Source organism: Lactuca virosa, chromosome 7 (assembly GCF_052849685.1).
Source record: "Lactuca virosa cultivar CGN04683 chromosome 7, Lactuca_virosa_CGN04683_v6, whole genome shotgun sequence".
Taxonomy (NCBI): domain Eukaryota; kingdom Viridiplantae; phylum Streptophyta; class Magnoliopsida; order Asterales; family Asteraceae; genus Lactuca; species Lactuca virosa.
The window spans coordinates 172543057-172615145 of NC_136432.1; the positions used below are offsets into that span (position 1 = coordinate 172543057).

General features: G+C 39.7%; 1 protein-coding gene and 1 pseudogene across 1 annotated transcript; both read right to left on the reverse strand.

Annotated features, from left to right (window-relative positions):
- Positions 1-27738: 27738 nt before the first annotated feature.
- Positions 27739-34558, reverse strand: LOC145127315 (EP1-like glycoprotein 4 pseudogene; annotated as a pseudogene).
- A 14897-nt stretch (positions 34559-49455) lies between these two features.
- On the reverse strand, positions 49456-51929 carry LOC145127316 (epidermis-specific secreted glycoprotein EP1-like). The gene is made up of 2 exons (XM_079062532.1): positions 51810-51929; positions 49456-51023 (listed from the first exon to the last, which is right to left on the reverse strand). Exons 1-2 carry the CDS (start codon positions 51927-51929, stop codon positions 49629-49631), a joined length of 1515 nt encoding a protein of 504 aa, XP_078918658.1. The 3' UTR covers positions 49456-49628.
- Between the last annotated feature and the right edge of the window lie 20160 nt (positions 51930-72089).

The window sequence follows — 72089 nt, forward strand, 5'->3', positions numbered from 1 at the left end:
ATTCAAACTAAATAAGATTTCAGCAAACCATATTTGATTTCAAGCTCGCCTTCCATTTGTTCTAAGGTGCTTGTATTTGATTATCAAACCTGTGCATAACTCGACTATCAAACCTCTTTATATTTAATTATCAAAGTCAACTATCAAACCACTGAAACTGTACCATAAAATGGGACACTATAACTGATCCTAGGTAAAATTTTCTAGTCTCATCAGTTCAAATCGGACGCTACTTTTAATGTCCACCATGTGTTCGATAAAATGCTTAAATGAATTTCTCAAGTGCTGCCCGCAATGATATTGGGAAATTTGACATCTTGTTATGCATTAGGAACAAATTTGACATCATGTGTTTTTGTAACTAAAGATGATACCACATAATCAATTATCAAGAGTGAAAGAGAAGTCACTGGATATATGCAGCCTTCAACATCAACATCCAAATTGCTAGAAGAAATTGATAATGAAATTCAAATGAAGGTAATGATTTTGATGATGATGATGAAGGTGGAATCATGTTTGAAGTTGAGGATATGGAAAAATTGATGTATGAGATTTGAAACATGCCTGATAGATTGAGGTTGATGCCTTATTTTCAGATAAGAGAAATGGCTGCAAATTTGGCCATGAAAATGGCTTCAATGTTTGAAGATAGTTATATTTATTAATTTTAATAATTTTGTTCAATTATAATGTTATATTTATTAATTTATTAATATTTTTAATAATTAATGGTCCCCGATTAATCCCCGCCTAGCCGATTTGTAACATCCAAAATTTTACGCCAAATTTAAACTTTTCAAGCATAAATAAAACCAATAGTAATTGTTTACAAAAGTGTTTTCCATTCATTATTCAATCAGAGTGTCCCAAAAGTCAGATCATAAGGATGAGGAGCGGTACGGTCACGCCTTCAACTTGCCATGAACTCCTGAAGTACCTGAAACAATAAACTAAAAACTGTAAGCCCGAGGGCTTAGTGAGCTACCCCCAAAATACCAATACCACACTGATAATACCATATCCGTAATAATCAATCAATCAACATGCATACTGAGCCATCGGCCTGACTGGACCGCCCTACAGGGCCTACAGTCCAACCGAATCTATACCGAGCCTTTGGCATGACTGGACCGCCACGTGGGCCTACAGTCTTCCTGGACCGCTCATAGGGTGTGTTGGCCTTCAGCACAAAGCAGGACCGCCTCAACCCAAGCAACAAGCAAATAACCATGTGCGCATACTAACATTTACTAGCATATACAAACATCGAACATATCTATCTCACTGATTACCAAACATAGCATTCTCTCATAACTAGAGCACTGACCTAGCAGGTCACTAACATATCAATCCCTACGGATCATAAGAGCATAACATACCGTCTATCATGAATCTGATCTAACAGATCATATCCACATGTAGCATACCAAAACGATAACAACTAAAGGGCCGACCTTGGTGCCTTAGACCCTATCGATATAGTGAGGATAACTCACCTCGCAGATGTCGACTCGGTAGATGAAACCCAACTCTCGAATCACTTGCCAAAGACTCCACCACCTATTACCATAGAACAAATCATTCTCAAAAGTCCTCAGCCTTTAAAGTGCTCCATGAGACAACTAGACAACCCCTGGTCAAAGTCAAAGTCCTCAGTCAAGGTCAACAATCCATGTTGACCTTACTTGCCGAGTACCCTCAGCTACTCGCCGAGTTCCCTGAAGTTCTTTCCCACTCGCCGAGTCACCGGGGTGGCTCGTCGATCTCCTACGGTTTTCGATCGAATTCTAAAGCCACCCGCCGAGTTTCCTACTTGCAACTCGACGGATACACACACATTCTAATTTTGGGGAAAACTCATCCGACTCGCCGAGTTGTTCATACAACCCATCGAGTCTATGGCAATCTTCATCGGACTCGCCGAGTTGCTCAACCAACTCGTCGAGTTCAAGGCCATCATCATACGGCTCGCCGAGTCGACCTTGCGACTCGTCGAGTTCCTTCAGTCCTTAAGCTATACAGACTAATTTAAGACATGCAATGGCTCCAAATTACAGATCCAAGCTTCTAGAGCATGATTTTCACGTAAAGTTGCAAACTTTACGTGCATGCATGACTAAAAAGGCTCTTAATGGCAAGTCTAAGCTCTTAATGGGGTTTAATGCACAAGGAGGGCCTCAATCATCCCCAAACCCGCGACTTTATGACTCTAGGACTTAGGAAGGGTCTAGATCTGAAGTTACAACTTCAGATCTAGCCCATAGCTCACCATAACAACTCAAAATCCATAAAACCCTAAAACTCAACCAAAAGAAAAGAGATATAGAAGGAAAGGGAAGTAAAGATTGCAACTTGATACCTCCAGAAGATGCTAGCTGAGGTAAGTTCTGCTTCCCATACCTTCCTTGCTTCAACTCTTTTGCTCTTCAAGCTTTTTCCTCCTAGCCAACCTTCTTCCCAAGGCTTAAATCACAACAAGAAGAGTACCACACGAATTAGGGTTTCACTGAGCTCTCAAAGACTGTAAGGAGGACAAAGGAGGCTGAGGCTCCTTTAAATAGGGTGCAAAACCCCAAGATTTAGGGTTTCATCTGCTAGCTCCTACTCGTCGAGTCCCTTCATGGACTCGGCGAGTAGGTCACTAAACATGCGTATCAAACACGCTGCTACTCGACGAGTAGGGCAACCAACTCGTCGAGTAGGACTTAAAACCAAATAACCTTTTATTTAAATCCATACCTGGGAATGAGGGTGTTACAATTCTCCCCCACTTGAACTAGACTTCGCCCTCGAAGTCCCTCGGGATAAACAATGCCGGGTAATGCTCACGCATCTCCGCTTCCGGCTCCCATGTCCACTCGGATCCCCTCCGATGTTCCCACTGCACCTTCACCAAAGGTATTTCCTTGTTCTGAAGGATCTTCTTCTTCCTTTCCAAAATGGCCACCGGCCTCTCCACATAATTCAGGCGCTCATCGACCTGAATGTCGTCCAGTGATACCACTGCCTCCTGGTCCATGATACACTTCCGCAATTGCGAAACATGGAACGTGCTATGAATCCGGCTAAGGTCTTCTGGAAGCTCCAGCCTATAAGCCACCTTGCCAACCCTGGCAATGATCTTGAACGGCCCAATAAAACGGGGACCCGGTTTTCCTTTTTTCCTGAAACGAATCACACCCTTCCAGGGTGAGACCTTCAGGAGTACCATGTCACCCACCTGAAATTCCAACTTAGATCGGCGTCTTTCGGCATAACTCTTCTGCCGACTCTGAGCGGTCTGCAAATGCTGTCTAATCTGCTGTATCTTTTCGGTAGTTTGCAGAACTACCTCTGTCCGTCCCATCACCCTGTGCCCAATTTCACCCCAGCAGACTGGGGTTCTACACTTCCGACCATACAACAACTCGAAAGGCGGGGCGCCAATACTGGAATGATAGATGTTGTTGTAGGCGAACTCTACAAGCGGTAGGTGGGAATCCCAACTCCCACCAAAGTCCATGACGCACGCCCTCAACATATCCTCGAGGGTCTGGATGGTCCACTCACTCTGCCCATCGGTCTGCGGATGGAATGTTGTACTAAAATGCAGTCGCGTACCCAGTTCCTCATGGAACTTCTGCCAAAAACGGGAAGTAAACCTGACATCCCGATCGGATACGATAGAAACTGGAACCCCATGGCGAGAGACAATCTCGCTGACATACATGTCGGCCAATTTCTCAGCCGACGAACTCTCCCGAATGGCCAAGAAATGGGCACTCTTGGTCAACCGATCCACGATGACCCAAATAGCATCAAACCCCTTCTCCGTCCTCGACAACTTCATAATGAAATCCATCGTGATCTGCTCCCATTTCTACATGGGAATCTCTAGAGGATGCAGCTTACCATGCCGCCTCTGATGCTCGGCCTTGACCATCCTACATGTCAAGCACCTCTCAACATACCCAACGATTTCTTGCTTCATTCCGGTCCACCAATAACTAAAACTCAAATCGCGATACATCTTTGTGGCCCCCGGATGGATAGAAAAATGAGACTTATGATCCTCCTCCATCACTATCTGCCGAACCCCTCCGGACATCGGAACCCAAACGCGGTCGTATCGAGTCAACAACCCGCGGCTATCCTGAACAAACCGGGCGCTCTCGCCCTTAATCCGCTCCATCTTCCAGTTCTCTGGTCTCATGCCCTCGACCTGAGCATTCCTAATCAAGCTCACAAGCGGGGAATCCACCGCTATCCTCATACACCTTGCCGGGGTAGAAGACCCAGCTGACTTGCGGCTCAAAGCGTCCGCAACCACATTCGCTCTACCAGGATGGTAAAGGATCTCACAATCATAGTCCTTGAGTACATCCAGCCACCTGCGCTGCCTCATATTCAGGTTCGGCTGATCCATGATGTGCCTCAAACTCTTATGATCCGTGTATATAGTACATCAGACCCCGTACAGATAATGCCTCCAAATCTTGAGAGCGAAAACCACCGCTCCGAACTCAAGATCGTGCGTAGGGTATCTCGTCTCATGCGGCCTCAGCTGCCATGATGCATAGGCTATCACTCATCCCCTCTGCATGAGGACCGCCCCCAGACCTGTGATGGACGCATCACAAAATACCACAAAATCCTCGACTCCCTCGGGGAGCATCAACAATGGCGCCTCACACAAACATCGCTGGAGTGTCTCAAACGCCCTCTGCTGCTCAAGGCCCCACCGGAAATCCACCCCCTTCCTCGTTAGATGAGTGAGGGGTACTGCAACCTTGGAAAAATCTCGAATAAATCTCCGGTAGTACCCTGCTAATCCCAAGAAACTCCTGATGTCGGAGGGAGATTTTGGAATCTCCCACCGCATAACCGCCTCGACTTTGGCCGGGTCGACCAAAATCCCCTCCTGGTTAACGAGATGTCCGAGGAACTGGACCTCTCGTAACCAAAACTCACACTTCGAGAACTTGGCATACAACCGTTCTTGCCGCAAAACCTCTAGCAGCTCCCTGAGGTGCTCCTCGTGCTGCTCTCGGGTCTTCGAATACACCAAGATATCATCTATGAACACAATGACCGAGCGATCGAGCATCAGCCTGCAGACTCGATTCATCAGATCCATGAATACGTACTGGGGTGGAGGACGTCATGTACAGTATCATAACAATGCATAATAGTAAAGACAAGCAACAACATCCATTGCATTAATATAATAATTGTAATACAAGCGTGTTCGGTACAGTTTGTAAGACACCAAAAGGTATAATCAAAATAAAAGAGGAGTCTTGTATGTGCTCCATCTTCTCAAAAGCTGCATCTGTACCTGTCTACTGATGACCTGATAATACAAGTTATTTTGAAAATAGTTTATCAGCATAAAACTGGTGAGTTCATAAGTATTTAGTGTCTTTGCTTGTATAAAAATGTTTACAACAATGTAGTATAATAGCTGATATCAATGTTTGACAATAGTATACTCCCTAGAAAATCCTATATTTTCCAGTAAAAGTAGTCTTCTACCAAGACTCGTTTGTTTGCATGTTTGATCCTTTGAAAATGTAAAAGTTTTCCCCAATGAAACTATCAGTAAGAAAATATAGTTTTAGACTTTATTCATGTAAAGTAATGGGAAAAATAAGGTTTTACCCCAGCAGTGGCACTGCCGGCTAAATGAAATAAAATGCAGACTCCAGGTAGTATTAAATGTATAATACACCTCGGGGAGCCTGTTTGGCCTTTAATTATTAATGTGTAATTAAAGGTTTGAATGTGAACTCGTATGTAACCATGCTGATTGACGATCGAATAACTGATGACCCTCCGAGTCATATGTAGTGATGTGACATTTTGTCACCCCTTGGCTTTTCGGCTGGGACTGTAGCTAGCAGTCGGGATGTGGGAGTGTCTGTCCCGTATAGATCTATACACACAATGCCCGCTCTCCCTCCAGGAGACTCTGGTTACACGGTGATACCACTGTGAAGTGTCGTATCGAGAAGTAGTATGTCACATTCTAATTATAGTATATTCTCTTGTCTATTGTATAATGTATTTTCTGGTATAATGTATAGAGTGTTCCCTTGTATAGTATATAGTATTCTATTTGTATAGTATTTAGCATGTATTGACTCACAACCGTACTGACTCTCGTAGGCGTCATTGTAATAGTAGTAATGAGTAATAATCCTTAACTATACCTATTATAGTTCAATAGTAATGTTGGTTGCATGCCTTAGGTACACAAGGTACTGAACTAAAGTGAAGATTTTTATATCCAACACCAATATATATGATATATAACTAAGAATTCAACGACAATCGGACAAATAACAGAATACCCTAAGTCCACAACCAAACAAGGAACAGGAAATAAGGTGAGCTATCAGTCCTAAGTCCTTCAAGTCTTACTTATATAAATATATTAGTATAGATATGGGTTTGAAAATAAAGCAAGTTTAAAAGAGTTTGAAAACATCTTTGGCATTTAAAGAGTTTGATAAAAGGTTTGAAACACTTGAAAATCCAAAGTTTGATGGTAATTTGAAAGCAGAAGCAAATCTTGTAGTCTGTTCTAGTTATTAATCACATATGATTAAAGCAATAACTAGAAATATTCAACTTGTATTCCCCCCCCCATAAAAACATTTAAAATCATTTAAAAGGTTAATTAAGGGGTATGAACTCACATGTAGTGAGTGGAGTGGATAGAAGTGCCGGGTAGGATGCTAGGTGTCAAGTGAGGACTTGAACACACACACGGATCCTATGTAACATGCAGTGATACATAAATGTATCTAATTAGTTATTTAATCACTAATTAAGCAAGTAAAGACACTCTAAATCAATGAAAACACTTTGTTTCAAGTGGTAGGAGTGCTAAGGGTTGCATCTAAGGAGAGTATGGCCTCACCTTGGAGTTTACTCCTCAAATGGGAACCCTATATGTGTTTACGGTTGTTGGACCATTTCCCCCATGAGTTTACGGCCGTAAACTCATGGTAATGGTGCATTTGTGTGTTTCAAGGTCCTATATCTCACAAGGAAGGGTTCTAAGTTCGAATCAAAGGCTTAGGAAGTGGTTAGGGCACAAAAGGACCCCTCATTGGAGTTTACGATCCTTGGACCATCCTTGAGAGTTTACGGTCGTAAACACTTGGGTTTACGGTCGTAAGCCCATGAGTTTACGGCCGAAGCCCATGAGTTTCCGGCTGCAAACTCATGTATGCCTCAACCGTTTCGTGTTTTGGTGTTTCTAGCTCATGCATGCAAGTTTCTAGCCCTTTATCCAAGCATTTGAAGGTGTTAGGGGCATCAAAACACCATTTGGGGGTGTTTACGGTTTTGGGAGATCCCCAAACCGTAAACACATATTTTCTTGGGGATTTTGATGATTTTCCAAAGGATTAACTAGTATACTAAGTAAGTAACTAGATAGGAAGGGTACACTTACTTATATGAAGCTTGTAAGAGTGATTAGAGCCCAAAAACACTAGTGTGTGTTCTTGGTGTTCTTGGTGTTTTGAAGAACACTTGAAGATCTAAGTAAAAACCAAGAATCCATGGATGAAATGATGTATAAACACTAGATTAAGTGTTGTATGAACGAATCTAGGAAGGAAACACTTACATTTTGGCGGATTTGAAGAAATGAACTTATGATACTTGAGAGAAAAAGCTTGGTGTTCTTGAGGTGGGAAGTGGAAAATGAAGAAAAGATGTGTAAACTCATGCTATATGCATGAGTTCTTGGGAAAATGGTGTTTACGGCCCAAACACCTCTTATTTGGCCGTAAACACCTAGCTAAGGTGTTGATTGTTTTGTTTGCTACACATCACTAATAACGACACTTCCTTTTATTTAATCGTTTGACGAAAAATAAAATAAAACACCCAAACAGACTTAAATCCGGCCAAAAATGTACTGAAATGTTTTTGAATATTATATGAAGTGTTTAACTGTAGAGATTATACAAATGAAAATTTCGGGTTGTCACATCATCCCCCCGTTAGAGGGAATTTCGTCCCGAAATTAGAGTTCAGGCAACTAAGTTATTACAAAATAACTAAGTAAAAAGATGAGGATATTTAAGTCTCATTTGATCCTCGCGCTCCCATGTGAATTCCGGTCCTCGCTTGGCGTTCCAGCGAACCTTCACAATTGGGACGCAGCTTTGTTTCGTTCGTTTGACCTCGCGGTCCATGATCTCTACAGGTTCTTCCACGAAGTTGAGGCTCTAGTTGATCTCGATCTCGTCGAGTGGGATTACAAGAGTCTCGTCGGATAGGCACTTTTTCAAGTTTGAGACGTGGAAGGTAGGATGTACATTACTGAGTTCGCGGGGTAGGTTGAGTTTGTAAGCTACGGGGCCGATTCTAGTGAGAATCTCGAAAGGCCCTATGTATCTTGGATTCAGCTTTCCACGCTTTCCGAAGCGTATCAAGCCTTTCCAGGGTGAGACTTTCAAAAGGACTCGGTCTCCCACCTGGAATTCCAAAGGTTTCCTTCATTTGTCTGCGTAGCTTTTCTATCGGTCTCTAGAGGCTTTCAATTGTTCACGAATCTGAACGACTTTCTCTGTCGTTTCCCGAATGATCTCTGGACCCATGAGAGTGCTGTCAGGAACTCGTCCTTTAGCTAATTGAGTGTCACCCACCTCAGCCCAGTACAGAGGGGCTCTGCACTTCCGGCCGTAGAGGGCTTCAAATGGAGCAGCCTTGATGCTCGTGTAATAACTGTTGTTGTAAGAGAATTCGACGAGAGGTAAGTGGGTATCACACGCCTTCCCAAAGTCGATCACACAGGCTCGCAGCATATCTTCCAAGGTTTGGATAGTTCTCTCACTCTGTCCGTCGGTCTGTGGATGGTAGGCTGTCCTCATGTCCAGCCTCGTTCCTAAGGAGTTTTGTAGTGACTGCCAGAACCTCGAAGTGAATCTACTATATCTATCGGAGATAATAGATATAGGAACACCATGCAGTCGTACGATCTCCCTAATGTATGTTCTTGTGAGCTTCTCCATCTTGTCGGTTTCTTTGATGGGTAGGAAGTGTGCAGACTTGGTCAATCTGTCGACGATGACCCATATGGTATCAAGTCCACCCGTTGTCTTGGGTAGCTTGGTTATGAAGTCCATAGTGATCCGCTCCCACTTCCATTCAGGTATCTCCGGTTGCTGGAGTAGACCTGATGGTTTCTGGTATTCGACCTTGACCTTGGCGCAAGTAAGGCATTTACTCACAAAGGTAGCAATCACTGCCTTCATGTTAGGCCACCAGTATGATTTCTTGAGATCCAGATACATCTTATCTGAACCTGGGTGGACGGAATATCGAGTGTTGTGAGCTTCCTTCATGACCAAGTCTCTGAAGCCACCGTGTTTCGGTATCCAGATCCGATCCATGAGATATAAGGCTCCGTCACCCTTGACTTCTAAGTTCTTATCCATTCCTCGCAGGGATTCTCCCGCTACATTTTCAGGTTTCAAAGCTTCGAGCTGAGCCTCCTTTATCTGTGCGGGTAGATGCGAATGGATAGTCATAGTTAATGACTTGACTCTTCGACCAGAATATTCTTTCCGACTTAGGGCGTTTGCTACCACGTTGGCTTTACCTGGATGATAACGAATTTCGCATTCGTAGTCATTGAGTAGCTCGACCCACCGTCGTTGTCTCATGTTGAGCTCTTTCTGATTGAATATGTGTTGGAGGCTTTTGTGGTCTGTAAAGATAGTGCTCTTCGTACCATACATGTAGTGTCTCCAGATCTTTAGGGCAAACACAACTGCTCCTAATTCGAGATCGTGTGTGGTGTAGTTCACCTTGTGTGTCTTTAGCTGTCTTGTGGCGTAGGCGATGACCTTACCTCGTTGCATCAGAACACAACCGAGCCCCTTATTGGATGCATCGTAGTATACCACGAAGTCGTCTATCCCTTCGGGGAGGGATAGTATCGGTGCGGTGCATAAGGCTCTTTTCAGGGTTTGGAATGCCTTCTCCTTTTTCTCTTCCCAGTCAAAGGCCACGCCTTTCTGGGTCAATGTCATAAGGGGTTTCGCGATTCGAGAGAAATTTTGTATGAACCTGCGGTAGTAGCCAGCGAGGCCTAGAAATTGGCGGATTTCCGTAGGCGTCTTCGGTGCTGACCAGTTCTCAATAGCTTTAATCTTGGATGGGTCCACGTGGATTCCTTCTTCGCTAACCACGTGTCCAAAGAATTCGACTCTTCGGATCCAAAATTCGCACTTAGAGAACTTTGCGTATAGCTTCTCTAATCGCAAGGTTTCTAGGACTTGTCGTAGATGATTGCTATGCTCCTCCTTACTTCGAGAGTAGATAAGTATGTCGTCAATGAAGACGATGAGAAACTGATCCAAGTAAGGACGGCATACTCTATTCATTAAGTCCATGAATACTGCGGGCGCATTGGTCAGTCCGAATGGCGTCACCACGAACTCGTAGTGTCCGTAACATGTTCGGAAAGCTGTCTTCGGGACATCCTCCTCAAGCACTCGTAACGGGTGATACCCGGATCTTAGATCGATCTTGGAGAAGTAACTAGCCCCTTGCAGTTGGTCGAATAAATCGTCTATACGAGGAAGAGGGTAACGATTTTTGACCGTCAGTTTGTTGAGTTCTTTGTAATCGATGCACATACGGAACGATCCGTCTTTCTTCTTCACGAACAAGACCGGTGCTCCCCAGGGTGAGAAGCTTGGTCTTATGAAGCCCTTGCTGAGCAGTTCGTTAAGTTGACCGGAAAGTTCTTGCATCTCAGCAGGCGCTAGACGATAGGGCGATTTGGCTACGGGGGTAGCTCCTGGGATTAAGTCGATTCGGAACTCGACTTGTCGTTGCGGAGGTAAACCTGGTAGCTCTTCTGGAAAGACGTTGGGGAAATCGCGTAGTACGGGGAAGTCTTTTAGGTCCTTCGTTTTCTGGTTCGTGTCGACGACGTGTGCAAGGAACGCGCGATATTCCTTACGCAAGTACTTTTGGGCTTGAATACTTGAGATGATACGGAGGCTCGTACTGGGTTTGTCTCCGTAGATCAACATTGTTTCGTTATTTGGTAGGTTTACACGGATTGCTTTGTCGAAACAGAGGATATCGGTACGATGGAGACTCAACCAGTCCATACCCACAATGACATCGAAGCTCTTGATTGCTACTGGTATGAGGTCGATTGGAAACGAATGGTTATCTAGCGTGAGGGTACAATCTATGTAGATCTCGTTAGAACTCTCTGTCTTTCCGTTAGCCATTTCTACGACGAAGGTTTCTTTTAGTGGTTTCGGTGATTGTTTAAGTAAGTGTTTAAAGTTTTGGTTTACAAAGCTCCTCTCTGCCCCACTATCAAATAGGGTACAAGCATAAGACTTATCAAGAAGGAACGTACCCGTGACTACTGTGGGGTCTGCTACTGCTTCATTGTGGCCAATAGTAAGTAGTCTGTCTGCTCCTCCCGTATTCCCAGCCTTTGGACAGTTTCTTTTGAAATGTCCTACCTCGCCACAGCCGTAGCAAGTCTGGCTTACTCCCGAACTGGGGACCTGGGAAATGGGTTTGGGTGGTGTTCGGCAAAACCGGGCGGTATGGCCCTTCTGGTCACAGTTAGTGCAGTGCATTTCCCGGCAGGGGCCGTTGTGATGGAAAGAGCACTTGGTGCACTTGGGTAGACTCCCTGCATATGTTTTGGCTGGTACAGCGGCAGCAGGAGTAGTGGCAGCATCGACAGCCACCGTTTGTTGGTTCTTTGAAGAGGATTGGGCTGATTTACCCTTCTTTCGGTCCCACCGCTTCCTTTTGTTGTCGGATTTCTTGGTCGGTGCAGTGGCAACCGTTGTGGTTACTGATGGAGTGTAAGGAACTTCATGATCAATCAAACTTTGAACCAATTCCTTAGCACTGTCAAAGGTCGTAGGGTGTCATGCTAGGACGTTCCCTCGATACGGGGGCACTAAACCCCAGATGTATCTTTCAATTTTCTTGCCTTCGGTGGGGACCATGTTAGGACACAGAGTCACCAGGTTGCAGAACCTGGCTGTATACGCCACTATGTCGGTCCCCTTCATCTTGAGGTTCTAGAGTTCCTCCTCGAGTTCCTGGATTTCGCCCCTAGGGCAGTACTCCCTTGTCAGAATGTCTTTCGGTGTGTCCCAGCCCATGGCGTTGGCTGTTACCAAAGAGAGTGATTTGACATGGCCATTCCACCATGTCATGGCCCTTTCAGTGAAGGTGCAAGCAGCGAACTTTATCTTGCTTTCTTCGGGGCACGAGCACATCTCGAAGATGGCTTCAGTTCTTTCGATCCATTGGGAAAGTGCAATGATCCCTCCGGTCCCATTGAAGAATGTTTGTTTGCAGTTCATGAAATCCTTATAGGTACACCCCTGTGTACGTGGGTGGATTTCACCATGTCTAGAGTTGGTGCCCGTTCCAGCTCCACTTGCGTCACCAGAATTTATTTGGGCCATAGCTGCGGTCACAGCTGCAGTCACAGCTGCTTGAAACATCACCGTATCGAACTGTGGAGGGGGTGGTGGTGGTGGAGTTTGACTTGCAGGCGTGCTTCTGGTCGTACGCTTGCGAGGCGGCATCTTTTACTGAAAGTTTATAGAAACGATGATAACCGTAAGAATCAATTGTAAGTACAATGAGAGTGCTTCATGGACTAAATCGCCATAGTCCAACTGTTACGTAGTGACATAACAATAGAGTAGGGAAACACAAGAGTAAGAATTTTCCAATAGATTAGATATCTGCCAATATTACTGGTATTACTGATGTAAAATGAGTTCAGGAAAGCTGACCTAACAGTAGGTCTGACATCAAACCATCAGGGGAAAATGTTGGCAGTTTACAAGTCCAGCCAGAGTACTTTTAAAAGTTAGGAATATTTTACAGACAAGTGCTCTCTAGAGCATAGGAAAGAAAGGCTATCCCTTATTTCAAAAGTAAAGACGAGTTGACAACTTCTACCGGCGACGGGTGTCTCTCGGACGAACCCTTAGGTCTGCCAGTTGACGTACAACTTCCTGAAGATGTCGCTCATGCGCTCTCTGACGCACTCGGAGTTCCATGACTTCGGCTCGGGATGCAGCTAGTTGCTGCTGCAGAGTCTCATTAGTCCTCCTAGTCCTATCCACCGTCTCTTCGAGTTGACGAATACGGACTGTGTTAAGGCTAGAGTTGGCATCAATTTCTACTACTCGGAGTTCCATGACCTTGCTCGACGGCCGCATGACCTTGCTCGACATTCCTAGAAATCCTTCGGACCATGATGGGCAGGACTCGGTCAGCTGATCCTCCCTCGCTTATATTGTAAAAGCTTCAGTCTCCGTTGAAGGGTAAGGGCTGACCCTGCTCATCACTCCATTGGTTCAAGGTTTTTGCCCACATGGGAGTGGGTCCTTGAAATGCCGGATGGGGGTTGGGGTTTGGAGCTACTGGGGGTAGGTTGTTGACTTCTGGTTCGGAGTCGGAGCCATCTGAAAAGCCTTATGCGAGGTGATCATCCAAAGGGATTGGGTGATCATCTTCCGGCTCATCATCAAGCCATGCTCCAATGCCTTGGTTTGGATAGTACGGATCGCCAGGGAGATGAAAGCCAGCCATGCTATCTACGCGAGAATGGGGAAAGAATAGTTAACAGACGTACTAATCTAAGATACTTATAAGATGATCGTCATTAGTTGATTCAATACTTGCATAGTGCATACCAATTACATGCAACCGAAACAGGATAGACCTTCGAATAAGTGACCCTAACTCTAAATCCACAACCAAACAAGGAACAAGAAGTAAAGCAAAGATCACAGATTCTAAGTCTATAGCGTCTTAGTCACATGTAACCTTGGTGTACCCACTTAGCAACTATTGTCCTACTAGTAACGACCTTTTTAGTTCTCACATATGTAATTCATAGTAATGCAGAATACTCCTATAGTATTCTTGTTCTAATGCTCTTGTAGTAGTGTGGGTAAGTTTTTTGACTTGTTGTAATACCACAATCATTCTTAGGCACATGCTAGTCACTCCTCAGAAAATATAGTTGATCAGGCTATATCCCCTTAGGTTTGACCATATGTCTCTAAGCCTAATTGTGTTGTTCAACAATCGTAATACTTTTGTTCTGTTCTAGTATGATACTGACACTGGTATGGGTAAATGTTTACATATACTTAGTTAAATATTTTATTATTTAAAAGTATATTTTCTTGGTCAGAGTGTTTTAATCCCAATGTGTTTATAGTTCGTATATCTTTTATGGGTTGATATACTTGATTCACTATAAACAAAGCTCTGATACCAATCTGTCACACCCCAAAACCGAGAACGGCGGAATACGTTCTGGGGTGGAGGACGTCATGTACAGTATCATAACAATGCATAATAGTAAAGACAAGCAACAACATCCATTGCATTAATATAATAATTGTAATACAAGCTTGTTCGGTACAGTTTGTAAGACACCAAAAGATATAATCAAAATAAAAGAGGAGTCTTGTATGTGCTCCATCTTCTCAAAAGCTGCATCTGTACCTGTCTACTGATGACCTGAGAATACAAGTTATTTTGAAAAGAGTTTATCAGCATAAAGCTGGTGAGTTCATAAGTATTTAGTGTCTTTGCTTGTATAAAAATGTTTACAACAATGTAGTATAATAGCTGATATCAATGTTTGACAATAGTATACTCCCTAGAAAATCCTATATTTTCCAGTAAAAGTAGTCTTCTACCAAGACCTGTTTGTTTGCATGTTTGATCCTTTGAAAATGTAAAAGTTTTCCCCAGTGAAACTATCAGTAAGAAAATATAGTTTTAGACTTTATTCATGTAAAGTAATGAGGAAAATAAGGTTTTACCCCAGCAGTGGCACTGCCGGCTAAATGAAATAAAATGCAGACTCCAGGTAGTATTAAATGTACAATACACCTCGGGGAGCCTGTTTGGCCTTTAATTATTAATGTGTAATTAAAGGTTTGAATGTGAACTCGTATGTAACCATGCTGATTGACGATCGAATAACTGATGACCCTCCGAGTCATATGTAGTGATGTGACATTTTGTCACCCCTTGGCCTTTCGGCTGGGACTGTAGCTAGCAGTCGGGATGTGAGGTGAGCTATCAGTCCTAAGTCCTTCAAGTCTTACTTATATAAACATATTAGTATAGATATGGGTTTGAAAATAAAGCAAGTTTCAAAGAGTTTAAAAACAGCTTTGGCATTTAAAGAGTTTGATAAAAGGTTTGAAACACTTGAAAATCCAAAGTTTGATGGTAATTTGAAAGCAGAAGCAAATCTTGTAGTCTGTTCTAGTTATTAATCACATATGATTAAAGCAATAACTAGAAATATTCAACTTGTATTCCGCCCACCCCCCCATAAAACATTTAAAATCATTTAAAAGGTTAATTAAGGGGTATGAACTCACATGTAGTGAGTGAAGTGGATGGAAGTGCCGGGTAGGATGCTAGGTGTCAAGTGAGGACTTGAACACACACACGGATCCTATGTAACATGCAGTGATACATAAATGTATCTAATTAGTTATTTAATCACTAATTAAGCAAGTAAAGACACTCTAAATCAATGAAAACACTTTGTTTCAAGTGGTAGGAGTGCTAAGGGTTGCATCTAAGGAGAGTATGGCCTCACCTTGGATTTTACTCCTCAAATGGGAACCCTATATGTGTTTACGGTTGTTGGACCATTTCCCCCATGAGTTTACGGCCGTAAACTCATGGTAATGGTGCATTTGTGTGTTTCAAGGTCCTATATCTCACAAGGAAGGGTTCTAAGTTCGAATCAAAGGCTTAGGAAGTGGTTAGGGCACAAAAGGACCCCTCATTGGAGTTTACGGTCCTTGGACCATCCATGAGAGTTTACGGTCGTAAACACTTGGGTTTACGGTCGTAAGCCCATGAGTTTACGGCCGTAAGCCCATGAGTTTACGGTCGTAAACTCATGTATGCCTCAACCTTTTCGTGTTTTGGTGTTTCCAGCTCATGCATGCAAGTTTCTAGCCCTTTATCCAAGCATTTGAAGGTGTTAGGGGCATCAAAACACCATTTGGGGGTGTTTACGGTTTTAGGAGATCCCCAAACCGTAAACACATATGTTCTTGGGGATTTTGATGATTTTCCAAAGGATTAACAAGTATACTAAGTAAGTAACTAGATAGGAAGGGTACACTTACTTATATGAAGCTTGTAAGAGTGATTAGAGCCCAAAAACACTAGTGTGTGTTCTTGGTGTTCTTGGTGTTTTGAAGAACACTTGAAGATCTAAGTAAAAACTAAGAATCCATGGATGAAATGATGTATAAACACTAGATTAAGTGTTGTATGAACGAATCTAGGAAGGAAACACTTACATTTTGGCGGATTTGAAGAAATGAACTTATGATACTTGACAGAAAAAGCTTGGTGTTCTTGAAGTGGGAGTGGAAAATGAGGAAAAGATGTGTAAGCTCATGCTATATGCATGAGTTCTTGGGAAAATGGTGTTTACGGCCCAAACACCTCTTATTTGGTCGTAAACACCTAGCTAAGGTGTTGATTGTTTTGTTTGCTACACATCACTAATAACGACACTTCCTTTTATTTAATCATTTGACGAAAAATAAAATAAAACACCCAAACGGACTTAAATCCGGCCAAAAATGTACTGAAATGTTTTTGAATATTATATGAAGTGTTTAACTGTAGAGATTATACAAATGAAAATTTCGGGTTGTCACAACTGCTGGCGCGTTGGTGAGCCCAAACGGCATCACCACGAACTCGTAATGACCATAACGAGTCCGAAACGCGGTCTTCTCCACGTCTTCCTCCCTCACCCTGACTTGGTGATACCCTGATCTCAAATCGATCTTGGAAAACCAAGATGCACCCTGCAGCTGATCGAAAAGGTCATCTATCCTTGGGAGTGGATAACGGTTCTTCACCGTTAGCTTGTTCAACTCCCTGTACTCGGTGCACATCCTGTGTGAACCGTCCTTCTTCCTGACGAAGAGGATTGGTGCTCCCCATGGGGAACTACTCGGACGAATAAACTGCTTACCCAACAGCTCCTGCAACTGAGATGACAACTCCTGCATCTCTGGCGGTGCGAGTCGGTACGGTGCCTTAGCGATAGGGTCCGCCCCCGGCACCAGATCAATCCTGAACTCCACCTGCCTCTCCGGAGGCACTCCAGGTAACTCCTCCGGAAACACGTCAACAAACCCTCTAACCACCGGGACCTCTAAAACTGAAGTCTGATCCCTGACCCGCGTGTCCACCACACACGCTAAATAACCTGCACATCCGTGCTGAATATACTGCCGAGCCCTGGCGGCCGAACAAAACCCTGATCCTACTCTGGTTCCCTCACCATATACCACCAGTTCTCCCCCACTTGGGGTTCGAACTACTACTCCCTGTCCCTCACAGTCGATCATGGCGCCAAACCGGCTGAGCCAATCCATTCCTACGATCACACATACTTCCCCCATGGGAATAGGAATCAAATCTATCGGGAATGACACCCCGAAAATCTCCAGCTCGCATCCCCGGTAAACTGAAGAAGCAGAAATTTTGTGCTCGTTGGCGATCGAAACTCGCAACGGACACTCAAGCTCATCTACCGACACACTGAACTCTCTACTGAAAGTCTGAGATACAAACGACTGACTCGCCGCCGAGTCAAATAAAACCAATGCAGGCAAGGAGTTTACTAAAAACGTACCTAAACACAGGTACCAACGAATAAGCATAACATAGATATGATAACTGAAACAGAGAAAAAAAATAGAAACATACCAGCAATCACATCCGGTGCTGCCTTGGCCTCCTTGGCCGTGAGCTGGAAAGCGCGACCCTGAGCCTTCGGAGGCTCTACCTTGACTGGCCTCCCATCCCCAATCCTCACAGTAGCTGGTGCGGAACCCTGCGCCGGCTTTGCGGCGAGCTGCGGACAGTTGGTCTTCACATGACCAACCTGGTGACAATGATAACAAATCCTCACATCTGCTGGAGGGGCGGACTGGCGACAGTCCCTGGCATAATGCCCCTCCTTGCCACATTTGTGGCACCCACCCCCTGCTCGACAAACCCTATAATGACCCCTGCCACACTTTCCACACGTGCGGCTCCGCTGACCCCTGGTCCGAGTATCAGCGGTCTTAGACCGCTTAGGCGCCGGCTGAGACTGTGCCGGTGCCTGACGCTGCTCCTTCAACTGCAGCTCTATCTCCAACTCACGCCGCCTCGCGGCTTCCTGAAGATCCAGGAGGGTATCACATCGCTGTGTAGACACAAACTGCCGAATATCAGTCTTGAGCATACTCAGATAACGAGCCATCTGAGACTTCTCCGAAGCAAACTCCGGGCAGAACATAGCCCTCTCCGTGAACATACAAGTGATCTCCATCACTGACTCACCATCCTGTCTCAATGTCAAAAACTCCTGAGCAAGCCGCTCCCGCTCAACACGTGGAACGTAGCGGGTGCGGAACATATCCCGGAACTGCTCCCAAGTAACAGCAGCTCGCTGATCATCCGTGTACGCCCCTGTCGTCAATCTCCACCAGTCCTTTGCCCCAAGCCTCAGCAGGTTCAGGGCACACCTGACCTTCTGGTCAGCAGGACATGAACACGTGAAGAAACATCCCTCCACGTCAGATAACCACCTCATAGCCCTGATCGCATCCTGTGTACCATCAAACGTCGGGGGCTTCGTATTATCGAAGTCCCGGTACTGGAAAGCCCTGCTGGCTCCTCCTCCAACCCCTGCCGCGGTTACAGCCGATGTGGCTGCATCGGCCGCTGTCTATGCTAGAGCTGCGTATCGCTCATCAAAATACTCAACCATCGCGGTTTTAATCAACCCAAACATCTCTGGCAGTTGCGCTCGGAATGCCGCATCAATCTCATCGTGCAGAATCTCCCGGATCCTGGCATCCAACTCCTTTGTCCCCATCTGTACCACGGGCTCAGGTGCTACCGGCACCTCCGACCCTCCGTCTACCGATCCTGATCCTGATCCTGATCCGGATCCAGAAGCAACACACCTCGTCACCACCATACGGAAATATATATTCAAGACGTCAGATAAACAATCATAATATCGAGAGACCAATTCCCACAAACCCTAGGGGTTGTGACTTCCTTGCTACGCGTATGGGTCATGTGCTTTCAGTAGTACGGGACCATACTACCTTCCATACCTACACATATTTGTCTCAAGTATCACCACAACACCCTAACACTATCATCAACATAATATGCGCTCAACCCTTACTCCTAGGGAAACATCGCCCATCCCACAACTGATCTCACAGCTCCTTACAACCCACACATCCATGAAACTTTCATCAACCCCTGCAGTGCTAGTGCAGGCTAGTTGCACATAACACTGGACCCAATAGACTTTCGAATACCCAATCCCATCCGAAGACTGGATCAAACATTCTCAGGCTATAAGATCTTGATTACGCACAACCGTGGTGCCTACACTAACGACAACAGTAATGATGTCAATTCCATATACAAGAAACCCTAGGCTAGTAGGCATCATATAATCAGGCAAGTCTGTCATGCGATTCCTGAAGATCCCTAGCCTAGCACTAACATGTTGTTCTAACATATCATAATAAATGTATGGTATTTTGGGGTTTACTTACAGGCTCTGGCTGATCGTACCCTCTGCATCCTCCATCCTTTATTTTAAAAACCATTTGAGAATTTATTTTGAAAATTTCCTTGATTTGAGACTGGGTTCACACGTGTGTTTCCCCTAATTCACTCAAACCAAGGCTCTGATACCAACTTGTAACATCCAAAATTTTACGCCAAATTTAAACTTTTCAAGCATAAATAAAACCAATAGTAATTGTTTACAAAAGTGTTTTCCATTCATTATTCAATCAGAGTGTCCCAAAAGCCAGATCATAAGGATGAGGAGCGGTACGGTCATGCCTTCGCCTTGACATGAACTCCTGAAGTACCTGAAACAATAAACTAAAAACTGTAAGCCCGAGGGCTTAGTGAGCTACCCCCAAAATACCAACACCACACTGATAATACCATATCCGTAATAATCAATCAATCAACATGCATACTGAGCCATCGGCCTGACTGGACCGCCCTACAGTGCCTACAGTCCAACCGAATCTATATCGAGCCTTCGAAATGACTGGACCGCCACGTGGGCCTACAGTCTTCCCGGACCGCTCATAGGGTGTGTTGGCCTTCAGCACAAAGCAGGACCGCCTCAACCCAAGCAACAAGCAAATAGCCATGTGCGCATACTAACATTTACTAGCATATACAAACATCGAACATATCTATCTCACTGATTACCAAACATAGCAATCTCTCATAACTAGAGCACTGACCTAGCAGGTCACTAACATATCAATCTCTATGGATCATAAGAGCATAACATACCATCTATCCTGATTCTGATCTAACAGATCATATCCACATGTAGCATACCAAAACGATAACAACTAAAGGGTCGGCCTTGGTGCCTTAGACCATATCGATATAGTGAGGATAACTCACCTCGCAGATGTCGAATCGGTAGATGAATCCCAACTCTCAAATCACTTGCCAAAGACTCCACCACCTACTACCATAAAACAAATCATTCTCAAAAGTCCTCAACCTTTAAAGTGCTCCATGAGACAACTAGACAACCCCTGGTCAAAGTCAAAGTCCTCAGTCAAGGTCAACAGTCCATGTTGACCTTACTCGCCGAGTACCCTCAGCTACTCGCCGAGTTCCCTGAAGTTCTTTCCCACTCGCCGAGTCACCGGGGTGGCTCGTTGATGTCCTACGGTTTTCGATCGAATTCTAAAGCCACCCGCCGAGTTTCCTACTTGCAACTCGACGGATACACACACATTCATATTTTGGGGAAAACTCATCCGACTCGCCGAGTTGTTCATACAACCCGTCGAGTCTATGACAATCTTCATCGGACTCGCCGAGTTGCTCAACCAACTCGTCGAGTTCAAGGCCATCATCATACGGCTCGCCGATTCGACCTTGCGACTCGTCGAGTTCCTTCAGTCCTTAAGCCATACAGACTCATTTAAGCCATGCAATGGCTCCAAATTATAGATCCAAGCTTCTAGAGCATGCTTTTCACGTAAAGTTGCAAACTTTACGTGCATGCATGACTAAAAAGGCTCTTAATGGCAATTCTAAGCTCTTAATGGGGTTTCATGCACAAGGAGGGCCTCAATCATCCCCAAACCCGCGACTTTATGACTCTAGGACTTAGGAAGGGTCTAGATCTGAAGTTACAACTTCAGATCTAGCCCATAGCTCACCATAACAACTCAAAATCCATAAAATCCTAAAACTCAACCAAAAGAAAAGAGATCTAGAAGGAAAGGGAAGTAAAGATTGCAACTTGATACCTCCAGAAGATGCTAGCTGAGGTAAGTTCTGCTTCCTACACCTTCCTTGCTTCAACTCCTTGTCTCTTCAAGCTTTTCCCTCCTAGCCAACCTTCTTCCCAAGGCTTAAATCACACCAAGAAGAGTACCACACGAATTAGGGTTTCACTGAGCTCTCAAAGACTGTAAGGAGGCCAAAGGAGGCTGAGGCTCCTTTAAATAGGGTGCAAAACCCCGAGATTTAGGGTTTCATCTGCCAGCTCCTACTCGTCGAGTCCCTTCATGGACTCGGCGAGTAGGTCACTAAACACGCGTATCAAACCCGCTGCTACTCGACGAGTAGGGCAACCAACTCGTCGAGTAGGACTTAAAACCAAATAATCTTTTATTTAAATCCATACCTGGGAATCGGGGCGTTACACGATTAATCCCTTGACCACAGTCCACCGATTAGCCTACGTCGAGCGATTTCTACAACTTTCATATATATATATATATATATATATATATATATATATATATATATATATATATATATATATATATAACGGATTAGACATGTCATTAACATAAGTCAACAAATCTCAACAGATCAAGGAATTTCAAAGAGATTGAAATTGCCAAACAATATTGGTTTGATTCTTGAGTTTACTTAGAGGTACATTTAGTTATATGTATTTCAATCATTTTTCCATCTCTGTTTGTATTGGTTTGATTCTTGAGTTTACTTAGTTTAAAATTAATTCCCCATTTTTGGTTTGTTTTCTTTAATTTAACTAGTAATGAGATTTTCTAATATTAATACACTTCATTCCTTAGAGTTCAACACTTGGTCTTACCAAAGCTATAATGTTAACAATCAGGTCCACTACCTAGTTGTATACCATTACCTTAGTTAAAGTAAACTCGGTTTTCTAGATTTAAAACGATTTTCACACATCAAGTTTGGGATTCTACTAGGGGTTGGTTCACAAAGCTTAAAGTTTTGGTGTCAAAGCCGAAGAATTGTTTCATTTAGTTTCGATTAATTGGTTATTGGTTTAATTAAAGATTTGTTCAATTTGGCTTGTTTTTATTTTTGGTGTCTTTAAATTTTTGTCTTTGTTTTTGTTATATTTAAAATGATGTGCTCTTGGTAGTTAGTTATTATTGTGGATTTTGAGCCTTGTAATCACATAAGTGTAGGGTTACGTTTCATAAAGAGTAAGATTAGAGCTAATACTGATAGTAGCAGAAGAGGGCCGAACCAGATAAGCAAGCGCACATTTGGCCAACACGAGGTGAATCCAACTTACTTGATGAAGAAAACATTATGGTCGATATATGTGATTCTTATATGGTCCGTAAACGCCGCGTTTACCTTTTTATCACAAATATAAATCCCAACCGTCATAATACGTGATGCATGCACAACTCTTGTGCGACACGTATTTTCCCATGTTAAGAACGTTTGTGCTTTCTAGATTTATACGAAGCACTGCCTCACCTGATCCACGCACTAGGTTTCCAGCTTGAGGAAAAACGTTCAACACGTCAACATTTTCGTAGTCATCAATAGAGCTATTTCAACGTATATCCACCAAATTCAGAATTGGACCACATAACTCATATCCATGGGAGTCCGTGGAGACAATATGTGGTTTTTTAGACCCAATTTCAGTCTTTATGTTTCATCTATTACAACACACATATATGAACTCAGATCAGATTGATGATTTACTCCGCTAAAAGAGTTTCATTGAAAGGCATGGGCTCGACATTATTTAATAAGTTTATTTATACTTTATTTATAATTGGTTAAAATAAGAGTTCAAAAAGTGAGTTGTTTGAAAAACAAAAAAAAAATCTGAAAAAAAGTCATAAAAATAGTCAAATAAAGTCAATAAAAGAATGTGGAAACGAAAAATGAAGAAAAAAGAGAAAATAAGGTAAAAGCCAAAACTTTAAAAAATGTCAAAGTTATGAAAAATAAAAGTTAAGAGTCAACGTATTTTTGTATTCTATGTTATTTTTTTCATTTATTGGAATCTGAAATTCTTGAAATTTTGCCAAACATACATTAACGTTAAAGTGTTTTTGAAAGGTATATTTTAATGGATGCAAAAATGAGTATCATTCAAATTGAGCGGAGAAACTTTATGATGAATGTGTGTATTAGACACAAAGATGCAAATGATGCTAAGTATCATCATTGGCCTTGAACTGAGTTATTTTGTATAATATTTTTAAAAAATGTTTTAATGTAATAATGTTGGACTTGATTTTTATTTTGGCGTGAGTTTATTCTAGTTTTCTTGACGACAAACAAAGTATAAAGTGTGATGTAGTTTGACAATTCTTATATATATATATATATATATATATATATATATATATATATATATATATATATATATATATATATATTAAGGGATTAAACATGTCATTAACATAAGTCAACAAATCTCAACAGATGTAGGAATTTAATAAAAATTGAAATTGCCAAACAATATTGCCTACATTAATAAGTCATTTGTGTAATTATGACAACCTTCTTTCATATATTGGAGTAAAATATGGGTCATGGCCTTAAGTTAATAATTTCGAATTGGGTAATTATATTGTTAGTAATTAATCAAACTAACTAAAGCTCTTACTTTATTTAGTTTGATCCAAACACAAACGCGACAACAAACTTCTCTTTGCTCTAAATCCTCTCGAGGGACAAGTGAACATGTCCAAACTACCTTGATTGAATCTATGATCCGAGAATCACTCTTAGGTACGAGAAAAAGGAATATGCCCTTGATGAAGCTACCCTTGATGAAGTTATCCTTGATGAAGCTATCCTTGAGAATCCTATGACTCGTGCATCTAGGGCCATTTCAGATGACTATGCAAATCATCTCAAAGATCCGAATGAGGTTATCTGCCTAATGTTGGCTACCATTATTTTAGAGCTACAAAAGAGCATTAATAATCTTAGAGCGTTTTACATGACGAATCAGCTCAACAAAATGTGTGACAACCATCAAAATTTTGTCAATGATCGTCAATTACAAACGTGACGAACACCAGTTAGGCTTAATATGTCGTATTTGTCAATGTTTAATGAAAATATAATATTACACATTCCCTTCCCCAAGGCCTGAGTGATCCTGAGCTTCTAACAACTTTTCGGCAGGAACTAGTATTGTTTAAAGCACGATACGAGAGCGAGTTTCACGGTCCCCTTTTTAAGATGTTTATTGTATTTCGGGGGTTATATATGTCAAATTATTATTATTTATTATATATCAATATTTATTGTTATATTATAAATGCTAATGCATTATTTTAACAAAAACTTAACTTTACATCGTCATTACTCTGCCCATATAACATAAAATATTTATTATAGCATGTCGTTATTCTTCTTGTATAATATAAAATATTTATTATACTCTGTCTGTATAATATGAAATATTTATTATGCCATGTCGTTATTCTGCCCATACAAATATAAAATATTTTTACTCTGCCCGTACAAAAATAAAATATTTTTACTCTATGGTCACTCAGCCTGTATAATATGAAATATTTATTATACTTCGTCGTTACTCTACCCGTCTAATATGAAATATTTATTTAATCTTGTCGTTACTCTACTCATTTAATTTTTAAAACGATATAATTCTAAAACATTATTGTAATTAAACAACACGAACAGTTGCCTGACGACTAGAAATTATAAAGTTAAGAGCTACAATGTTAGGGTATCGTAATGCACATTCGTCACCTAAGTGGTAACATTTGGTAAAGACCATTTCCTTATAACTGTTAATCTTAAGTGAGAGAGATAGTTATGTATAGATATATATGAGTTGACAACCACCTTGGTTGCTAGTGACAACCACGATGGGGGCGATAACTATCTTAAGAACAACCACAACATCCGATAAAGTGTCATACGAGGCAAAAACTCATTAACTGCTCGATTACAGGGATTCACAGTAATGGATAAATAATACTAAATACATATAAATTAAAAGTAACACTTATATACAAATGAAATCTACTTTTAGTATAAAAGTACATTCTAAACAAACTCACTTTCGGTCGAGAAAACACATATTCATCAAACACACTTTCGGTCAAGAAAGTACACTCATAACAAACACATTTTTGGTCAGGAAAGCATATCAAACATACTTTTGGTCAAGAAAGCACACTCATAACAAACACTCTTTCAGTCAAGAAAGCCCATATGTATCAAACATACTTTTGGTCAAGAAAGTACATTCATAACAAACACACTTTCAGCCAAGAAAGAACTCTCTTAACAAGCCTACTTTTGATATAAGAGTAAATATTTCATAAACATGCTTTTGGTATAAAAGTACACGTTCAGTAAATATACTTTTGGTATAAAAGTACACGTTTAGTAAACATACTTGTTTGTATAAAATTACCTTTTCGATAAACCTACATTTTGGTATAAAAGTACATATTCAGTAAACATACTTTTTGTGTAAAAGTATTTTTCCATACAAACGCTACAAACCTGTAAACTCACCAACAATATGTTGATGTTTTTAAAATCACATGTATTCTTAGGAAATCAAGAGATGGAAGCTTGTACTCCCGGAAGGCAAGTCGTGATGTCGCGATCATCTCTAGATTAGTGATACAGTTTTATTAAATAACTTACTGCTTAAGGCATCAGATTGTAGTAACTCTAAATGTCATTGTAATTTTTATTAAATAATAATACATTCACTATTTATGTTGTATTTTTTGTATACTATGGTCAATAATTGTGATCAATGATGACGTCACATAGCCCGGCGTTTCCGCCGTCGGTCACGGGTGCGACAAAATGTGTTGAGAACAAGCTAGGCAGGAACAATTCAATAATGTTAAGTCCTTTCTATAATGTAAATTGCAGAAGGGAACTTCTATCAGTGCACACTTTGTGAAAATGAAGTCCTACATTGATAGGCTATACTATCTTGTTGTTCAATTTCCTCAATTTCCGCTGATATAGCACCCACAAGGAACCCTGGTGAAGCTATTTGCTTGTACAGCCAACACATAGGATATTGGAAGCATAGTTGTCCATAATACCTAGAGGAACCTAAAAAGAACATAGCCAAATGTTATGGTACCTCAGTCACAAATAAATCTATATTACTTCTACTTCTAATACTCACATTTCTGCTCATACGTAGGGATTAAAGCAAAGTAGGAAGTTGAGGTATGGAGAGTTTGACCTCATCACGGACAACCAACAAAATATTGCCGTTACGATGACCGGGGACTACGAGCTTCTGCTATATCTAGCGGTGTTTCAATTAGCTTATTAGATTATTGCTACTCGTCAGAAATAGAAAGAAACTTTTTTTTTTTTTTTGCATTATATAAAGATGATTTCGATTTCAATTTGAATTTGAATCTGGTTCTAAAAACAAATTTCCCAACAAGATTCATAGCTAGACCTTTTTTTGTGAAGTTTTTGGAGGATACAATATTTTTTTGGATTAAAGAATTGAAAAAAGGTACAATTAAGATCTAACATATTCAAAAAAAAAAAAAAAAAAGATTGCTTGGGAATGTTTATAAGGCATAGTTTACTTAGTTTGGGAGAGGGTTTGATTTCTTTTAACATGCCGAGTACAAAGAAGAAGACTAATCAAATGATGTGGGGTGTGTGGATGATAAGAAAACGTTGGGACGTTCTTTATGCAAAGGTGAATAACGTCGAAAATATCGTCCCTTTATTATATGGCTGTCAACCAAAAAAAAAACAACACAAGTTCTCTACCAATTGCTTTATTGGGTGAACACATACATTAGTTTTTCACACAAGCTCGAAACATGTGAGAAAGAAACGACAGAAAAGAAGAACGTGGTATACAGGAAGAAAGTTAAAAGCTTTCTGATACCAAAAAAAATTGGTTCCACCAAGCAACAGGTGGGATACCTGCAAGATGCTGAAATCGTAAGAAACCAAGAACAAAATAAAGAAAATAACTTTTTTCTTGTTCTTTAGTGATTAAAAGGTTTTCTCTTTTCCATTTTCCATTGAGAGTTTGATTTCATATGCATTGCTAAAAATGATAAAGTTTAATCTATTTAATGGCAAACTTATATATTTTACGTTTAAAAAAAAAAAAAAAAAAAAAAAAAGACAAAACAGTAATATAATGGAGCAAATTGATTTTTGTTTTAATAATCAAATGCAGGGAGCATGAAAAAAATTAAAACACAACTATCCAATCTTTGACCAATAAGACATCGATTCACATAATAACTTGGACCTAAAGCGAAAACCATGAAACAAAATCAAAGCGTGTTCATAGAGATTCAAAGAACTTGATGAAGCCATGCATTAATTCTTGGGTGCTTTGATGTACGCCAAATGAGTTGAGTTTCCAACTCTTGTTAATGTTTTCAAATCGTAAGCTATCCAGCATCTTGATCCTTGTGTATGATAGAAATAGCCCATGCACTTGCAGTCCTTGGTGCATTTACTCTCGCAGTCGCTTTGCTTCCTTCCACCATCTCCCCTTGTGTACTTAATCATAAAATGGTCAACACCTTCAAGCTTGTAGTAGGTAAAGTCACTAGGTTTACAAGACACCTTCTTTGCCTCACAATCTTTGCTCCACCCACTTAGTCCATTTGGTGTATAGGGCATGCGACACACTGGCTATTCTCACATAGCCCATACTTTCCACATCGTTCTGGCAATTGGCACTCGCCGTCTCTGGAATCCCGGTCTAGAAACGTTTATACCACTTCCCACACGGCTCCTTGCACATTCGGGTTATACGTGTAGAATCTAAGGTTTCCATCTAGCCCTAGTCGAAGAAAAGATAAAGTGTTGTTGTATCGTGAGTAGGCCATGTTGCGACTCGAATTGGAAAAGGGATATGAGATAAAGTAATCAAACCTCAAGTAATATAGAAAACCCTGATCGGTATCTAGGACTGAAGTCAGAGTTAGATTGGTCAAACTACCCTTGTCCATGGTGAACCATTCGCTAGAAGTCCAATAAAGCATTAGAGTTGGGCGAGGTGTGTTGGTGCTCCTGTAGTACAAAGCTAGCGGTTTATAAGGCTCCATGACCAAGCTATATGCTCCATCAATGTTGTTCTCAGCTGAAGCACGACTGGTCAGCCTACTAGTTCCACTAGCTTGGAAAGATTGACCAACCAAGAGAGTGTCCGTTGGCCGGTCGAAACTTTGCCATATGAAATTACCCTTGCCATCATGAAGAACCATGTTACCGTTCGGTAGCACCTTCAAACCGACTACACCGCTGTCAGCGGTACTAGATTGCCAGGAAATCAGGCCATCGGCATCTGTTAGGACGAGGTTTCCATCTGTACCCAAGCTGAGGGTTTTGCAGGGATTGAACTCCCGACCTTATTTAAATTGTATTTTTGGATCTTAGAAAAAGTACTTCATAAGAACAAGTTTACTACCAAAGGATGTTTGACATAGCTAATAACTTTTTTAATTAAAAGGTAATGGGTTCAGATATAGATACGAAAGGGATAATGACTTGAGAGAGTAACGAACTTTCAACTTTATTCACATTTAGTTACTTAATTTTTTTTCCGTGCTTGATTTACCCCTGGGTTATTTGAATTTGTTCACATTTTACCTTTATGACCGGTTACAACCAGTCGTAAGGGTAAAATGTGACCATTTCAAATAATTCATGGGTAAATCAAGCACGAAAAAAAGTTCAGTAACTAAATATGAACTAGTTGAAAGTTATTACCCTTTCAAGTCATTATCCCTTATTGTAATCATCCCTTAGTTTATTTTATTGTGTCTTGTGTTTGTAAGGAGTATTACAAAATAGAATGTGCATCACAAAAGCATGTTGTAGTTCATTGCTTTAATCCTAGTCAGTGAGATAAACTTTTAACTAGAGTTCGTTTATTTACGTAGAAGTGAAACGCCAACCCACAAACAAGAAATAATCAGTACAGTTTCACAAACGCATAAAGATACATATACGAGCAATAAAACGAAATATAGATTGAAAATCAAAAGGAGCATGGTGAGAAGGTACATATAGAACCAACATACAAATAGAAAAGGTAGATATAAGTAATAACTAGGAAGAAAAGTATCAACAAAACAAGTTGAAAGTAAAAACAGTGAAAATTAGGAAAATGCACAAAAAAATGTTAAGGCAACTAGCACTTGGACTACTCATGTAGTGCTCTACGACCTTGATGTTATACATCCATACTCTCTAATCAAAGTGTGTGTCCTTGTAAAGAGAAAAACCTCATTCAAATTTAACATTGCATTATCTTCACGTTTATCTATCATACACTACAAGAAATAATTGTATTAGTGGCGACGCCTACCTTTAACGGCGGCAAGTTGTTTCCGCGTTACTTGTCGCCGTTAGGTGTCGCCGCTAAAGGCGTCACCGCTAATACCATTGTACTGCGATCCGCATCAAAGGCCATCTGCAAATCCTGTCCGTTTGATCTACATCTAATCCAACGATTTTCATTGCCGAAAAAAAACGCAGTGACTTTCCCCTCCAGGGGTGTCGCCGCTAAAATGTTGTCGTCGCCGCTATTAATTGTCGCCGCTAAAACCCTATCGTAGATAAGCCGTCACTTCACCTCTTTCCTGTTCTGCCTCATTTCCTCTTATGATTTTGTTGCGATTTCCTTCCGACCATGTGACACCCCCAATTTCACGGCCAGAAAAGACCGATTTGTTTATGCTTTGTTTTTAAAATCAGAGTAATCTTTTACAGAAAACAGTTGCGGAATTTGTTCCCAAAACAAAACATGATAAGAATTTATCAAAGCATTTCTTTAAAGAAATGTATTTTCATTATATAACAAAATCTCGGGATGTCATGTTCAATACAGACCAAAAGCATAAACAGAACAACATAGACCTTACACAGTTAATTATAACTACGAGCCTATAATCCTTATCTCTTGTTACGTCAACCAACTTATGCTCTTGTGCCACAACCTGTAATACAAAGAAAACTGAGTGGGTCAGGCTTGGGAGCCTGGTGAGCATATAGGGTTTTCAACCCACAATATTATATCTTATATATATATATATATATATATATATATATATATATATATATATATATATATATATATATATATATATATATATTCAATCATCAAACGATCATTCCAATTACCCATCCCCATTATCTTCCTTACTCTTAAGGGTCTACCCTAAGAGTCATCTATTCGTTCACTCCGTATCAGGCACTAAGACAATAGCTGCCAGGATTCTTTATTAGACACTAAGACAATAGCTGCCAGGATTCTTTATTTGGCACTAAGAAAATAGCTGCCAAGGTTCTTTCATAAAGCACTAATTCCATAGCTGCTATGGCTCATTCATCGGGTACTAAATCCATAGCTACCAGTGTAGGTACTAAGTCCATAGCTACCAACGTTTATCTAACAGGTACTAAGTCCATAGCTATCATCGTGTATCTATCAGTACTAAATCCATAGCTACCAGCGTTCGTCTATACGGTACTAAATCCATAGCCATCATCGTCTATCTATCAGTACTAAATCCATAGCTACCAGCGTTCGTCTATACGGTACTAAATCCATAGCTACCAAGGTTCATCTATACAGTACTAAATCCATAGCTACCGAAGTTTATCTTTACAGTACTAAATCCATAGCTACCAGTGTAGGTACTAAGTCCATAGCTACCAACGTTTGTCTATACGGTACTAAATCCATAGCTACCAAGGTTCGTCTTTCGTCTCATCCTCAAACTCACCCGTCATCACACACCAACTAATTCGTCTACCCATGTTCTACCCAACATATTTGTAGATATAACATACATATACAGTTTAACTCATTTAAAACCTATATAAAACATCCATTCCACGCTTATCTCAAATAAACAACAATATATAAACACATAACACGTATTTCGTAGCAAATACTTAATACTTATATGTTAGAAGAAAGTAACTATATACTCACTCATAACATAGATATAATAAATTCAACCAATACTTGTACTAAGATCGTGTTTATGAAAGGGACTATACACTCACTTGATCAGAAGATGACCGGACAGCACTACGGCTCTAAGAGTAGTAGCTCTTCGGTGAAACTAGAATATCTTCAAATACATGGCTTCTCGCAGGCAGACCTTCGGCTCGGAAACTCCTTTCTCCTCGGGATCTTCGGGGCTTCGGGACTCGCTTCGGGTCTCGGGATGATATCGGGGCTTCGGGGGGTTAAAAGAGGGCTTAGAGAGAGTATCGGGAGTGAGAGAGAAGAGATAGAGCAACGAAAATCGGCTGACCCTCGATTTCTATTTATAGGGTCATTTTTCAGCTCTCACGTCGTGAATTTTAAGTTCTCACGTCGTGAACTTAGTCGTCACTGCATGCGTCATCACAGCTTGCGTCTGACAGGCTCTGAAAGGTCAAATCACTGAGTTCACGTCGTGAACACTGTATTCACGTCGTGAACTCTGACACAGTATCGGGGTTCGCGCCCCGAACTTCAGAAAATCATAACTTTCGCATACGAGCTCCGTTTTCAACGTTCTTTATATCGACGCGTAGGTGCGACTATTCTCTACAACTCTCGTTTAGGCTCCGTCGGCTAATTTTGAATTTATTTTTATTATATTATTTTTAGTAGGCCGGGACAGGAAAACTCCGTTAGAAATTCATAACCCCTTCATCTGACGTCCGTTTTCATCTGTCTTTTTACCGTTGGACTACTATCAACGAGATCTTCGATTCTCGTTTAGATTGTTTCGGCTAAATCTCGCTCGATCTCATATTCGAACTTCGGGCTGTACACTGCTAAGCCGAAACTTCGAAAAATCATAACTTCCTCATACGAAGTCAGATTTTGGCGTTCTTTTCATGCACGATCTCGGTTTAACATATTCTACGACTTTCGTTTAGATCGCTAAATCCAAATATCGCTCTATCGTAAATTCACTATTTACGCCGCGCTGTGTCTTGTCGGTTCTGTCGCGAAACTTCGACATGTCATAACTTCTTCGTTATAACTCGGATTTCGGCGTTCTTTATATTTTCGGAAACCTTGAGACATATAATACAACTTGGTTAAGATTAATCCTTCTAAATAATCTTCCATCAAAAACTCATTTTTGATGCTTATCGTCTCTAAATTGACTAGCCCGGATCTAAGGGCGTTACAATTATCTCCCCCTTAGGATGATTACGTCCCGGAATCATCAACGAAAATAGGACTTGTATAATGATTCCATACGTTATCTCTCCATCCTAAGTAATAACGATGATGCTCGATCTGGCACCTGCTCTTCGTACTAGGTTGGACTTTTAATCGTAACCTACAAGTTACAAAATAAATCCTTATTGAGGACTCCTTCTTCTTTTTAGGATAAGTACTTCCCCTTATCTATTGTAACAGATCGATGGGTCATGTTCTAATGACCTTCATCAGATGATGCAACGTCTAGACTCAAGTCTCTTAGAGTCAAATTCCAAAATGGAATATACCTTCCTTCATATTCTAATGTGATATAGTCACATTTTAACATGTAGCATCTCTAGCTACTAACGAGCGCGATGTTATTGGTGGCATTGATTTCAATCTTCTGACTTAAGTCAGATGCTACCTCGAACTTGGTTCTCCGAACCACGTAACAAACTCATTGTAGTCGGACTCAATTCGATATGACCACTAGGGTCGGAATAACAACCATCTTACTAGTCATTACCGAAACAAAGGTAATGACATTCCTGAATAAAACGGAATCAATTACTAGTTTCTTGGTAACCTTGTGACTTTCCCTGATCCAAGTGTGAGTCTTGTGCTTCCGGTAGTATATGCATCTACTACCTTTCACACCTACTCATACTCGTCCCAAGTGTTGTCCCGCAGTCGACCAAGTCACCATACAAGAAAATCACACAATCATACAACACATCAGATAGCAAAACTAGGGTTTATATTATTTCTTGAAACGATTACACAAAGGTTCAAGTTCACCCTATACTACGCCTCTAATAGGCTACACTTCCTGATACAGACTCTATATATATAAATATATATATATATATATATATATATATATATATATAGTCTTCATCCTTGAATCCTCGCGTTGTTTTCTGCTTCATCAAGGATCATGTGGAATGCCCTTGGCTTTGGCGGTGCTTCTAGCCTTGCTGCTTCATTTTTCTTTGGGCAGTCTCTAAACATGTGCCCCTAGCCTCCACATCTGTAGCACACCTTATCATTGTGTGTACAGTTCTTGGAATAGTGGCCGATCCTTCCACATTTGTAACAGGTTACTTCTTCGTTGCATGTTCCAAAGTGCTTCTTCTTGCACTTTTCACACCACTTGGGTCCATACCTTTGGTCATCTAGGTTAGACTTTGCGAACTTTCCCTTATTATTAGGTCTTGAGGATCCTTCAAACTTCCTCTTTTCTCCAACTTCAACCTTATCTAGACCCTTCTCTTTTATCTGAGTCTCGACATTCTTAGCAGCTCTAACGACTGCCTTCAACGTACTTGCCATTTTGACCGTTGGGCCAAAGTCTGATGGCAATCCATTAGCAAATTTTTCGATCTTGGCGAGCTCAGTCGGCACCAAGTATGGAAACAATTTCATCTTTTCGATAAACGCAGTAGCATAATCATCAATGCTCATTTCCCCCTTTTTCAAGTTTTGGAACTCATTGTTCAGATCAATCAGATCTATCTCTGAGCAGTACTGCATCTTTAACTGCTCCAGGAATGATTCCCAAGACATCCTCAGGGCTTCCCCTCGAGGCATCATATATGCCAGTAACTTCCACCAGCTCAAGACTCTGGTCTTCAGTTGTCTAACTGCAAAGACAGTCTTCTGTTTGTTGCTACAGTCGCAACTCTCAAACACCATCTCCATTTCGGAGATCCAGTCCATAATCTCAACAGGCTTTGGGCTTCCAGAAAGACTTGGCGGCTTGGCGCCCAAGAAATTTTTATACATACGCCCATCCCTGTTTCTTTCCCTTTCCGGGTCATTCCTTTCTGCCACTGGGGGTTCTGCTTGTCCAACAGTCTCACTGTAGTTACCTCCCTCCGAATGCCCTCCATTCACTTCGGGCTCTTCCACTTGAAGTGACAGTTCCTCACGATTGTGTTGGAGTAATCGCCTTGTCTCTTCCATTTGGCGATCCAACATCCTCTACATCATCGCTTGCACCCCAGCCATCGTCATTGGCTCTGGTGGTGCTGCTACAACAGGCACTCGCTCAATCACAGGTGGTTGATTCCTGTCTTCGTTCACGTTTCCAACTCCACTTCTGGTTCTTACCATTTTTGATCTACACACCGAATATGGTGAATTCATATCCTCAATCACGATAGATAATTAAATCATCCTTATCACTCCGAAACGTTTACATGCTAATTCTAATATCGTAGTCGTAAGCTTAGAATCCTAAACACATAAGGTTTCCAGATCCGGTCGGCAACAGCAAATAGATCCGAACAAACAATATCATATATAGCAAACATATAGCATTTAGCACATAAAAGCATTTTAGGCATCTTTCCTAAAATATACTAGTGCTCGTGTCTAAAATATGGTAGACACTCATCTCACAATCATTGCTTAACATTCTAAGTTTAAGTCTAGAATTTCCTACAATTTCCTAGTTCGCTTAAACTAATGCTCTGATACCAACTGTGACACCCCCAATTTCACGGCCAGAAAAGACCGATTTGTTTATGCTTTGTTTTTAAAATCAGAGTAATCTTTTACAGAAAACAGTTGCAGAATTTGTTCCCAAAACAAAACTGTTGGATTAGTGTCTAAGTCCATAACTATATTTGGTATGTACTTGACCCGACCAGGCATGGTCCATTTGGGTTGCATGGCATCATGCACTTGGATAGACTAAATGAGAGAAATAAGACACTTATGGTTATTAATATATTATAAGTTCTAATATATTAATAATAAGAATAATAATATTTAATTAGCATTGATCAAGAATTAATTTAGAATTAATTATGTGATCAAAAGAAGACTAATTAAATATATGGCTTGATTGTGTAAATCATCCATAACTTATATAGTGGGCCAAAGCTCCATGGATAATCAAGTTGGGTTAAACCCATAGGATGCTCCATGGATGCTCCATGGAGGTTACTTAACCCATGGGTCATGGAAATGAAAGGTCATGACAATTAGGGTTTACATGGTGTAACCCTAATTGTAACATACTATATAAGCATCATATTATTCACCAAAATTGGCACTAGTGTGGGAAAAAAAAGGGCTAGCCGATTTCTTGAAGTGTGGATTTCTCTCTAAGTTATTCCAAGAGCATTTGATGTTGTGTGAGCCATTTGAGGTGTCACATTTGAGGCACTAGGCACTCAAGCCCCATGGAGTCAAGCTACACTACAAAAGGTATGTATTCTATCTATATTATTACCCAAGTATCTATGATTGTATGCTAGATAGGGTAATACCTTGGAATATTAGCATTTGCATGTATATTAGAGAAAACATAGATCCAAGGTATTTAGGGTTGCATGTACACCATAGGAGTGTTAGAATGCTCAAAACCCAACAGTGGTATCAGATCCTAGGGCTGTTTTCAATTATACTTGATGCAACTTATTTTTCAAGGCTGAGAATCTGTCCAGACAGAAAACTCGACGAGTTCTGGCCATAAACTCGACGAGTTCATGTGTTAAGGCATGAACTCGACGAGTTTCCTATAAGAACTCGACGAGTTTGTGTCCCAGACAGCATATCTTCGACTGTTTTGGCTGGAATTGGACTAGGAACATTACCATAAGTTGTTTTTGAACTTATAAACTTTTTTTGATGTGGTAATGTTCATGCTAATCCAATTTCAAAGATAATTGTCAATAGATTCATGTTTTGTATTAGTTTAAGTGTTATGCTAATTACATGAAAAAAGTGTGATTCCAATTATCTTGTTCATATGAGTTGCTTAGATTAATAGAAAAGTTAATTGATTATGTGTTTTCAATCCATTTTAATCTAAGAGTTGATTCTAAAATGTGTTTGTGTAACTTGTCCTCAAGTTACATGAAAAGTCACATTAAAGTTTCTTAAAACTCATAAAAGTTGGCAAAGGTTACAAAATGAAGAGTCTTGTCTTCATTGAATGGTTTTATGACTCCATAACTTGCCCTCAAGTTATGGAGGTTCAAGAGTCACTTCATTAAGTAATAAAATGTGTAACCTTAATTAGTTCCATAAGTTACAAAAATAAAGAAAAGTTACATTCTTTTATTAGTTTAAAGTCTTCCATAACTTGTCCTCAAGTTATGGAACTTGAAGAGTTTTTTAATTAAAACTACTTTAAACACATAAGTTATGGAATTAATTAGTTTTGAATATTTTCAAAACTTGCCCTCAAGTTTTGGAATATGTAAAGTTTCCCTCAAGAATACTTTAATTCCAAGTTAAGCCCTTAGAATTTTAAAAGTTAAAATTCAACCCTTATACTTTATAATATTATAAGTTAATAATATTTATATATATATAAGAGTAAAGTCAGTCTTACCATTAGTAGGCCTCATTCACGAAGCCGGTCTATAAGGGGGGGTATAAGGTTACTGCCTATAAAATGGCAGTTTAATGGGTGTCCACTCTCACCCACCGCTTCCTTGACTGGTGGAGGGTCGTTAGCCGAACAGGTAGGACAAAGACTATAATTCTCCCTTCATTAAAAGTATTAATGATAAATACTAAGTAACTAAACACTTATAAATTCCCAATCTTAGTTACTTAGGAAAATGTGAATAAGGTGCTAATCCATGAAATTACACTTTGCACTTTGTTTAAGCCGTTAGTGGAGCGTGTGTGGTTAACCGGCACACTAACCTAGACTTAACAAGGTAGGCAAAGGGTAACTTAATGTTTATCATAGTATCGATGGAGCGTGTGTGGTTAACCGGCACATCGATTGAGGGGTAAACACTTAAGGGTACCAAGTAATTTGCATGGTTACTTCACACCTTGTTTTGTGATCCTCGACATCCCAGTCACAAAACTTGAAGGGCACACTCGAGATTGAAACATGCCATTGAAAAGTTCAATGAATCTCAAAAGATCTAGGAGTTTCAAATCCAATTAAAACCTAATAATACATTTCGTTTATCTTGGTGGAAATTGGTGAATCGTCATTCACCTACCTTCAGATATTTTATAGCTTGGATTACGGCATCCCTCTTCTAAGTTATAAAATAGTTTGTTGGGTCCTAGCCTTAATATTTCATATTGGGTGTCATATTAAGGACTTTAGATCAACTATCTTGAATATCTCCCAAAAGATGTCTAAGTTCAGACATCTATGATCTTCCCAAATCTCTTGGAACTTTACTTCTTTCACCTCCTCCAGTTATTCTCCCTAACCCACAAGTTCTTGAAAAGTTTAAGGTCACTCAATCCCTATTGGCAAGCAAGGTCTATGTGTGATCACATCTTGGAGATGAAGTTAAGTATTCACAAGCCGGGAGAGTTGGGTGTCAAAGTCTTGAGAAAGTTGGTGGTTCAATCACTTTCTAAGTCACATAGTGAGTTCCTTTGGGACTCCTATGATACAGACTATGACAAGACCCTTAATGATCTTATCTATTTGCTTGGTACTGCTGAATCAGCAATGATTTGGAAGGCTAGTAAAGCAAATCTGATTAGTAGATCAACTTCCAAAACCTTCAATGGACATTGACAATGGTAACATTGGATACCCAGAAAAAGCATTCTCTTCCCAATGGAAAGGGATTGGCCATAGTCAACCCGGTTGACCAAATGGTAAAGAGAAAGGCTAAGTCTGAGATAGTCCCATTACCAAAGAGTCCATATGTTTATCTTGCCAAAGGAAGGGGCATTGATTGCGAAGCTGCCTATTTACCAGAAAGATCATAAGGTTGATCAAGTCAAGAAGTTTGACTCTTCTTCAGGTAAAAGTCCACTATCTAACTCTGTTAAGTTTCTATTATGAGATTCTCATTACATGATGTGACTGGGTCACATGTTGATGCTTTAAGAATCAAAGAAAAGTGAAGAAACTTAAAGGAAGTACATGCTGATTCTGATCACGAAGATGGATTGCGATCGCATGGTTTGGTGATCAGAATTTTTGAAGCTGTTACTAAGGAGTTATGATATATTGCTTAGGAATATATAACAACAAGTTTTCATATGGATTGTAAGGATAAGTTTTTCCGCAAAGTTTTAAAATAAAAGAAAAAATGTTTAATTTTATTTATTTTAAATATCCTTACAGTGGCATTTGTGAAAAAAGGTTGTTTATATGATTCCGTTGATAGCAATATTGGAAAAATGGACTTAATTCTTCCGTTTGTGGTAGTGTCATAATTTACCAAATAAGGAAAGATTCTCATCACCCAAGGTTTCAGTTGGATAGACTCTTGGAAATCATGCAAGTTGTATAGTATGATGAATGAGAACTTTCAGCTTTGGAAAATTAAGACTAATTCCTTGTTCACATGTATATGTGAGTCAAGTAAAGGACTAAAGGGATCGAGTACACATTCTTGTGCACTGGTCATGTTCACCACAAAGCTCGTTAAGACTATTCGTCATGATTTACTAAAGTTTAGTAAATATGGTTATACTTACAAGTTTAAGTATAATTCCGAAACATTGGAAAAGCTTCAATGTATGGCAGAACGAATGAGAAGAATCAAATTTGGCAGAAAGATAAAAGTTTCTCAAATCTGAAAAGATGGGAGAGTACTTTAGTATCATGTTTATGATCATCTTAATGATTAAGATACCATATCACAATTGATCCTCTAAGGTCATCTTAGTGCATTTTTATGACTAAGAAGAGGAGTCATGAATTGTTGAAATGGTTAAATCAAAAAGATGAGTCATACTTCGTTCCAAAACAATTCTTAGAGTCATACTCCAAGATTGTAACTTGAGTGACATATCTTAAAGAAGGTTTATTAACACTAGTCAAATGGAAGAGTAAAAGGTTATCTACTCTTGTACATTTGAAATTGGTAAGTTGTGATGTTTTGGATAAAACAGAGACCAACTTAGACCAAGTGTGTGAAGTGTTTGTCTTGATAAAGAATCTGCACTATCTCTTGTATATTTGGCAAGTGAGTCTTATATGTCAAGAGGACAGTGGGAGTCCTAAAGCTCTTGAACGTTTCAAGACCTAATCAAGAATAAAACCTAGAATTCTTCACTAGCACACGACTTGAGGTGTATAACCTATCGTGTTGACATTTCTGTGCCTATTCAAGTTGACTTTGCATAGTAGTTCTGAGAGTTCTCAATTGGTTTCACAACTACTTGGAAGCAATGGCAGGCCCTATACTGCCAGGTGGCAAGAAGTTAAGATTGCATAAGTTCAGTCCATATGAGTTTGGATTTGTCATTATCCTTGTCTTGTGACTATGGTTTTGACGATTCACATGGATAAGAACACATACACCATAAAATCTAAGGGTCATAAGGTTTCTCTCCGATTCATGAAAATGATGGTGAGGAAACACTTCCACCAAGTAGATTTGAAGCAGATGGCAAAAGGTCTAAACAATTGAGACTATGATTACGACATCCCTTTTCATAGTTCTGAAATTGTTTAGACACACATGCATGCTATCTAAGGAAAGGTGTATGCTTTTGATAAAGTTTTATCAAAGCATCTCGTATCAGACATCTGAACTTTGGTAAGAAAGTCAATAAAGTATTGATTTCTAGAAGTCCAGCTGATTTCTGAGTATATGTCAAAGCTAGTGGGAGCATAACAGTTATGCTAATAATCATCATGTTAGTGGGAGCATGATAATTATTATTAGTGTTGCAAGTTAGAAATGTTAATTATTGAAAACAAAAGCTTCAATTCGTGAGGCTGCAGGGATTGAAAAAGTTGTTTTGCTATAATTAAGGGAGAGGATATACTTCATTTCGGTTCTAAAGGCTTAGATTGAGACCTTAATCATCTTTAGTCAAGAATATATATATATATATATATATATATATATATATATATATATATATATATATATGAATTTCATGTTGGATTGGTTCAACTTAAGGAAATTCTATATATTGCGTTCTCAAAATTCGATTATGATTACGGCATCCCTCTTCATAGTCAAATTTTGAAAACATGGCAAATAAAAATATTGTAGCAAAAGACTGATCTAGAATCATGTCTTTATGTGAGACATCATGAATCGTGTACCATTTGCTTTGGGTACAGGATCGATTGCATGTGCTATAATATTTGTCATTTCTAAATTTTTCCAAATGACCAGAGGCATTAAGAAGGGAAAAGGTCTAGAATTGGATATGACTAAAATGATTAAGCAATTGTCGAGGACAATCTGAGGTTTACCAAAGATTGGTTGCTCAGGGACAGTTGGAAGTATACTGCTAATTTTGGAAGGACCATATTGACATATTCTGAAAAGAGGCATCTCTTATTCAGAAGTGATAGTCAAAATGAGAATATGGAGTTGTCTCCATAGGTGGAAGTTATCTGTGTAAGATTAGAAAACTTAATGCAAGAAGCATGTCCAAAGCCATGTACTTTGAATATGAGACTTAGTTTCCATGGAGTTGATCTCCATTGGAATACCTTATAATGACTGTTGACAAGTCTTTGTGACTTTGTACATATTCATTACAGGAGGGTCAGTGCATATAAGTTTAAAATCTAAACATATTTCGATAAATGATAGGAATTTGAAATTCTCACATTTTTTCGATAAGGATTTGGGAGTGTGAAATTAGAATCATTTAAATTATGTTCAATTGGTTTATTTCACAAAGTAAGGATCATAGACAAACATAGAGTGCATACTTGGTGTATGGCAAAGCTATTGTTTAAGAAAAACATAGTGTACATGCTTGGAGCATGGGACAACTACTGTTTTTAATTCAAGTATAAAGTTGATAAAACCGAAACAATGAATAATGAGTAATCAGTATGGTGATAAATAAAAGTGTTTATTTATATTCATAGGGTTTGATACCATATTTGATTCATTTATTCTTGTGTTTCACTTTGCATGTTTTGACTTCCAGAATAACTAAGTCGCTCTTCCTGAATGATTAAGTTATTCAAACCATCCACAGTCGGTCATATGTTGGAAGGAGATATGAATCAAGACTGTCATGGGTTGGTTTGTAGAGGTCCAAGTTGGTGGACAAAGTGGTGCTACAACACTCATGAGTGCTCATAAGTTCTGAATATTGGATTCAACCCGCGCTCATTTGAATCACTTCATGGATTTTATCACGAGTGATCATGAGACAATAATATCTTATATTCTTCAAACCTAGAGATATGAGTTGTTACTATGAGTTGGTTGTACATTGATTGCACGAAAACGCATTCGGTAACTCGATGTTATAAAACGTGCCTTTGTGTATGATTCAACAAGTAGTAGAACAAGCCATATGAGTCGAAGTTTATCCATTCCTTTTACCTTCGGGATAAAAGCGATATCTGTGGGCCCCTTGATGATTTAAAGATGATACATGTGAGTGCTTGGCCAAGCCAGGACTGATTTGATTTGTTCAATCAGTCAGCCATCATGAATCGGAAATCGGGAAACAACAGATGGACAGAGAGAATGATTTATAATCCATGTCTCAGTCCATATGATATCTAGAATGGAGGAATATATGATCCCTTATCTAATGGACAAGTCATTGACAAGGTCAGAGTTCAGTTACAAGGTCAGAGTTCGACAGCGGCTTTTGAGAGCTACGATTGCCAGTTGGTTCTTGAAGTCATACGAAATAATAGTTTTAGACTTATCCAAGTGGGAGACTGTTGGATTAGTGTCTAAGTCCATAACTATATTTGGTATGTACTTGACCCGACCAGGCATGGTCCATTTGGGTTGCATGGCATCATGCACTTGGATAGACTAAATGAGAGAAATAAGACACTTATGGTTATTAATATATTATAAGTTCTAATATATTAATAATAAGAATAATAATATTTAATTAGCATTGATCAAGAATTAATTTAGAATTAATTATGTGATCAAAAGAAGACTAATTAAATATATGGCTTGATTGTGTAAATCATCCATAACTTATATAGTGGGCCAAAGCTCCATGGATAATCAAGTTGGGTTAAACCCATAGGATGCTCCATGGATGCTCCATGGAGGTTACTTAACCCATGGGTCATGGAAATGAAAGGTCATGACAATTAGGGTTTACATGGTGTAACCCTAATTGTAACATACTATATAAGCATCATATTATTCACCAAAATTGGCACTAGTGTGGGAAAAAAAAGGGCTAGCCGATTTCTTGAAGTGTGGATTTCTCTCTAAGTTATTCCAAGAGCATTTGATGTTGTGTGAGCCATTTGAGGTGTCACATTTGAGGCACTATGCACTCAAGCCCCATGGAGTCAAGCTACACTACAAAAGGTATGTATTCTATCTATATTATTACCCAAGTATCTATGATTGTATGCTAGATAGGGTAATACCTTGGAATATTAGCATTTGCATGTATATTAGAGAAAACATAGATCCAAGGTATTTAGGGTTGCATGTACACCATAGGAGTGTTAGAATGCTCAAAACCCATCAAAAACATGATAAGAATTTATCAAAGCATTTCTTTAAAGAAATGTCTTTTCATTATATAACAAAATCTCGGGATGTCATGTTCAACATAGACCTTACACAGATAATTATAACTACGAGCCTATAATCCTTATCTCTCGTTACGTCAGCCAACTTATGCTCTTGTGCTACAACCTGTAATACAAAGAAAACTGAGTGGGTCAGGCTTGGGAGCCTGGTGAGCATATAGGGTTTTCAACCCACAATATTATATATATATATATATATATATATATATATTCAATCATCAAACGATCATTCCAATTACCCATCCCCATTATCTTCCTTACTCTTAAGGGTCTACCCTAAGAGTCATCTATTCGTTCACTCCGTATTAGGCACTAAGACAATAGCTGCCAGGATTCTTTATTAGACACTAAGCCAATAGCTGCCAGGATTCTTTATTTGGCACTAAGACAATAGCTGCTAAGGTTCTTTCGTAAAGCACTAATTCCATAGCTGCTATGGCTCATTCATCGCGTACTAAATCCATAGCTACCAGTGTAGGTACTAAGTCCATAGCTACCAACGTTTATCTAACAGGTACTAAGTCCATAGCTATCATCGTCTATCTATCAGTACTAAATCCATAGCTACCAGCGTTCGTCTATACGGTACTAAATCCATAGCTATCATCGTCTATCTATCCGTACTAAATCCATAGCTACCAGCGTTCGTCTATACGGTACTAAATCCATAGCTACCAAGGTTTATCTATACAGTACTAAATCCATAGCTACTGAGGTTTATCTTTACAGTACTAAATCCATAGCTACTAGTGTAAGTACTAAGTCCATAGCTACCAACGTTTGTCTATACGGTACTAAATCCATAGCTACCAAGGTTCGTCTTTCGTCTCATCCTCAAACTCATCCGTCATCACACACCAACTAATTCGTCTACCCATGTTCTACCCAACATATTTGTAGATATAACATACATATACAGTTTAACTCATTTAAAACCTATATAAAACATCCATTCCACGCTTATCTCAAATAAACAACAATATATAAACACATAACACGTATTTCGTAGCAAATACTTAATACTTATATGTTAGAAGAAAGTAATTATACACTCACTCATAACATAGATATAATACATTCAACCAATACTTGTACTAAGATCGTGTTTTTGAAAGGGACTATACACTCACTTGATCAGAAGATGATCGGACAGCACTACGGCTCTAAGAGTAGTAGCTCTTCGGTGAAACTAGAATATCTTCTAATACCTGGCTTCTCGCAGGCAGAGCTTCGGCTCAGAAACTCCTTTCTCCTCGGGATCTTCGGGGCTTAGGGACTCGCTTCGGGTCTCGGGATGATATCGGGGCTTCGGGGGGGGTTAAAAGAGGGCTTAGAGAGATTATCGGGAGTGAGAGAGAAGAGATAGAGCAACCAAAATCGGCTGACACTCGATTTCTATTTATAGGGTCATTTTTCAGCTCTCACATCGTGAATTTTAAGTTCTCACATCGTGAACTTAGTCGTCACTGCATGCGTCATCACAGGTTGCGTCTGACAGGCTCTGAAAGGTCAAATCACTGAGTTCACGTCGTGAACTCTGACACAGTATCGGGGTTCGCGCCCCGAACTTCAGAAATTCATAACTTTCGCATACGAGCTCCGTTTTCGACGTTCTTTATATCGACGCGTAGGTGAGACTATTCTCTACAACTCTCGTTTAGACTCCGTCGGCTAATTTTAACATTATTTTTATTATATTTTTATTGTATTATTTTTAGTAGGCCAGGACAGGAAAACTCCGTTAGAAACTCATAACTCCTTCATCAGACGTCCGTTTTCGTCTGTCTTTTTACCGTTGGACTACTATCAACGAGATCTTCGATTCTTGTTTAGATTGTTTCGGCTAAATCTCGCTCGATCTCATATTCGAACTTCGAGCTGTACACTGCTAAGCCGAAACTTCGAAAAATCATAACTTCCTCATACGAAGTCAGATTTGGGCGTTCTTTTCATGCACGCTCTCGGTTTAACATATTCTACAACTTTCGCTTAGATCGCTAAATCCAAATATCGCTCTATTGTAAATTCACTATTTACGTTGCGCTGTGTCGTGCCGGTTCTGTCGCAAAACTTCGACATGTCATAACTTCTTCGTTATAACTCGGATTTTGGCGTTCTTTATATTTTCGGAAACCTTGAGACATATACTACAACTTGGTTAAGATTAATCCTTCTAAATAATCTTCCATCAAAAAGTCATTTTTGATGCTTATCGTCTCTAAATTGTCTAGCCCGGATCTACGGTCGTTACAGACCAGCTATGTTTTGATCGATATTATCGATGTCAGCGACCACCGTATCGCAACAGCCTTTTACCGGCGACCACCACAGCGCAGGAGCCCATTGCCGACAACCACCACAACACCCCATTATCGGCGACGACCTATTGCGACTCAAAACGAATGGAAAAGGTCTGAATCCTCCCTTATTTTTTATTTATCTTTTGTTTTGGTGTTATTGTAATGATTTTACCGTTTTAATTTAATGATTTAAGGATTGTTGTCGGAAAAATCACGTTTCTGCTGGAATACGTCCACCACCAGTCTTCTACGCCAAATTACATAACCAGGTTTCTTTATAACATACGTATTTGTGTATTTATATTATGTGTATGTACATATGTATTTTTATGTGTTTTTGTAAGTATGTATAATGTATGTATATGTGTAATGTATATATAAATGCATGTATTTATGGTGAAAATAAAAAAATTATGTATGTTTATATATGTGTGTTTGTTTGTCATGTGTATTTGTATTTGTATGTATAAGTGTATATATATATACACTTATACATATATTACAATCATAAATGGTAAAACAAATATATATATATATATATATATATATATATATATATATATATATATATATATATTTGTTTTACCATTTATGATTGTAATATATGTATAAGTGTATTTTAATATGTTAATTTTTATATATAGATGTCTATTATGTACAAGTCTATATGTTTATATATATATATATATATATATATATATATATATATATATATATGTATAAGTGTATGTATATGTATGATCACCTAACTTGTATATTTGTATGCAATTTCGAAAGTATAATGCTATAAAATAAAGTGTATTTGTATGTATATGTAATATGTGTATTTGTATGTATATGTTGTAGGTAGTGTATGCAATTTGGAAACTACAATGCTATGATGAAAAAATGAAAAACAAAAAAAAAACAAAGTAGTATGCTATAATGGAAAGTAGTATTTTTATATGTGTATTTGTACGTATAGAAAATTATATATGTAGTTTGTGTATTTCTATGCCATTTGGAAACTATAGTGTTATAGATTAAAAAAAGAAACAATGTAGGATGCTATATAATAGAAAGTGTATTATTTTTGTATATGCAATATGTGTAACTTTTATTCATATTGTAATTTTACAAGATATAAATGGGGTTTAGTTGGGCGATACTCTTCTACGTGATGGCGAATGTTATGGGCCTCGGACATGGAGGTGATGGAGTCGAGGATCCACCACCTCCAGTAGGCTTTAGTCGTGGACAACACGAACATGATGATAAGTCTTATTAATTATGATATATTTATTAGCTATTTTTATCAATTTATTATAAGTTGTCATGACTAATATTTTTAATTATATTTTTCAGCTGAGCTTCCCCAAAAAAGAGGAGGCCTAGCAAAAAACATCCAACTATCAAAGTTGATACAGGCAAATAAGGGAAAGCCCGTCGATTTGGATTTCGACAGAGAGCTCACATATTCCCCTATCGGGAACCGTGGTAATTGGTTTACCCGTGATATTGGGAGGTATATGTGGATGAACATCCCTTTGAACGTATCTGGTTGGGAGAATGTTTCCCCCGCTTTAAGGAATGTCACAGTCGTGCATCTAAAGGTAACTTGGATAATATTTTAAGTTTAGTTGTGATTGATACTTAATTAACTAACCTTTTTGTACTTGTAGAATAAGTTTGATTTGGACAAGGTTAACTTGGATCCCGAGCGTGCTCAGTTGTTACAGAGCATTGATGCAACTTTACAAAGAGTTTATAGAGGCCGAAAAAATAAAGCGCATATTTATTTTCAGAATGTCAGGGCGTTTACAGATATCCCAAGGGCATTAGCCAGTCCTTCCCCCTACCCCTCCCCCCCCCCCCCCCCGATGGTATGTCACATGAAAATTGGACGCAAGTAGTCGAACATTTTCAAACGCCCGAATTTTTAAAGCGTTCGGCGTCAAACAAAGGAGTCTGTGCACAACAAGTAAGTTGTAAACAGAGGGGGATCGTGCTCGTATAGCAATGCATGTTTCAAAGAAATAAGTTATGATATATTTAACTGTTTATGTAAATTATAATTAATCTAGTTTTTAATGTTATATAGGACATCACTCGAATCAAAGCATTTCGTTAGGCTAATACTGATCATCAAGGGGTATTTAGTAATCCTGCAGTCGAGCAACAATACGTAAGTGGTTAATTTGTATTTTTCATATAAGTGTTTATATCGTCAAGGGGTATTTAGTAATCTAGTTTTTATGATATTTATCATTTTTTTGAAAATACATAATGCTTTACTCCTTGAGATCAGTCAACAAACTCAAGCTTCTTCTGAAGCTAGCGTTCTAACACCAAAGGATACACAAAATTGTTTTGAAAGAATATTGGGTGTTCGACGAGGCCATATCAGAGGCATCAGGCGTAAACCTTCTACGGTGGTGTCAATGTACGGCCAGGAACAACCACTGACACAGCCACCGCCACAATCATAGGTGACAAAACTATTTAATTTTGGTAATTGTTTCAAATGTTGGTAATTGTTGGTTTAGTAATAGTTTCAAATTTTGGTATTTGTTAGTTTGATAATAGTTTATATGTTTGGTAATTGTTAATTTATGAAAGTACAATGCTATAATGGAAAAAAGTGAAAAAAAAGTACAATGCTATAGTGTGTTATATGCAATATGTGTAGTTTGATAATTGTTAGTTTATGAAAGTACAATGCTATAATGGTATTTTGTAGTTTGGTAATTGTTAGTTATAGTACAATGCTATAATGTGTTATATGCAATATGTGTAATTTGGTAATTGTTAGTTTATGATAGTACAATGCTATAATTTTGTTTTGTAGGTTGGTAATTGTTAGTTATAGTACAATGGTATAATGTGTTATATGGAATATGTGTAATTTGGTAATTGTTAGTTTATGAAAGTACAATGCTATAATTTTATATTGTAGGTTCGTAATTGTTAGTTATAGTACAATGCTATAATGTGTTATATGCAATATGTGTAATTTGGTAATTGTTAGTTTATGAAAATACAATGCTATAATGATATTTTGTAGTTTGGTAATTGTTAGTTATTGTACAATGCTATATTTTGTACTTAGCTTGTATGTTTTGTATCTCGAATGTTAATGTGTTGGTTTAACTTATAAGACTATGTTGTTTAATTAGTAGTTGGAAATGCTTCAAACAATGTTAAAAGATCCGACATGTAGTGTCGCACTTGAAGATTTGTTTAGTTCGTTGCCACAATGAAATGAAACCGGAGGAAACGAGTAGAGCGATGATGACGAGTAGCTAGTTGTAGGGTTTTTTTATGTTTTTTTTTGTAAGTATTTTAAACTAGTATTTTCGATATTTTGTATTATGTTAAATCTGAGTATTTTAGACGGATGTTGGATTAATATTTTGGAATGGAAGGATGTAGAATTAGCTTAATTAATATCATGACAATTTTTATACTTTTTATACAGTTTTTTTTTTAATTTTAATGTGAAATAAAAAATAAAAAAATAAAAAATACCAATACCGGCGACGCCTTTAGTGGCGACAGCTGGGTATTAGCGACGACATGAAACATTGGCGGCGATAGACTGATTATCAGCGACAAAGCATCTGTGGCGACCTTTTAGCGACGACACGTCGCCACAAATAGTATTAGCGGCGACACACGCTACTTTTAGCAGCAACGCAGGTTGCCGGTAATAGACTAATTTCTTGTAGTGATATGTTCTCTCTTCCTCACACAATCTACAACGACCATCTACACCTTGTGGTGTGAAAAATGTCGCATTTGTCCTAAGTATATGTATGAAACCACCATAATCTTTGTTTCTTCAATATCTATGTGATTAAAGTCGTTTCTATTGTATATCAAAGTGTTGTTTCTAGTACCTTACACTATAAAAGTATATCACACGATTACTACCACATCCTCATTTTTATGACCTTCATATTCAGCTTGTGCTTATTCTTAATAACATTTAAAACCATTTAGAAGATACTTGCTTGAAAGGGTAATGAAATTTCAATTTTTTTGACATTTAGTCGCTTGATTTTTTTTTTTCGTGCTTATCAAGTCATTATCCCGATACCCTTATGATTCTCAAGTCATTATCCTAATACCGAAAAAGTGATTTCATTTGGATTTGGCAGACTGGGAAATACCTATCTATGCCCACAAAGGGGTGTCTAGGCCTTTATTATGATCATTCATACATATTATTTGTTCACATTATAACTTGAACATAGAACTAAAACGGTGAAACAAATCAAAGGCTGTTCATGTAGATTCAAAGACGAATTCCATTTAGGGATAACTTGTAAGGTGCTTTGATATACGCCAAATGAGTCGAGTTTCCAACCCTTGTTAATGTCTTCAAATCATATGCAATCCAGCACCTGGAATCAGCGGTGTGGTAGAAATACCCCATGCAATTGCAGTCCTTGGTGCATTTGCTCTCGCAGTCCCATTGATTCCATACCCAATCTCCCGTTGTGTACTTGGTCATAAAATGGTCAACCCCATCAAGCTTGAAGTAGCCAAACTCACTTGCTTGACAAGATGTCACCTTGTTTGCCTCACAATCTTTGCTCCACCCACTTAGTCCAAATGGTGTTGGGCATGCCACACACTGGTTATCCTCACATAGCCCAAACTTACCACATCGTTCCGGCAATTGGCACTCACCTTCTATGGAGTTCCGGTCGAGAAACGTGTAGACTAGTTCCCAGGACACACCTTGCACGTTCGGATTATACGTGTAGAATTTAAGGTTTCCATCTATCCCTAGTCGCAGATACGATAAGGTGTTGTTGTATCGTGAAAAGGCCATGTTGCGATTCCAACCGGAAAGTGGGTTTGTGATGTAATAATCAAAAGTCAAGTAATAGAGAAAACCCTCATCGGTATCTGGGACCGACGTCAGAGTTAAATTGATCAAACTACCATTGGTCACACTACCGACATCAACAGTGAACCACTCCACAGACGTCCAATAAAGCATTGGGTAAGAAGAGTTGGCGCTCTTATAATACAAGGCTAACTGCTTAGGCTCCATCAGCAAGCTATATGGTCCATCAATGTTGTTCTCGGCGGAAGCCCGACTCACCAGCTTACTGGCACCACCAGCTCGGAGTGATTGACCCACCAAGAGAGTATCAGTTGGGGAATCGAAGCTTTGCCATATGAAAGTGCCAGTACCATCATGAAGAACCATGTTACCGGTGGGGATCACCTGAAAACCGACCACACTCTTGTTGGCGGTATTAGTTTGCCAGGCAATCCGGCCATCGGAATCTGCCAGGACAAGGTTTCCATCTGTACCGAAGGTGAGGGTGGCGTTCTCACCAACTGGGTTCCCCCGGTTAGCTTCCCAAACCCAACGCATGAGCGACTCCGATCGGACAGTACCCATACGTAGAGCGAGAGTGAATGTGTTAGGGGTGGTGTTGTAGAAACAAAGCTGGAATGGGTTACTAAAAGGGGGGAGAGTACGATAATCTGCATCGTACTCGACGACATATTCTCCAAAATCACCTTCGTTTACATAACTGAAGGTGTCTGAAGAAGGCACAATAGCTTCAGAGATGGTGGAAAGTAGTTGAAAGCTGAGTAAAAGTAGAAGGGCAGTTGGGAATTGGGAGAAGTCATTTTCGTTGTGTTTTGAGATCAGCAAGAAAGAGACCTATATATAGATTGGATAAAATCGAAGACGACCCTATTATCCAACATGTACTTTGTAGGATAAGATAAATTAAGATTTAAATCACTAAAATGATAAAAACGATAGTAAGAGTATATCACATGCCCATCTTTTTTTGTAGTTATCACAAAATAACTATTAATACACTAAAGCAATCTCGACAACCGAAATAAACTTCATGAAAATCTTTACCTAACAAAACATTGTTTGAGATGCTCTGTGGGTGTCTTTAAATTCGGGAATTAATATTTTTGTTAAAGATAAGAGGATTAGAGAACATTAATTAGAGCATAAAATGTGATGCTCGTTTTACTTCTAGAATTTGGAATTCCCTCATACAGAATTAGGCATAACACATATCAAGTTAAACATGCATGACGTTTTATCCTCCTTTGCTGACGGTTAAAACGGAAGAACGAACCAAACCATAGAAAACATGGTGCGGTCATGTGTGACTTCATAGGTAGTTGAGATGAATATTTTCTGCTTGTTGACTTTTTCTATCAATAAGAGATCACTTAACAATAGATTTTTTTTTCTTGGAAATTGCAAACGAATTAAACGGAATCCTACTCGTAATATTTCAGCGAACATCCCGGGTTCGAGCTCCTTTATGCTATAATATAACTTCCATTATATATCGAAGGAAATATACATAATAACCTCCATGTTGGTTAGTTGCAAAGAAAAAACATTTCATGGTTCCAAAAAGTTTGGGACAATTTTAAGATATCAATACAATAAACGCGAGCATTAGCGGCGACAAACATCGCCGCTAAAAGTCAGCTCTGTCGCCGCTAAAGGCTTTTGCGGCGACGCGTCGCTGCCAGTAGGTCGCCAATGTTGACTCACTGTATTTCTCCATATGTTACCGTTATTGCTCTCCATCGCCGCAAATACACTGTCACTGCTAATGATCAATGTCGCCGCAATAGGCTCGTCGCCACTAATACATGCTCGTCGCCATTAATAGTATTTTCCATTTTTTGATATTCAACATTAAAATTAGAAAAAACAGTATACCAAGTATAAAAACCGCTACGAAACTTTATTTTGTAGAAAAATAGTTCAAACATTAACCACTTAATAATATATATGGCACCCAATCCAAAATACTAATCCAAACATCTAGTCCAAACTATTCATCTAAACATAGTGAAATATATCCAACATACTATTGTGAAATATTAACCCAAACAAAACATTTCATAAATCTTAAAAAGTAGCTAGTCATCGTCATCACTTCCCTCATTTCCTTAGTTTTCATTTCATGGCGGCAACAATCGAAATCGGTCTTCTAGTACCACGCTACAGGCCGAGTCTTTTAGCATTGTTTGCAGTATTTCCAACTACAAAGAAAACAAAATCTTATACCAACATATCATAATAGCATTCTACTTTACAAATTAAGGTCATGATGATTATTGTATCCTACTTTTTTCACTTTTCCATTATATAACATTATACTTTTTTTCATTTTTCCATTACAGTATTCTATTATACTAAACTAACAATTACCAACATATCATGAAATATCACTACTAGAAAATTAGGTATCAATGACGGAATCAGCAACGGAATATATTTGTAGCTAATCAGCGACGGGTCTGCTAGGGATCAACGATGGAAATTACGGTGCTCCTTAAACCCTAAATATGACTCGGTAGATATTGATAGATCCGTCGTTAATTTCTAGTTCCCTCCCATATTTTCGCTAATTTTAAGTTCCCTCTCAATATTTTGGTTCCCCCCAGGCCTCCCTCCTGAATTCTCCACTATAACATGTTACCCTAATTTCAATCATCCATTCTCTTTCCCGAATTTCAACCCGTCACCCTTACCCCCAACATCTCTGATTTCCGCAGCCACCATACTTACTACAAGAAAATGATGTGGTGGAGGCGACTTTGTGCAGGCGACGCGTGTCGTCTGTACATACCCATTTATGGCAACGAATTTTGTCTTTTGTCTAAACCCTAGAATGGAGAAATGGGTTTCAAAAATCCCGCACAGAAGAAGCAATAAGCCACAATACCTCCAAATTTTTCCTTCTTGTTCACTGAGTATAAATGGTAATTCGATTGAAACCATTAAATGATTGCTTTTTCTCTGAATTTCGTGTCTGAACTAGAGGTAAGAGGAGTGTTTTTCTCTATTCCGTTTTCGTCTTTTTGATTTCTCAGTTCTCACTTAGTCTTTAGGTATAAATGATAAATCGATTGAATGATTGTTGAAGCAGATGTGCAGAACCTTATCCATAACCAGTAAATCCGAGTTCGAAATTCCAACATTCTGAATTCTGAGACTTGAAGTAAATTCTTGTTAGTTTTTTAAAATTTTGGAATTATGATGTATGTGATTGGTGAAGTATGATGCTCTAGTGGATGACTTCATATGGACCTTGGTTAGTTACTTAATTGTAGTACAATTTATATTTATGTTCTATTGAGAAATTCATTAGGTTCTGCAACAACTGATGCACTTCTTTTGTGTCATAATCTATATCTATTTTATGAATTTTTGCTTGTAGTGATGCTGAAACTATTTATTTTGTGTTATGTGCTCCATTTCATGCTATCATACGAGTTTATGACCTCCCTCTTTGTAACATCATTAATTTAAGTTACCTTTTGGTAAAATTTGTTAAGTTTTATTTATGTCGTAAGAGGCCCTTATTTGGAAATTTTGACAAAAATGGTCCCACGTGAGACACGTTTAAGAGGCGTGTGCTGAGGTTGTACACCCAATGTACTCTGGGGTACGCCCCGCGTAATGCTGTTGGTCCTAAACCCTAAATTTTAGGGTTTTGCTCCTATATAAACCCCATTATAGCTCATGGAGTCCTCATTCTCGCATCCCCACTGACCTCTAGCCTCATTTTGGAAACCCTAACCTCTCATTGAGTGTTTGTGAGATCTAAGTGTGCATTTTGGTGTGTTTTTGCTTATTTTCAAAGAAAAGGTGTTTGGTGCTAGCTTGTGGTTCAAAAGAAGACTTAAAGATCCAGATTCTTAGCTTCATTTCCAGCTCATTTAAGGTATCAAGTTCATACCTTGGCTTCTTGTTATGCTTTATGGGTTTAGGACTCGGTTTGTGCTTATTTAAGGGTTTTGATTGCTCCTTGTGAGTTTGAACCACTCCAGGAGCTAAGATTTCTAGATCTTGCCCTTTCTGAGTTTATAAGTTCATAAAATGGTATCTTGATCCTTACTTTTGGTCCATGCATGTTCTAGTTGGATTAATATGGGTATTAATGGATTAAGATGGTTGTTGGGTCCCATTAAGGCATGGAAATGCATAAAGGTGTGAACTTTATGCAATAAGAGCTTTATTTTAAGATTCTTTGAAGTTTGGGTACAAAGTGCTTAGGTAGTTAAGCCACAAAATAAGTTTTGGAAAAAGTCAGTTTACGCTCCGCATAACTGATCGTATGCCCAGCGTACCGAGTTTTGATCGCGATCTGGATTCATCGAGTACGCCCAGCGTGCTGAGCGAATGCCCTGCGTATAGCGCTTTGCTGGGCTTCGGACTTGTTGTGTTTTTGGGTTCCTTGAACTTGGGTTTTATTTTGGGTCAAGCTTTTGGGTCTTGTAATGATTAGAAGTCCCTTTTAGAGTTTCAAACTTATCGGTGGGTCGTATTTTGGACTTGTCTTATTGGGCCTTTGTGGGCCCAATAGTTTGGGCTTTAGTGGGCCCATTAGTATTGGGACTTAGCTGGCCCAATAGGCTTGGGACATCCTTGGGCCTAGTTAGTGGGCCATTGTTGGGCTTAGTTGTGGGCTTAACACTAGATGCTAATTAGGGTTTTGACTTGTTTGTTTAGCTAGGTGTTAGCCGGTAGCAGCTGTTGCGTGTATTTTTCTGATTCAGCTAATCGAGGTGAGTTTTCTCACTTATCATGTAGAATGCTAGTTGACTTTGTGTTGCTTGCATGTTTGTACGTGTTAGCTTGGTGGGCGGAGACCACCATGCACCTTGGGTGAAACCCAAGATGACCGAGCGGGGCTCGATAACGGGGCAGGGCTTAGCATTACCGAGCGGGGGCCGATGACGAGTAGGGCTCGATATATGTATGGTATGTGGTATGTTAGGGAAACTCGCTAAGCTTTTTGCTTACGGTTTTCAGTTTATGTTTCAGGTACTTCTGGTTCGAAGGGCTCAGGCTGACTGCATGACACGCACCCCTGACGTTTCCGCATATTGATGACATGATGTACTTGGATAATATGTTTACTCTGATTATTTGGATATTATGATATGGATGATGAATGGTTTTATTTCAATTAAAAATGAAATTTTTAGTCATTATTTTTGGGACGTTACAAGTTGGTATTAGAGCCTTGGTTTGAGGGATTTAGACATGCTCTCGGGTATGTATGAGCTTAAACTGAGGGTTTCGTAAATTTCTCTAAAAAGAAAATGTTTTAATAAAATAAAACTTTTACAAGAGAAGGGTGTGGTGAATGCAATCGACCGAGCTCAAGTAAGTTTCCCAAAATACCCATACATGCTTATGTGTTATGCTCTGATTATGTGAATTACATGCTAGATTAGGACTAGGGATCTGCTCAGGGTTGCATGATTATATGATAAGAGAGATGCCTTATGTGCCTGTTGTATGAGCTTTCAGAATTGCATGCTAGTATTAGTTATCTGATATGATGGCCTGGTAAGGTTCTGCTTCGATTGGATTTCTCAATGCTCGAATGCTGCTTGCTTTGTGCTTTTAGGGGTTTCCTTTTATTGCAACTAATTAACTAGCCGATAGGTTAGGTGGCATATCATTAGAAATTAGATAATTTCAGAAGGTTAGGTATTATCCTATTGCGCAGCTCTCTTGTTTGAGTCTAACCGTTGTAGTGAGAGGCCTTTCAATTGAATAGTTATCTAGTGATAGTGATATATGACTGTATTTGTACAATAATTAGATGGTGTTAGAGGGATTTCCTTGTGCAGCTGATAGCGGAGAGGGGTATCATGGCGACCTAGGAGAGCCTAGGAGTTGCTTTAAAACAGGGAGCGTTTTGCTTATTGAGTGGATATTTTTGTTTGAGAATTGACTTGGAGGATTTGGGGCAATTCTCGAGGAAAGTACGTATAGATGTTGAAGTTGGTATTGGGCCTATACTAGTGAAAGCAGAGGATACATACTCGATTCGAGGATAGTCACGATAAGACTAAAAAGCTTGTTAAGGTTGTGAGTCCTGTATGTATTCTGATGGTTTCTTGGCTTATTTCAGTATGATGACTACGAGACACGGTGTCGGTGAGGGTACGAGCTCATGTTTTGGAGCCGCCGATTTGGATGAGAGGACTCGCGAGTTCATCATGTCGGAGAATACCCTAGTGATTCTAGACTAGACTCCTATGATCTTTGGCACGATCAAGGAGGGTATCATGGAGCTATTGGATGAACGACTGAGTGCTCATAGGGCCGAGGTGGCAGCCATGGTTGGTGCAAGGTCTTTGACCTTCCGGGAGTTCCGTGCTTGTGGGGCACCCGAGTTCTTTGGCGAGTGGGATCCAATTATCAGTCGGCGATGGATTGCTGATATTGAGAGCGCCCATATGACTAGCTTCTGCCCAGAGGGGTTAAAGGTGAGGTTCGTTGCATGTCTATTGAGGAGGCGAGCCCATGATTGGTGGATTGGGGTTGGTGATGCTATGGGAGCACTGACGGTAGAGGCGATGACATGAACCGAATTTGTGGCGTGGTTCAGTGCTGAGTTTGCTCCATCGATCGAGGTCCAAAAATTGGTGAGGGAGTTTCTGGACCTTTTCCAGACTACTGAGTCAGTGGAAGAGATTACGACTATATTCAGAGAGAGGTCCCTCCTGGTTCCGCAGTATGTGGCGGATGAGGAGATGAAGAAGACGAGGTATCATGATATGCTGACTAGTGATATCTGACAGTTTTTGAGTGTGTACAGGTGTAGACACTGGATGAGATGGTGATGAGGGCTAGGGAGAGGGAGATTGATCTGGAGACGGAGAGGAAGAGGAAACCGGACCAGGCTCAGGGTTCGTAGGGTGTGGGCAAGAAGCCCAAGAGAGTTGACACGAGATCTAGAGGCCAGCAGGGTCGGAGCCGTTGTGCGAGATACGATAAGGTGCACGACGGAGTGTGTCGAGCAGGTGGTTCGGGATGTTTCCGGTGTGGCAGGACCGGACATGTCAGTACAGACTGTACCTCCACTACTACCACCACCACTCAGGGATCAAGGCTGATTTGCTTCCATTGCAATCAGCGGGGCCACAAGAAGGCCGACTGTCCGAGCTGGACAGCGATGGGTCCAGCTGCAGCGCCGTCCCTAGCGACATTGAGGATGACTAATGGCCGCTAGGGCTAGGAGGAGACTCCGGTTGTGAGGACCAGGGCATTCCAGCTTTCAGTCGAGGAGGCACGAGCAACGCCCGATGTGGTCACGGGTATGTATCTTCTCCTTATTCTTTTTATTCATGCTTGTGCTATGCTTATGTTTGTTATTGTATCAGGATCGTTCTGTGTGAACGGTATTTCTTCCCTAGTTCTGTTTAATTTGGGGGCTACCCGATCTTTTGTGTCTCTTGCGCTTAGCAAGAAGTTTGTGGATGCTCCGGGGGAGCTTGAGTATCCACTTTTGGTAGAGATCGCCAACGACAGTCCCTTGCATGCTTCAAGGGTCCATCGGGGTTGTGATCTAGAGCTTTTCGGTGAGAGGTTTTCGATCGACTTGGTCCCTATTCCCTTGCAGGAGAGCAAGGTGATCATCGGTATGGATTCGCTGAGCCCTAATGGGGCGATGATAGACTGTGAGCACTAGTTGGTTCGAGTTCGATCCCCAAGTGAGTGAGAGTTGGTAGTACACGGGGAGGGTGATCACCGGATTTTGGCTCTCTGTTCTACATTGAGAGCCAAACGTTATCTCCATCAGGGATGTTCTAGGTTTGTGTCTTATGTATTGGACGCTCAGGATAAGAGCAAGGTGACGGTTGATGATGTGCCAGTTGTCCGGGAGTATCCTGATGTTTTTCCAGAGGATCTTCCCGGAAAACCTCCGGAGAGGCAGTTTGAGTTTCAGATCGATTTGGTTCCGGGTGCGGCTCCGATAGCCAAAGCACCTTACCGGTTAGCTCCACCAGAGATGCAAGACTTGTCTACACATCTGCAAGAGCTGCTAGACAAGGGTTTTATTCGGCCGAGCAGTTCACCTTGGGGAGCGTCGATAATGTTTGTGAAGAAGAAGGATGGGTCACACCGGATGTACGTCGACTACCTGGAGTTGAATAAGTTAACGGTGAAGAACCGTTATCCACTCCCGAGGATTGATGATTTTTTTGACCAACTTCAGGGTGCATCTTGGTTTTCCAAGATCGATCTTCATTCGGGTTACCATCAGATAAGAGTCAGGGATGAGGATATGTAGAAGACCACTTTTCGGACCACATGAACCGCGTGTGCAGCCCCATGTTGGATCGGTCTGTGATTGTATTTATTGATGATATCCTGGTCTATTCTTAGAGCCAAGAGCAGCATGAGGAGCACCTAAGAGAGGTTCTGGAGACATTGAGGAGGGAGAAGCTTTTCGTGAAGTTCTCCAAGTGTCAGTTTTGGTTACGTAAGGTGCAGTTTTTGGTGCACCTCGTCAATCAGAATGGTATTCTGGTCGATACGGCCCAGATCGAGGCCGTGATGAGGTGGGAGGTTCTGAGGTCACCATCTGAGATTCGGAGTTTCCTAGGATTGGAGGGTTATTTCGAATATTTATTCAAGATTTCTCCAAGATCACAGTTCCTTTGACCCGTTTGACAAAGAAGACAGCCGCGTTTCGTTGGGGGCCTAAGCAACAATCAACTTTTGAGACTCTGAGGCAGCGTTTGTCTGAGGCACCAATTTTGGCTCTACCGGAGGGTGTCGAGGATTTCATGGTTTATTGTGATGCTTCGATCATAGGATTAGGTGCAGTTCTGATGCAGCGTGGTCACTTGATAACTTATGGTTCGAGGCAGTTGAAGCCTCATGAGGCGAACTACCCGACGCACGATTTGGAACCGGGGGCTGTGATTTTCACCCTAAAGATTTGGCGGCATTATTTGTATGGGGTTCGGTGTACCATCTATACCGATCACAAGAGTTTACAATATTTGATGGTTCAGCCGAATCTGAACATGAGGCAGCATTGGTGGCTGGATGTAGTGAAGGATTGTGATTGTGAGATCTTTTATCACCCGAGGAAAGCCAATGTGGTGGCCGATCCGATCAAGGATTTATATTTGAGGATGACGGTGGTTACACCGCTGTTGGAGCGGATTCGGGAGGCTCAGGTTGAGGCTATGAAAGAGGAGCACCAGAAGAGCGTGCACATTGTGGGTCAGGTGCTCTCTTTCGATTATGATAGGCGGGGGTTGTTGACTCTTCCTCGCAGGGTCTGGGTTCCATATCTGGGTGGTGCGCGTCAGGTTCTGATGGAAGAGGTGCACAAGTCGATGTTCTCTATTCATCCTAGAGTGACAAAAATGTATCAAGACCTCCGACTTGATTATTTGTGGCCCTGCATAAGCGGGACGTGGCATGGTATGTGGAGCGGTGCTTGACTTGCAGGAAAGTTAAGGCCAAGCACCACCGGCCTCACGACAAGCTGGAGCCGTTAGGCTTCCCATTTGGAAATGGGAGGAGATTGCGATGGACTTCATTACGAAGTTGCCGAGGACCGCGCGTGGAGTGGACTCTATTTGGGTCATCGTGGACCGACTGACCAAGAGTGTGCACTTCATACCCATTCATGAGAGTATCTCTGTGGAGAAGTTGGCGGATACCTACATCCAGGAGGTGGTAGCACGTCATGGGGTGCCGGTTTTAGTGGTTTTTGATCGAGACGTTCGGTTTACTTCTAGGTTTTGGAAGTGATCTCACGAGGAGTAGGGTACACGTCTGTACTTCAGTACAACTTTTCATCCACATACTGATGGTCAGAGTGAGCAGACTATCCAGACGTTGGAGGAAATGCTTCGGGCATGCGTCTTGGATTTTGGTGGTAGTTAGGATACGTATCTCCCTTTGGCGGAGTTTTCGTATAACAACAATTATCATTCTAGTATCGATCGATCTCCTTTCGAGATGATCTAAGGGACGAAATGTCGTACCCCGATTTGTTGGGGCGAGGTCGGTCATCATGTCATGGGGAGTACCGAGGTGGTACTTAAGACGACTAATTTGATTCAGTAGGTTCGCAGTAGACTTCAGACAGCATAGAGCACACAGAAGATTTATGTAGATAGACGCAGGTTATATTTGGAGTTCCAGGTCGGGGACATCGCGCTCTTGAGCTGTCGGATGAGCTCAGACTGATTGATAGTATTTTCCATGTCACTCAGCTGCAGAAATGTTTGGTTGATGATTCTGCATTGGTTCCATTGGAGGACATTGTGGTGGATGATCGCCTGAATTACATCGAGAGACCGATCGCGATTTTAGAGAGGAAGACTAAGGTTATGAGAAACAAGACGGTGGGCTTGGTGAAGGTGCAGTGGCAGCACCAGAAGGGTTCGGAATGGAAGTGGGAGCCTAAGAGCGAGATGAGAGATCATTACCCACAGTTTTTGCAGCAACAGACTTCGACGACGAAGTCTAGTTCAAGTGGGGGAGATTTGTAACAACATTAATTTAAGGTACCTTTCTATAAAATTTTTAACTTTTATTTATGTTGTAAGAGGCCCTTATTTGGAAAAGGTAACAAAAATGGTCCCATGTGACACACATTTAAGAGGCGTGTGCTGAGGCTGTACGCCCAACATACGCTAGGGTACGCCCCGCGTAATGATCCTGGTCTCAAACCCTAAATTTTAGGGTTTTGCTCTTATATAAATACCATGATAGCTCATGGAAACCTCATTCTCTCAGCCCCATTGACATCTAGCCTCATTTTTGAAACCCTAACCTCTCATTGAGTGTTTGTGAGATCTAAGTGTGCATTTTGGTGTGTTTTTGCTCATTTTCAAGGAAAAGGTGTTTGGTGCTAGCTTGTGGTTCAAATGAAGACTTATAGATCTAGATTCTTGGCTTCATTTCAAGCTCCTTTAAGGTATCAAGTTTATACCTTATCTTCTTGTTATGCTTTATGGGTTTAGAACTAGATTTGTGCTTATTTTAGGGTTTTAAGTGCTCCTTGTGAGTTTGAGCCACTCTAGGAGCTAAGATTTCTAAATATTACCTTTGTTGAGTTTATAAGTTCATAAAAATGGTATCTTGATCCTTAATTTTGGTTCATGCATGTTCTAGTTAGATTAATATGGGTCTTAATGGATAAAGACAGTTTTTGGGTCCCATTAAGGCATGAAAATGCATAAAGGTGCCAACTTTATGCATTAAGAGATTTATTTTAAGATTCTCTGGAGTTTGGGTGCAAAGTGGTTAAGCCATAAAATAAGTTTTGGAAAAAGTCAGTGTACGCCCCACGTAACTGACTGTATTCCTAGTGTACCGAGTTTTGGTCACGATCTGGATTCATCGTGTACGCCGAGCGTACAACGCTCAGTTGGCCTTTGGACTTGTTGTGTTTTTGGGCCTTGTAATGATCAGAAGTCCCTTTTAGAGTTTCAGACTTATTGGTGGGCCGTATTTTGGACTTGTCTTATTAGGCCTTTGTGTGCACAGCGGTTTGGGTTTTACTGGGCCCATTAGCATTGGGCCTTAGTCGGCCCAATGGGCTTGGTACATTCTTGAGCCTAGTTAGTGAGCCATTTTTGGGCTTAGTTGTGGGCATAACACTAGATGCTAATTTGGGTTTTGACTTGTTTGTTTAGCGAGGTGTTAGCCGGTAGTAGTTGTTGCGTGTATTTTTCTGATTCAGCTAATCGAGGTGAGTTTTCTCACTTATCATGTAGAATGCTAGTTAACTTTGTGTTGATTGCATGTTTTTATGTGTTAGCTTGGTGGGTGAAGCCCACCATATAGCTTGGGCAAAACCCAAGATGACCGAGAGGGGCTCGATGACCGGGCGGGGCCCGATGACTGGAAGGGGCTCGATGACGGGGCGGGGCCTAGCATTTACCGAGCGGGGCTCGATGACCAGGCATGGCCCAATGATGAGTGGGGCTCGATATATGTATGATATGTGGTATGTTGGGGAAACTCACTAAGCTTTGTGCTTATGGTTTTCAGTTTGTGTTTCAGGTACTTCTAGTTCGAAGGGCTCGGGCTGACTGCATGGCACGCACCCCTGATGTTTCCGCATTTTGATGACATGATGTACTTGGATAATATGTTTACTCTGATTATTTTGATATTATAACATGGATGATGATTCGTTTTACTTAAATTAAAAATGAATTTTTAGTCACTATTTTTGGGACGTTACACTCTTACGTTGATCGATAGTATTTGCTACTAGTCAAGACTAATTCTTTTTATGGGAGGATTGACTTTGTGATGAACACCAACTATTTGAGAAAATACCCCAATGAACGACCCATGCATGTGCATGTATTATATATTTTGGTTAATGGATTGTGTATGTTTGCATTACGTCTGAAGTATAAGGTGGAATGAAAGATGACATTTTTCAGCGATTATAGTATTATAAATTACAATTGTAGGTATGATTTTTATTAATTCATTGTAGGTTGCTTATTTTTCAAATTTTATGTTGCATATCTTACAGGGCTAAAACAAACACTTTGAAGGTTGGGGAGGAACTGCAATAAGAAACTCTACCATTACAAGCAGGATCTCTTCTATACCAACTTCAAAGGCTTTTTAAACAATAAGAATCTACAAGAAAAATGTGGCTATTTTTGTGCTAAGGCATAAATCTGTGAAATAATGGAATCTTCCACAGATTCTTTTAAATGAAAGGTTAATTTGTAATTGATTAATATATAATTAGCATGGTAACCCTTCTTTCTTTAATTTTATTAAAAATATTTATTTAATGTAGGGTGGAAGTTCTTATCTTATGTTTTTGAAGTTAAAGTTAAGCATCTTGAAAATCACTATTACTGTTAGTAAGTAATTGAACCTATCATAGTATTTACAATTGCATAAGTAAATTGTAGAAAGATGAAATCATTATCTCTACATTTGAAATGAAGGGGATGTGAGTTTGTTAATTAGGTTTTGAATTCCTACCAGAGCATGGTCGCAGATTCAGAGTGGGAAATCACTACTAAAATCTTGGTAAGATGTTTGGCCAATTTATTGATTATTTTAGGAATAAAAGGCTCACTCTTATTGAAAAATAACTTTTTGATTTTTTATCCTTCATTAAAGTTTTGTCTTCTTATTTGAACCTATTTGTATTTTTTGGTTGAAAAGTTTCAGATCATCTTGTTTCAAGAGAGTTGGCACGCCATTAAGCTTTTCACTTGCTCACTTGTGTGTAAAAATTTTCTATAGGAGACAATCTTAACATATGTCCATCATTTCATATCATATACCCTATCTTTACACAACAAATGCCTTGGGGATCAAACTAATTAAAATTGGTCTGCATGTAAATTTTTTTAACAAAAATTTAGTTGTTATATGAAAGATACCTTAGATGGGCTTTTCTTAACATATCTAACTCTTAGGTGTCTTGGTTTCTTTTCTAGAATTAAATATATTTTATAATGCTATCATCAAGTTGAAAGTATGTTGTCACAATTTTTTTTCTTTGAAGTTTATTGTTAATCGTATTCATGAGGAGATAAAGGATGAGCTTAGGGCAGAACGTGAATAAATTGATGCCAAAAAAACAAGAAATTGTCAAGGAAGTAACATGCCCAACTAAGTAGACTTTCACACTACATTCTTGTAATTTGGTTTTAATACTTTGAAATAGATTTAGACTTTGAAACTTGATTATTGTGTTTTGGTTTCGCTACATTAAAATCGGATAATAATCTTAATTTTGCTATGAAATTTATTATTTAGTTTAGTAGTTAAATTTTAATTTTTAGTTTAATATATACATTGAAAATCATTTTTTATATTATGGTTATAGATTTACAACAAAACTAATGACATAGAATTATAAATGTCATCAGCGACGGAAAGGCGATAGAATCCACTAGTTTTCTGGGTCAGAAAAGTTAATCTGTAGCTAAATAACTCATTAGAGATGGATTTGCGACAAACATTAGCGACAGATTAGCAACGGAGTCTAGATGTTACATGAAAAATTTGTGGCATCGCCAATACGTCGCTAATCCGTCGTTGAATCCCTCGCTAGTTAGTCACTGGCAATTAACAACAAAGGTTTTTTTGACCGAAAATTTTGTCGCTAATCCCTCGGTGAAGGCATTTAGCGACGGATTAGCGACGAAATTGTCCGTTGGTGATACCTCTTTTCCTAGTAGTGATAGCATTCTACTTTCCAAATACACTTAAACATATATCATATACAATAATGCATATACATTATGACATTGTACTTTTTTTTTCAGTTTTCCATTATAGCATTGTACTATACTAAACTAACAATTACCAAACTACAAAATACAAATATATCAAATTATAACCAAAATACATCCTATACAATATTGCATATACATTATAGCATTGTACTTTTTTTTCATTTTTCCATTATAGCATTGTGTTATACTAAACTAACAATTACTAACATATCATTATATCATTCTACTTTCCAAATACATTTAAACATACATCATATACAATACTATATATACATTATAGCATTGTACTTTTTCATTTTTCCATTATCGGATAGTACTATACTAAACTAACAATTACCAAACTACAAAATATAAATATATCAAACTATAACCAAACTACATCCAACACAATATTGCATATACATTATATCATTATACTTTTTTTTTTCATTTTTCCATCATCTCATTATATAATAATAAACTAACAATTACCAGCATATCATTATAGCATTCTACTTTACAAATTAAGGTCATGATAATTATATAATCCTACTTTTTTTATTTTTTCCATTATAGCATTGTACTTTTCAAATACACTTAAACTAACAATTACCTGTGATTCTGGTGTTAGTGGTTGTTCCTGGTCGTACATAGACACAAACGTGGAAGGTTTACGCGCGATGCCTCTTATATGGATGTGTCGAGAACCCAATATTATTTTAGAACAATTTTTATATATCCTATGGTGTTAGACCGCTTATTTCAGTAGAAGCTTGAGTTTGTTTGATTGATCTATTAGAGTAAAGCATTCTATATTTTTGACAACTGATAAATATATATATATATATATATATATATATATATATATATATATATATATATATATATACATATATACATACATACATACATACATACATACATACATACATACATATAAACACTTATATGAAAATACAAATTAAACACATATGTATTGTTGCTCGATTATAGGACTACTAAATATCCCTTGACGATTAGTATTAGCCTTACAAAATGCTTCGAGTCTAGTGATGTCCTATTTAATATTAAAAGTTAGATTAATTATACTATAAATAAACAGTTAAATATATCATAACTTACTTCTTTGAAATAGTGTAACATCTTCACATTATGGTATTTTCATTTTAAGCCCTAAGTATGAGAATTATTCATTTTAGACTTTGGATGTGAATTAAATGCTAAATTGGACCCAAATGGCATTTTCTTAATTTTTTGATACTGGGCACGAACGATGGGCGTTCCCTGGGAATGTTGGGCGTAGATTTCCAGAGTGCAAACCCTAATTTTTAGGGTTTGGACCTTACTATGCATCCTTAAGTCCCAAAAGTACCTTCTTTCATCAGCCTCCAACCCACATTCATCCCCAAGCAAACCCTAATCCACTCTTAGAGCCTTTTTGAGCATTTTATTTGTGTTTTGGTGGCTTTGAAGGAGAGAGGAAGAAGAGAAGATCATCTTCGAGGAGTGAGAGTCTTTGGATCCAGAATAGCAACACCATCTGGCTTGTATTGGAGGTAAAAAAGCTTTGAACATGATGAAGCTATGCTTAGATCTAGTTTAGTCATGAAGTTTGTGTTCTTTTGGTCCCATTAGTTTGGTATTTTGAGTATAAGCTACTCCAATCCTTTTAAGCTATCCTTTCAGACGTTTTGGGGTGTTTAGAAGCATAAAAATGTGGTCTTGATCATTATTTCCCTTCCAAGCATGAGTTACAAGGTCTTAATGGGTTAAGTAGTTAGAGTTTTTTTGTTTTGGCACTTAATGGCCATGCAAGACCATAAAGTTGGAAACTTTATGGTTAAGGACGTTATTTTAAGGTTGGATCTGGATTATGGACAAAAGAGCTTAAGGATTAATCTCTTAATAGGAAGGAAAGGACTTAACCGCGAATGATGGGTGTTCCCCAGGATCCTTGGGCGTTCATGGTCAAGCAATCCATTTTTCTAGTCAAGCTATGTACGATGAGCATACAATCTGAGTACATTGGGAGTACTCAGAACTGTTGACCAAGTTTGACTTTTGACTTTTTTGGACTTTGACTTGGATTTTGACCAATTTGGACTATTGGGTGTTTTGGGTATTTGATAATAAGTTAAGTTGGGATATGATTTGAATAATATGTGACGGGTTAATCGGGTATCCAGAGCAAAGATATATTCAGCTATTTTCTTAGACTGAGAGGTAAGTTTTCCTCATTGTACATATGGGTCGAAGGCACTAATACCGTCCCACTAGATTGTGTATCCTGGTTTAGAGGATGTTTATATGTTATAGAGATCTGTACATCGGTATGCTGGTAAATAGGATGTAGTATGGGCTAGTGGTCTGTAGATATGCCTGTTTTTCTAATGACTGATTATATGTTTATCTGTTTGATGGTTATATGTTATGTGTTATGTATATGCCGACATATTATGGTTGGGCTGAGGTAGTACTGCTTTGTGACGTAGCTAACAAACCTGGGAGCAAGCCAGACATAAGTTGTGGGCCCGGAGGGCAAGCCAGACTTATGTTGTGGGCTCGAGAGCAAGCCATATATGAGTTGTGTGCCTGTTAGGCAAGCCAGACTTATACTATGGGCTCATGGGTAATCCAGTCTGTTAGTTGTAGACCAAGTATATGTCTTTATATGTTATGTCTGTTGGTACTTTGGGGGAACTCACTAAGCTTTGGCATACAATTTCATTTTATTGTTTTAGGTACTTCAGATGACCGTGGCAAAGAGAAGGCGTGATCATGCACATCCTTTAGTTTTATGTTGTTTGAATTTTGGGATACTCTGATTTTATATAATACTTTTCAAACAATGGTTTTGTAAACACTTTAAGGATGAATTGGGTTGTTTTTGAAAAGTTAGAATTTATCGTGATTTTGGGATGTTGCAAGTTGATATCAGATCCTTGGTTTGAGAGAATTGAAGGAGAATTCATCTGAATCTAGACTCAAACTAAGGAACTGCAAAAGTTTAAAAAGGGTTTTCAAAAGTAACCAAGGAAGGATGTGATGTGTATGATCATTCGGAGCCAGAAAGTATACCCCAAATTACCACACTGTTATTTGATATGATGTTATTGATAGAAAAACATGCTAGTGATGTGCTAAGGATCTTTAGGAATTGCATGATTGAATTTGTTGATATATGATGTCCGATGGCCTAGGGTTACTTCTTGTATAGAATTGACATCATTACTATAGTTGCTTAGGGTATGCATCATAATCGTGCATAACTAAGATTTTATAGCCTAAGAATGTTTGGATTAGCCTTATTTCCTATTCCTTGTTTGTTTGTGGGCTTAGGGTAGAATCAAGTATTCGAATGTCGGTAGGATCTAGTGTTATGTATCATTAGCATACGCGACTGCTACAATGTTGGTGGAAGTTTCATGGATGAGTATATGTGTGAGCAGCCGGGCAGATGAGGAATGTTTAGCCACTCCCAATAGAGTGAGGATGGGATATTTATGTATCCTAGTTTTTGTATTTGTGTTTGGCGGATGTTATGATCCTTGAGACAAATACGGGTAGGTGTGGAAGGTAGTATGGGCCCGTACTACTGAAAGTACAGGACCCATACGCGTAGCAAGGAAGTAACATACTCTGAGGGTTTAGTCTCATCTTGTGATTGTATCTATGTGTATTGTGGTATTTCTGACATATTCTGGTTTATTTTCAGTATGGTGTTCACGAAAGGATCGGGTTCCGGGTCTGGAGTGGGTGGCCAGGATAGGCCAGGGATGACTGATGATTAGATTCCAGAGATCATCGCTATTGAGGTGGCTGCTGCTGTCCGGAGGTCTATTCCGAAGATGTTTGGGTCTCTCAAGACCACCATGATTGAGCTCTTTGTTGATTGGTATGTTGCTCTTTCTGAGGCTACTGAGGCTGATGTTGTTGCAGCTACCGCGGCTTTTTCTGCTACGGGGACTCGAGGAGAGAGATCTTTTTAGTACCAGGAATTCGACAATACAAAGTCCCTGGTGTTTGATGGAGTTTAAGAATCAATCATGGCGATGAGGTGGTTGTCTGATGTGGAGGGTTGTCTCTTCACATGCTCTTGCCTTATTGACCAGAAGGTCAAGTGCGCCCTGAACCTTCTCCGATCAGGGGTGAAGGATTGGTGGAGACTGGTGACTGGCTCATACACTCCTAAGCAGAGGATTGCTGTGACTTCGGAGCAGTTCTCCGAGATATTTCACATGAGGTATGTTCCATTAGTGGAGAGGGAGAGGCTAGCTCAGGAGTATCTGGATCTGAGGCAGGGGACTGATACGGTGACAGAGATCACAAAGATTTTTACTGAGAGGGCTCTTTTCTTCCCTGAGATTGCTGCTTATGAGCACGCTCAGATGACACATTACTTAAGTATGCTCAAGACGGATATCCACCAGTTTGTGTCCACCCAGCGCTACGATACTCTCGTTGAGCTACATGAGGCCACGAGGATGAGGGAGATTGAGATAGAGCTCCAGGAGAGGGAGCTGAGGTAGGCTCCTGTGCAGTCACAGGCTGCGGAAAAGCGGTTCATGCCCTTTGATTCGAGATCTGGAGGACAGAGGGGCCGCACTTGTGGCATGTGCGGCAAGGTTCATGATAGTGTTTTTTGATCTTCATCTGGATGCCACAAATATGGACAAGAGGGTAATTATGCCAAGGATTGTCGTCAGCAGGCCCCACTACCGAGTACCAGGATTTGTTATCACTATGAGCAGGTTGGCCATGTGAAAGCCAACTGTCCCTTGCTTGCTGCGAGGCCGACACATGCATCATCACCGTCTAGATTGTGGATCACTGATGGACGCCAGGGTAGGGCGGAGCCCCCGAGGGCTTGATTGCATGCTTTCCAGCTCACTACAGAGGAGGCCAGGGCAGCGCCAGACGTCGTTACTGGTATGTTTTTATTATTTACTATGTCAGTCATTTATGGTATCCTTATGTTTATGATTCTGCTAGGTACCTTCTTAGTGAACTCCTTGCCTGCTCTTGTGCTTTTCGACTTGGGTGCAAGTCGGTCCTTTGTATCTCAGTATTTTAGTAGGGGTTTTGATATGACTCTTGGAGAGTTGGAGTGTCCGTTGCGAGTTTCTATCGCCAACGAACATGGGATATCTGCATCGAGCGTTTACCAGGGTTGTGTTCTGGAGATTTTTGGGGTGCCTTATTCGATTGATCTTATTCCTATTCTCATGGGACGTATGTGTGATAGTAGGGATGGATTGGTTGAGCAGGTTTAGGGCTATGATTCACTGCAGGGGTCAGCGGGTGGTAGTTCGAACCTCAAGTGGGGGAGAACTCGTTATTTTTGGAGAGGGTACTAGGATTGGGTCAGCCTTTTGTTTTGCTGCCAGGGCTCGACAGTATATTCAACATGATTATATAGACTATCTTTCGTATGTGGTTGATACTCAAGCTAGGAAAAAGGCTTCAGTTTTAGATGTGTTTGTTGTCCAAGAGTTTGATGATGTGTTCCTGGAGGACTTACCCTGTGTGCCTCCTAAGAGGAAGGTTGAGTTCAGGATCTATTTGGTTCCGGGTGCAGATCCAATTGCTAAGGCTCCGTACCAATTGGCACCACCGAATATGCAGGAGTTTTCCTCCCATGTTTAGGAGTTGTTGGGCAAGCAGTTTATTAGACCGAGCAATCCGCCGTGGGGGGCATCGATTTTGTTTGTCAAGAAGAATGACGGTTCACACCGGATGTGCATTGATTACCGGGAGTTGAACAAGTTGACGGTGAAGAACCGTTACCCTCTTCCACAGATTGATGACCTCTTCGATCAGTTGCAAGGTGCATCCTGGTTCTCTAAGATCGATTTGAGGTCAGGGTATCATCAAATGAGGGTTAGGGAGGAGGACGTGGAGAAGACCACATTTCAGACTCGTTATGGTCACCACGAGTTCGTGGTGATGCCATTTGGGCTCACCAAGGATTATGACTGCGAGATTTTGTATCACCCCGAGAAAGTGAATGTGGTCGCTAATGCTTTGAGCAACAAGACGGCTAGTTCTGCTGCTTAGAGTCTATGTATGAGGATATCAATTGATTCTCTGCTTCTTGATCTAATTACGGAGGCTCAGGCCGAGGGAGTCAAGAAGGAGAATTGGAAATATAAGACACTCAGGGGTGAAATTGACAGGTTTACTACTGACAGTCATGGATTATGAAAGATCTAATATGCTCAATGATCATATTAAAGTGATATTGCTAATTAACATATGATACTAAAGGGTCACACTAACAACAACTTTATATAATTGATTATTTATTAAAAATTGATTTTAATAAATGTGCAATAAACTCTTATAATTAAATTGGAAATTATTTATTTCTTGGAAATATTAATTTTCATTAGCAAGTAATATTACATAATTCATATTGTATGAATTATTAAGTCATGTAAAACTTTTTTGGACTAGAAAGACTCTTTTGTCTTTTACCGAAAAGCTAAGGTTTATATTTTAGAAAAGAATTTATAAAATTTACAAACTTTATATATTTCTTACTAGTCAAAAAGATGGCTTTCTCTTTAAGAAACAAGTTATGGTGTGTAACACCGTAAATTTTAAAGCAAAATTTTCATTTTAAATCACATAATTCTCATAACACATTTCTCAAAAATCCTATTTATTTAATTTACAAAACGCAACTACATAATTGTTTGATTAATAATCCAGGATCCTCAAAACATAACTCTTTCTCTGGTGTGTACAATCAAGCCGCCGCCTTCCCGCGATCCTGAGAAGAACCCGAAACACATATCACATAACACGGTAAGCACGAAGCTTAGTGAGTTCCCCAAAATATCACACATATCTCGTTAGCCTCATGGCTATACTCAGATAAGACCCTCCGGTCAATGTGTCTCAGTGGGACCCTCCGGTCCCACAACTCGGGTGGACCTTCCGATCCTAACTCAGCAAGCTCAGAATAATACACAACATAAAATCACATAGACATAATGCAGGATATTACAATTCTCAATATAAGCACATAAGACACCTCAGTCACACAAAGATACCACTCATGGTAAGTATAGTGGGAAGACTCACCTTGTAAGAACTCGGACAACATCGAACTCGAATCAACGGTCTAGCCTCCGCCTAACACATATGATAAATATCTCTAATTAATATCTATTCACGACTCTAAATAAACCAAAGGTTATTCTCTCTCTCTCTCTCTCTCTCTCTCTCTCTAACTCTTGGAGTGAGTAAAATACCATTTTACCCTTCCATGGTCTCCATTCCTCATGTTTGACCAAACCCTAAAGTCAAAAGAAGTCAAACTCGAGTCAACTGTCCATATTGACCTGACTCGCCGAGTGCACCTATGTGACTCGCCGAGTCCCCATTGTTCCTCAGAACATCGCGAAAACCTAACTTAACTCGTCGAGTCGTCTCGTTGACTCGCCGAGTTACCTATATCTAGACTCATCGGGGAAAACCCTAGACGATTCGCCAAGTCAGCTCTTTGACTAGTCGAGTCCCTTAAGTCAGTTTCTCATTCAGACTTTTTTAAGGGAGAAAGCAACCCCAAACTCTAGATCTGACCTCCCTAGGCTCGATTATCATGTAAAGCCACAAGCTTTACATCCATGCATGACACTTTGGGCTTGAAATTCCAAAAACATTATCCTTTAAGGGTTTTTCACTC

Excerpts from the sequence above, each read along its gene's own strand:
- LOC145127316 (XM_079062532.1), bottom strand. The coding sequence starts at position 51,929 with ATGGAGAGCAATAACGGTAACATATGGAGAAATACAGTGAGTCAACAT. Across the intron at positions 51,024-51,809 it reads AGCTGACTTTTAGCGGCGAT|GTCTCTTTCTTGCTGATCTC; the intron begins GTTTGTCGCCGC and ends ATCTATATATAG.